The sequence below is a fragment of the Pinus tabuliformis genome, chromosome 4_2 (genome assembly GCF_031772625.1).
Source record: "Pinus tabuliformis cultivar Carrire ecotype Pingquan chromosome 4_2, CPIR1, whole genome shotgun sequence".
NCBI lineage: Eukaryota > Viridiplantae > Streptophyta > Pinopsida > Pinales > Pinaceae > Pinus > Pinus tabuliformis.
The window spans coordinates 277,523,944-277,596,032 of record NC_142304.1 but is presented as its reverse complement, the minus strand read 5'-3'; positions in this window follow the sequence as shown (position 1 = coordinate 277,596,032).

The following is a 72,089-nucleotide window of genomic DNA, read 5'->3' as shown; positions in this document are numbered from 1 at the left end:
TACCACTCACAACTATAAATATGGAAGTGTTGTTTCTCTGAACCATCCAAAACCTACAAGGTTTATGCCACAACAATTGGAGGAAAAAAGAGAAAAAGGGCTTAGTCACAGTTATGATAGCAAATACACTAAAGGTCATAAGTATGCTAAGAAGAAATTATTCTACATATATTTTGAAGAGGAAGAAGAAAAGGAACAAGAAGCATAAAAAGAGGAGGATATACACCAGGAACCAACCCTAGAGAAAGAAGAAATGAATCCTACCATATCTTTCAATGCATTGATAGGAATTACTACTCCTCAACGTCTCAAGATATAAGGATATATCAAGAAGAAAAAGGTAATAGTGTTGATTGATAGGTAGTACTCATAATTTTATTTATTGTAAGAGAAACAAGGAATTGAATTGCTTCCTATATCCATCACCACAGTGTCAAGTGATGGTTTCAAATGGAGGAACTATAAATTGCTCTGGAAAGTACCATAATATCAAGCTAACCGTGGGGGAATATGTATTGAATAGTCCAATGTTTTTCATTCCAATGGGTGGTGATGATGTTGTATAGGATTCCAATGGTTACAATATTTGTGGGCAATAACTTTTAATTTTCAAGAACTTTTCTTGAAATTATTTTGGGAATGAAAGGAAATTGAATTAAGGGGTATCGCAGGGAAACATTGAAATATAATCAACTCTAATGGCATGACAAATTTTCTGAAGAAAGAACGACGGGGCGTAATTGCACAATTATGCTCACTAGAGGTTCAAACATCAAAATCATCTATTTAGCTAGATCTCCATAAAGTCTTGGACAAACATTCCAAGGTATTTGAGACTCCCAAAGGCCTCCCACCTTGATGGGCCTCTAAATTAGACATAAATTAAGGCCCATGCCTCTAAATTAAACATAAATTAAGGCCTATAACCATCCTTCAGCACATTAAACCTCTCTTTTTGCATCAGATAATGTATTTTTAACTTTAATATATTCATTAGGAAGGTTTATGAATAATTTCACATTTGTGCCTAATATTATTTATTTTTGTGGAATATTATGAGAATATTGGGCAGATTATGAAGATTTGGAGGAGGAGATAATTTAGGGACTTTCTCCCTACTACAGGTGGATCGCTATTAAATAATAAATCAACAGGGTATTATGGAATTATGGCACAGATTGTGGAACTCCAATGATTGATAAAATCTAGGAATGTGTTCTCTGCCATTTAATGCAAATTCCTAGTATTGGGAACCAGATCCACTAATCAAGGGATTTTGATGGGGAAAGCTTCCTCCATTCATGGGGAATGATTCCTAATAGTTTTGTATAAGTACCAAGTTGAATTTACCTCTGGGGATAGATTTTTCATTAGTGTTCTTATGGAGAGAACTTGTATTTCTGCAGCTCCATTGTATTTTCTTGCAGGGATGTAATTGTATTTATGAAAATAATGAAGATTGGTGTCATGTTCAGCTTTCAAATCTTGTTCTCCTCCATAGGTATCTAAATTTCCTTGGGCTTGACCATCCCAAGAGCCTCAAAGCCCTTTTGTATCATTTTATTTCCTTCTTTTCACTTCTTATTCACATGCATCTCTTGTTTTTATTTCTTTTTATTTCTGCATTTAGTATTAATGATTTCTTGATGTAGGATTGGGTTAAATGGTTGATGTAAGTTCTTTTACAGGATCACAAGCATCATTTCATCCTTAGAAAAGATTTGGAAGGTCATAGTAATCATTGATCTACTTGGATTAGCTTTCTTATTCCCAAATCTAGATTTCTGGAACTCCTTTGTAGCAAAGAACAATAAATTTCTGCTATTTTTTAGAGCATCCTAACGAGATTCAATCGAGTTGGTTCCACTTACATTAGATCACAAAAACATTTTAGTTCATAAAAAAAAATTACCCCATTGCATTTTCACTTGATTAGGTTAGGCATTTTATAGATTTACTAGCTCACTAGTTCTCGAATTTCTATATATTCGACTAGTAATTTTTTGCTATTTTTTAGCATGGGTTAACATAGGTCTTTTTGAGTGATTCTACTTGTAATGGGGACATAAGACATCGTAGTCAATAAAATAAAATAAAAACCCATCTAATTTGCATTTGATTTGTTTGGCCATTTGATGAATTATAATTTCGTATAGTAAATCTGCAACATCCTGTAGTAAAACACGGGATCTTGTAGGAGAATTACGGGATCCTATAGGAGAACTAGTACATCCTGTAGGAAATCCTGTAGCGACCTGTTTTGAGCCTGAATTGAGAAAAGTCATAATTGAAGTTGGGATTAGGCCCCTACTTGACCTCCAAGCCATCAAAATCAGTGTACCCCTCTTCCTCCACACATGTTTCCCCTGCCAAAGATCAAGGAAAGATTAGCATTTGCATTTATAAAGAAAAAAGATTAAAAAATAAGTTCTTTTATATTTACACATGCACATAGCAGTTAGTACTCTCTAGATCAAATTTCATGCTTAGATTAGTTAAAACATCACATGTGACAAATAGGGTTCTTTTACAAGCAAAGTGTGTTAATAAGTAGATAGAGGATTTCATGTTACTTTACAAGCATTTTTAAATTTGGTCTTCCATTCTTGCAAATAGGCAGCATTTATTTTCTCTTATGACAGCAAAGGAAGGACACATTGTATGTTGCACATATAGTGCCAATACCTCTTAAATTTGTACGAACCCCGGGTTGATAATTAAAACCGGTAGCCTTGGGAGTTGCAACATTCTTGTTGCAATACCGAGGCTCATCACTTTTTGGCACCATTGTCAGGGAGGTGTCAAAGTATGCATTGTTTCCTTCCCTGGTTGATTCTTTTTTTTTAATTTTTGAAAAAACAAAAAAAAAAAACAAAAAAATGTTTGCATTAGGAATATTTTATTTCAAAAATAGAAAAGTGCATTGCATTATTGTTTTCATTCAATCATAAAAACAAAAAAAATATCCAACACCAACCCACCCCCCATTTGATCACGTGGTGTAATAAGAGCCAAATCACCATTCACTTTTGCAGGTAGAAGAAGAAAACGGAAAAGAATGTAAAATAAATGGATGGATATGATGAAAATGAGGAAGATCCTCTCGGATTTCCCATTCAAGATACTGATGGTAGTGTGCCCATGAAGAACATCCCCCCATCTTTTCTTCCAAAATTTCATGGTCTAAGGCCAGAGGATCCAGAAACCTTTCTCTTTGAATTTGAAATTGTTTGTAGATCTTGTGGTTACTTATTAAAATCTCAAAAATTGAGATTGTTTCCGGAAACATTGAAGGATAGAGCTCTTAAATGGTTCATGAGTTTAGGGATAAATTCAATAAGATCCTGGAATGATATGCAAAAGATATTTCTAGAAAAATATAAAAATCATGACCTTAAGGAAGAAATCTTTAAAATGAATCAAAGAAAATATGAGAGTCTTGAGGATCTAATAGAGAGGTTCATGTATAATGTTAAGAAGGAAAAACTACATCATTTAAGATCTGACACACTAAAACCCTCTTACTTAGAACAATTAGGGATAATTGGATTGATCTCCTTGATCTCATGAGTAGAGTTGATGTATACCAATTATTATTTGAAGAAATTTGTGAAACATGAAAACACATATCAAGAGGAAGGGAAAGAGTAGGTAAATTAGCATCAATATCGGTAAGTCAGGCTAATCTTGGAAATTTGTTTGATGGTTTTAAAACAGAAATTCTTAGCAATCTAACCAAACAAGTAGAAATGTTAAGAATGAAAGATGAAGAAAAAGAGGATGTTGATATTTGTGTTGTCCATGCAGAATCACATAATGTTAAATATTGTCCATCATTACCAAGGTTGAAGGAAGTTTACCAAGAGGACAATGGAGCAAGTCAATTACCAATGCAACTATGTTATGTAGTTCCAAGAGGACCATGGCAGCCTATTCAACCTAGTATGATGTAAGAACTTAATTCACAATTTCAAGCTTATGCACATCCATCTCAAAGTAATTGGAACACACCCTTTCCTTGGCAGCATTGGCCATCTCAACCCCAAAACCAATCTTGGCAACAAGGTTGGAAAGTAACTTATGGGAGCCATCCACAGTATCCTCAATATTTTCCTCAATATCCTCCATACTCAACTCCATGTTATCCCTACCATTCACCTCCACCAAAACCACAAACCCAACCACATCCATCTCAAATATCCACCCCCACTCAACTACTTGTACCACCATTTCCAAACCCACACATTGATGTAGCTCAGCCCACTTACAATGTTGAGGTACAACACTTCCAAACATCTCCTCTTGAGCTAAATGGTATTCACCATAGCTCAGGAAGGGTATTGCAAAAAAGAGTTTCTCTTGATATCATTGAAGGACGACATCTAGAAGAAGAAGATTCAAATGAAAAGACCACAGAATCATGGGCTGCACTTGATGAAGAGAAGGCATCAAAATCAAAGATCGAGAGAGATCCCTCATGGTTACCATCAAATCCTCCATGTATTCAAGAGAACAATCAGCGAAAAGAGGAATATTTGAAGGTCATGGTAGAAGAAGACATGAAGAATGATCCAGATAAGCAAGAAAACTAAGGACATCAAAGATATATTGAGGTTTGGTTCCAGAAAATCAACAAGATGGAACATTACTCTCTTCCTCAACTATGCTCGATCCTTTCAAAGTCAAATCATTTGGTCTCTGAAATCTAGATACATGTCAAATCATATATTGTAAGCCTACACATCAGTTTGGTTGTCATCTTGATGTGCACATGGATCCATTGGAAGTATTATTATAATTGAAAGTGATTTTGTTTTTGTAGAGTAGGGTAGAAAAAAATAAATAAAAAGAGAAAAAAATAAAAATCTCAGGTGAAAACCTCCTTTGAGGTGCCTCAGATCGGCTCATTGATTGAAAACCTCCTTTAAGGCACCTAGGTAGACCTACTAGTTGAAAACCTCCTTGAGGCGGCTAGTAGGTCTAGAAGAAAAACAAAAAAAAAGGAAAAAAAAAAAATCTTTGCTCCATGTATCTCTTTGATGAATGTAGGTGCTCTCCAACATCTACAAGGAACAAAAAAAATTTGTCACCAAAGAAATAAAAAATAGGTCAAACCTAGTCAAAAGAAGTCAAATTTTGTCTTTCTCCTCCTTAGCTCAAATGCTCCAACAAGGCCATGCCAATCCGTCACCCTCATCTATTTCCACCATCCACCCATCATTCTCAAGATTTTCCCATTCAGTTTGCTTGTTGTCCTAAAAAATTATAGGGAGGCTCTGTTTTACTACAGGAAACAAAAATACATAGCGCAAAAAATTATTTTTTCCATAACTTGAAAACCATGCATCCATTTAAAAATATGTTTCATGAGGAGATGCATATGGATGATGGTAACATGCCCAAGCAATTTCCGCAAATTCCAATGCATGGTTTCCAAGAAATCGGCCTCCATCACCTTCAGTCATTTTTAGTTTTTCTCGAGATACGTGCATCCATTGACCAATTTCTTTTTTATGGGCAAGTGCATAATGATGATGTAAACATGCTCAGAAATTTTTAGGTCAATCCATTCTACCGTTTGGGAGATATGGACAAAACAAGTATGCTACAAGAGGTTGTCATGAATTATTATAGGAGTTTCCTGTAGTACTACATGAAGTTTTGAAAATCTACAGGAAAGGCAGTCCGATGGAAAAATTATGATGCAAGCCTGTTTTGGGATAGGAAAAAATGACATTGACTTCACCACATCTTAGCCAACACCCATCATGACAATGTCACTCTTGTTGAAAATGGCAACAAGAAATGCTAAAAATAGCATTGCTATAAATAGCAGTTCGGGTACCAGTGTTGGACATAGCAACAAGGAATGAAAAATGGAAGTGCTAAAAATAGCATTTCTATAAATAAAATTTCAGGATGGATTCCAATTTTAGTTAGTCCCTGAACTAAAATTGAGAAGTAAAATTCGAATTTGATCTTAGCAGCTATTTGTAAAATAATTAATTAATTCAACTTGAGTTAATTAATTGGAGAAAACCAAACATGAAGTATATGTGAAGACATGCAACAGTTTCTCCATTGATTGAGGAATTTATCCCTTAGTGAAAGAGATTAGGATGAGTTGTAATTAGTTAGCTCAGTTAACTGAAGTAAGTCCAGTTAGATTAGTTCCAACAATTTGTGGAATTAATTGTGAGTTCAGTTAGTTAATGCTTGCATGCATGTAACTGTTGCTCTCCAGATAACTGAATATTCTCTCATAAATAACTCATGCATGTCAATTCAGTCAGAGACCCAATTGAGATCAGAGGAAGGGACAGTGTACTATCAGTTGGAGGAATTTTCCTATATAGGAAACTCATCCATGCAGAAGGAATCATCTCCTTCAGGATTGCGCAGTTACTACTGAGCCAAGTGAGCAGTGTGAGGTGGGAATTCACACAAGTTGAAGCACTGGACCCCAGGAAAAACTGCGCAAGGAAATAGGAGGCTTGGAGGGCAAAGGAGAAGGTTTGTGAGAAGCCTTTGACTGTCTGAGAGCTGGATAGCTTCCGAGCTAAGGCTTTGTGTAATCCGGACATATTTCCACTTGTATGATAATACAGAGATCAGGGTTTTTAGTTGAGGCTTTCCCCAGAGTATTCCTCTATGTTTCATGTGTATGATTTCTTCTTCTCTGTTATATGTGTTCTGATTGATCTAGCTCAAATTGATTAAGCTTCCGCAAAGTTTGATTGTAGAAGTAGATCTAATATTTTTCTTAAGTATATTGCATTATCAAGTGATCTACAGTGGGAATTTCTACAACTCTATGGCCACAACTTCCACCCATTTCAATACTTATTTACCCTCCAACAGAGAAAGGAAACAAACATTCAAAAAAAGGGTAGCTACAACAACCTATTTGGAAGTAACAGCAAGCTCCAGGCCTAACCTTTAGCACCATGATTGAAAGAGAAGAAGCATAACTACATGCACAATGAAACTCCTCTAGAGCTTAGCAGCAATAGAGGAAGCCATCACCTACACATCAACAAGAAGACAACCCATCAGCAAAATAAGTTCAATAAAAAATAAAAAGGCAGTCAAGACGATGTACCTGAGTCATGAGAAGCACAACAACATCAAATCAGTAACAACGTTCATGTCTCTCCAACAACCATCAAGTAGGTACAGGTATGCAATATTCTTGACCTCTTCTCTTGAGCATATTATAGTTAGAAATTTGTTGTCAATGCATGAGAGATGAGGTTTTATAAGCTAAGGATGGGTCAGCGGTCCCAGCCTTCAACTAGTTAATTGAAGCTCACTCCTTCACTCATGCAATGTTGAAAAGTCAAATTATGAAGGGTGATGATTTCAAGGAATGAGGACAACAGTTAAAAGAAGAAATTTTTGCAAAGGCCAAGTCACCACAGCACTCCAAGCCCTCCATCCACTTCATATTCACTATCTATCCATCATTCAACCATCTCATTTCATAATGTAAAGAAAAAACCCTATCTCACCCTGAAAATTTCTTAAAAAAACAAACAGAGCATCCTCTCCATTTTCCAAACCTACATCATTTATCATCCCTCCCATACAGTTAGAAGACTCTAAAGGAAGAAGGAATGACTACTATAGGAAGGAAGAATGATGCTACAAGAAGGAAGAAAGAAAAAATTGTGCTAAAACCCAAAATGACAGTGCCTAAGAGAGATCTAATCAAAACAGAGAACTCCAAGGCCATTAGGAAACCATCTAGGCCACAAGAGAAAGAAGAAGGCAACCAAAGGAAATGAGACATCCACCATCAAAACAGAACTCAAACTGCAGTGATGAAAAGAGACTTTCCAAGAGGTCTCTAATCTCTTTCTAGCTTTTGTCCAAGGCCTAAAAGATGTTATAGAAATGAGAGAAAGGCATGGGAGTCATGTTGAGGGCCTGTCCTAGGCTCATACTATCATTTATGCTCAAAAAGGGTTTCTTGTAGTTTTAACAGGGTTTCCTGTAGGTTTCCTGTAGTTTTGATAGGAATTACTACAGGATGTCCTAGTTCTCATCTAAAGACATTTTGAAGGTTTCAAAGGTTTCCAAATGGTGGAACAAGGTAGCATAAGGTTGATAAGGATGTGGAAGACCTTGCCAAACTGAAAAATATTCAAGAATCATCTTGAATAAGGGGAAGAAGGCAAACTAATGGTCTCAAGAAACAAGGATTTTTCTTTGCACAAATATGTTTTTGGGCTTGTCCTTGCAAAACTTACAACCAAGATTCTTAATGCACAAGAGAGAGGCCACCAAAGCCATGAATGAGGCACAATGAGGTCACTAAGTTGCTCAGAGGATGAACAACACTTTCAGTAGGGGGTATGATGGGCCTCTAAATTAAACATAAATTAAGTCCCATTCCTCTAAATTAAACATAAATTAAGGTCTATGACCATACTTCAGCACATTAAACCTTGCTTTTTGCATTAGATAATGTATTTTTAACATTAATATATTCATTAGGAAGGTTTATGAATAATTGCATATTTGTGCCTGATATTATTTATTTTTGTGGAATATTATGAGAATATTGGGCAGATTATGAAGATTTCGAGGAGGAGATAATTTAGGGACTTGCTCCCTACTACAGGAGGATCACTATTAAATAATAAATCAACAATATATAATGGAATTATGGCATAGATTGTGGAAGAAAATTTAGTAATGTTTTCCCTCCCATTTAATGCAGATTCCTAGAATTGGGAACTAGATCCACTATTCAAGGGATTTTGGTGGGGAAAGCTTCATCCATTGATGGGGAATGATTCTTAATCATTTTGTATAACTACCAAGACAAATTTTCCTCTTAGGATAGATTTTTCATTAGTGTTCTTGTGGAGAGAACTTGTATTTCTGCAACTCTATTGTATTTTCTTGCAAGGATATAATTGTATTTCTGAAAATAATGAATACTGGTGTCACGTTCAGCTTCTAAATCTTGTTCTCCTCCATAGGTCTCTGAGTTTCCTTGGGCTTGGCCATCCCAGGAGCCTTGGAGCCCTTTTGTGTCATTTTATTTCCTTCTTTTCACTTCTTATTAACATCCATCTCTTGTTTTTATTTCTTTCTATTTCTGCATTTAGTATTAATGATTTCTTGTTGTAGGATTGGGTTAAATGGTTGATGTAAGTTCTTTTGCAGGATCACAAGCATCATTTCATCCTTGGAAAATATTTGGAAGGTCATAGTAATCATTGAGCTACTTGGATTAACTTTCTTATTCCCAAATCTAGATTTCTGGAACTCCTTGTGGCAAAGAACAATAAATTTCCACTATTTTTTAGAACATCCTAACTAACTTCAATCGAGTTGGTTCCACTTGCATTAGATCAAAAAAAAATTCTAGTTCATAACAAAAATTACCCCATTGAATTTTCACTTGGTTAGGTTAGGCATTTTATAGATTTACTAGCTCACTAGTTTTCGAATTTCTAGAGTTTCGACTAGTAAATTTCTATTTTTTTAACATGGGTTCATAGAGGTATTTTTAAGTGATTCCACTTAGAATGGGGACCTAAGACATCTTAGTCAATAAAAACAATTGTCCCATCCAATTTGGATTTGATTTTCTTGGTCATTCGATGAGTTATAATTTCGTATAGTAAATTTGTAACATCTTGTAGTAAAACAGAGGATCACGTAGGAGAATTAGGGGATCCTATAGGAGAACTAGTACATCCTGTAGAAAATCATGTAGTGGCATGTTTTGAGTCCGAATTGAGAAAAATCATCATTGAAGTTGGGATTAGGCCCCTACTTGACCTCCAAGCCATCAAAATCACTGTACCCCTCTTCCTCCACACATGTCTCCCTTGCCAAAGATCAAGGAAAGATTAGCATTTGCATTTATAAAGAAAAAAGATTAAAAAAAAAAAGATTTCTTTTATATTTAAACATGCACACAACAGTTAGTACTCTCTAGATCATATTTAATACTTAGATTAGTTAAAACATCACATGTGACAAATAGGGTTAAAATAAGGTTTTTTTGCAAGCAAAGTGTGTTAATAAGTAGATAGAGGATTTCATGTTACTTTACAAGAATTTTTAAATTCAGCCTTTCATTCCTACAAATAGGCAGCATTTATTTTCTCTTATGACAGCAAAGCAAGGACACATTGTATGTTGCACATATAGTGTTGATGCCTCTTAAGTTTGTACAAACCTCGGGTTGATAATTAAAGTCGATAGCCTTGGGATTTGCAACATTCTTTTTGCACTACCGAAGCTCATCACACCTATTCGTAATCATGATTATGTTATTCATTTGATTCCAGGAAGTGTTCTTCCAAACATCAGAAGTTATAGAGATCCCCATGACCAAAAGAGTGAAATTGAACATATGGTTGTAAAAATGATAGAGGCAGGTATAATTCAACCTAGTCAAAGTTCTTTTTCTTCTCCAGTAGTATTGTTTCACGATAAGGATGGATCACAGCGTATGTGTCCGATTATAGGGAGCTCAACAAGCTCAATATTAAAGATAAATTTCCCATTCATTGATGAATTTTTGGATGAATTACATGGAGAAATTTACTTCACCAAGTTGGATTTTATTCATTGAATATTCCACAAAGGAGGATGAGAATTTTATACAGAAGCATCCAAAACTACTCAAGTATTAAGGACAACACCTTTTTGAAGGAGAGGGGCATGTTAGGTCCCTATAGTACTAGTGTATTTCCCTTATTGTTATTGTTAGTGTAGGCCCCTATTGTTATTGTTGTGCCCATGTATTCCCTGTGTTGTTATTGTTGTGCCCCATAGAAGCCCATTATTGTTATTGTTGTGCCCTTACATTATTATTGTTATGTAGATACCGATTATATTGTGACCCCTTATACTCCTATATATACGAAGGAGGTCTTATCATTTGTATCATCAAATAATTGTTCATTTATGTAATGTAAATGAGGTTTCCCCCTCGAAGAGGACAATTTTTAAGTATTTGATCTATCTTTTCTTCTATTCTTTGAGTTGGTTGTATAACATGTGCGAAGGGGAGTAAAAATGTGAAATGGGAACTCTGATACCACTTGTAATAAAATTCCAAATATATAAGAGATAATCTACCAAGAAAATTTTCAATATAAGCTCGAAAGACAAAATATACAAAATACGTTCACCGTGAAATGTACCAAGAATATAGAGAAAAGAACCCTTAAAGTATGATAACACAATTGAATATTCCTTGTGGAAAGAATCACTCCACAAGCCATGTTTGCTACATGAAAATGCAACTCAACACACCTTTAATGCAATGATACTTATGTGTATTTATACCTTATGAGTATTTTTAATGGTCTTATTCTAAATACCATTTATTATTATATTATTTTCTTTAAATTGCAAAGTGGGGCTATTCCATTATTATGGCCACATTACAATCATAATTTCATTGGGTGCATCCCTAGGTATCCCATATTATCCTCCCTATGTAAATTACAAAATGACCCAATCTGCCATCTTATCCTCAATATTAATATCACTTGATCCATGGATTAACACTTGATTATCCCATGATTTGTATTTAAAGAGCATAGAAGGTTATTTGATGATGATTGATTATGAGAGATTCTTATGTAAACTATTTTATTTTCACACTAAAATATTACCTCAAGTAGTTATGATAGTTGGGTTCATGGACTATAGTTATGATAGTTGGGTTCATGGACTATTTCCCTTTTTAATGTTTTAATCACATATATAATGGTGTTCCCAAAAACAAAAAAGACCTAATGAACTAGTATAAGTCTTTTTGAAAAATTATAATCAAATTTCAAAAAAAATTAATATCAAAATTGGGAGTTTTGAAAAGAGGTTTAATAATTCATCAAGTTTCTTTTAAAGATTTATCATGTTTGAACCCAACAAATGAGATTGGTATATTTTAAAACAAATTTAATTTAAGGTTAAAATGGATTCAATGGGTTAAGATTAAAGATGTTTGTTTGAATTTGGAAAAAAATCTTGACATTTTAAGAAGTCCTTCTAACATTCAAATGAAAAATGAAACAAGTTAAAGCAGGCTCAATAAGTTAATATGAGAAAATTTGTTATAATCTCAAATTGATAATTTTTGAAACTTTAAAAAAAAAAAACTTATTTCATACCAATAAAGATCTTTTTTGGATAGAATAAAGATTTAGAAAATATTTGAATCTTGAATTTCCTAATTTACATATATTTCATAATACGACACTTACCATTAAATTACCTAATAAAATAAACCCTTGTAAAAATTGAATTCAACCATTTTCTATATGAGCCTTAAATATAAGATGACTTATTCTCAGGAAACCAACAAAAAGAGTAAATACGAGTCTAACAATTGGAGTAAATACGAGTCTATCATACAATGCGAAACATATATTTGTATTTTTTGACTAGGTCTCAAATACAAATATGTGTTTCACATTGTACTTCCTGTTAGCTTCCTGCTGCAGCAGGTTAATCATATTTCATGATCGACATTTTTACATGCCAAATATGTCATACTTTGCTTGCTGCAATGCTCCATATTTGTTACAGGTGGCCAGAGAAGTATTCGTGAAAGTGAGCCAATCTAAATGCCACTGCTTTGTTCCAGTTTTGATGAGTAATCCATTTTTTATCAGTTTTCAAGTATGGGAAGGCCAAACAGCTTAATCTTGGTTTCCCTAGGTTTCAATTTCATGTTGTAGAATATAGAGAATGAACATCTGTCCAAACAGCTTAATCTTGGCAGATTTGTAATTAGGTAGAGAAGCAAGGGTGCTCAACAGCTTAATCTGAGCCCCTGGTTGAAATAAGTGTAGAAGTAGATAGGAGCACAGCAAGAAGAAAAGAGTGAAAAGCTGGGTATGCTAGTTCAAGTGCACCCAAACCAAAAAGAAGAGAAAATGCTAGGTGAGTAGGTCGGGTAGGTAGCTTTGTGGTTGCATAATCATGGCTTGTGATCCATTTCATATTGTCAAGTGTTATATCTATCATATCATAAGTTGAAGGCAGTTTTTCAGTTGGAGGACTTCAAGTGAGGCATGTCTAACTTCCCCTTCTTCCTCTTTCCCCAAATCACTCACTAACTTCCCTAAAAGAGGTCAAGATCTGCTTGATACCTCTTAGTTCCATCATTCTCCATATCATTTGCCTTGGTGAAGATCTGCTTCACTCAAGGAATGTTCACACTTCTTCTATCTGTCATTTTCCCCCATTGATAGCCTAAGACATCATTCTTAGCGCTTTTTCTCATCGTTATCATATTAACTACTAACTTTATTATGTAACTCCCTATTTCTTTACCCTTCCCCTACTAAAACTATGTATATAACTCCCCTATATATTTATCCCGCCCCCTGGTTGAAAAATAACCATATATATCCTTGGGAATTGCTAAGTTTATCAAAAACTCAGCAAGAACCCTCATTACCCCCTCAAACCATCTTCTCATGCATCTTGGACCCTTTCCAAGTGCATAGAACCTTTAATCACCCCCTAACTATCTTCCAAGTGCATAAGGACTCATTCCTATGCATAATTTCCCTTCATATGTATATAAAATCCACCTTTGGTCTTGTTTCACCTTTCTAAGGCATAAAACCCTTTTTGACCACTAAACCCCTCTCAAAACCACATCACTTTCCTCCTAAGTGCCTTTGGACTCCTTCCAAGGCAAAAGACTGCCCAAACCATGCAAAAACCATGTTAAACCTTCAAAAAATTGAAAAATTCCTCTTTTCGAGCCATCAGACCCCTTCCGATGCCCTAGGAATCCATTTTAAAGCACCTTAATCACCCCTCCGAATTCATTTTCCTTGCCTTTTTCATAAAAAACATGCTCCGATGAGATAAGGATCTATTTGATCCCCCTCCGATGCGATATCGCTATCGGGAGGGGGCAGTGGCATATTACAAGCAAAAATGGCTAAGTCTCAAGGCATGTGCCCTCCCTCCGACGCGATATCGTTGTCGGAGGACGGGTGATAAAATGTGTTACTCTATGGTAAATTGCCGAAAGCCCGGACCCGATTTCATATAATAAAGGGCCTGTAAAGTATTTCGGGTCCGATGGGGTTTCGGCAATTTTATGTGGCAACCCATGTTTCCGCCGATAGCGAAATGCCGATTGAATCACAGCCATCCATTTTGGGCCCCAGATCAACGGCCCATGTTTGATCGGCGATCACCCCTTATGTTTGGCTCCGACCAGCGGAGCCGAAATATTATCAGGGCGGGTCTTATAAAGCATTTCGGGTCCGTAAGGGCCCCGTGCGCAGCGAAAAGGGTGGCTCTGATATCCCGGAGCCGATAATTTATAAAGGGCAATTTTGAAAGGGATTTCGGGTCCGTTGGACCCGTTTCAAATGTAAATCCGCCGATATGTGGGTTCTGATGGTTCGGACCTGAAATGAAATAAAGTGGGCCTGTAAAGCATATCGGGTCCGCGCAGTTCGGCGATCCCATATGTGCTACCCCCCCGGTCCGCCCCGATGCGATTTAGCGATAGCCGTTGGATCGGCCCACACCGGATCCAACGGCCAGGATTTAAATATTGCTACAGTGCCCGCCAAAGGCCAATTTTTCATTGAAATTTCATGTTTTTGGCCCATTTTTTGTGTTATTCGGAAATGGGCCGTTTTCAAAGGTTTTGTGTGCGGCGCCTGTGCCCGCCCAGGCATAAAGAAATCATGGTTTTCCTTAGCCATTTTGAGATCGCTCCAGGCCCAAACTGCCCCAAATAGCGGGTTTTCACCTCGGCAGGCCTTCAATGACCCTTTACTCATCCAGTTCGTGACTTTAAGTGTTGCTAAAGCATTTTAAGTCGGCCAAGGGCCGACAACCACCCAGGAGCAACAAAGCGCCTCGCAACAGATACTTGGGCCAAATAACGGCCACTAATGATTTGATGTGACAGTTCAGATCATTTTTAAAGCAAAGGAAGATAATGGAACCGGCAGACAGTATCAGGCAAAATCTTCCGAAGCAGATGAAACAGAAGGGCCCCAGCAGACTCGGCAAAGCATCATCAAGTCGTTGTGGCTCCCCAACTTACATTTATGGCCATGAAGCCAGTACATGACTCAAAGACCTCTCTCCACTCATTTTTGAGGCGGCTGCCTCATGCGCAGCCCTTGTTTACATGACTTGAGATGCCAGCTGCCCCATGCGCAGCTGTTTCTGATGTTTTATGCATTTATTTCCAGAATAGATTAGGTTCAAAGATAGTGATTGCACAGATCTCTTTTGATCTGTTTTCAGAGATATTTTTTGGGATATTTTTCCCCTTGACACCTGTTCAAGGGAAGTCTGTAGTTTTTCTTCTATATATACCACCCTCTGCACTGTTTTAAAGGGTTGGTTGGTGGTATGACTCCTCTAGAGACTCGCTCTGTATCTGATATGATTTCTTTAATCAAAGACTGCTAAAAGCTTGGAGGATGGACTGTTTGAAGTGTTTTTAATGGTTGAAGAGTGAATGATGGAATTCATGTGCTGTTATATGGATCAATAAGTGTTTCTCACCTCTGTTATTTCAATTTCATACATGCTCAAGTCACAGAACAAAAGATTGGTCTAGTATTTGCTTTGCTGCACTCTATGCTCAGTTTCTGTGGCTTCTTAATGTTTTCCTTTTGATTTAGGCATAAATATGAATTCCTTTATGGCTCATGTTTGATCTATTTCACATGTGAATGACTGTTGTTTAAGAATTCTTAGCTGCTCCTAGATAGAGCTCATTCATCTTCCCTCTGTTAACCTGAGTGAGAGATTCTTTGTTGCCTCTCATTCCTTAGCCCTCATTCTATCCTTTTAAACGTTAAGTGTTGTTTCATGAGCAGCTACCTTGCTCCTCATTCCTCTAGTGACCAAGAAAACGCGCCAGCAGTCCTACTCCATGACTCCATGCCCAATGGTTTGAAACTTACCACACTATACATTGCCTCTCTACTTGAAATCATCCTCCTTCCCACCAAACATAAACAAGACCCCCTTGAACTCAATAACTAGCCTAATATTACCTTCAACAAAGCTAAATCACAAAGAGAGAGCCCTCTCTGACTGCAGGTTGGCTAGGACCAGCAGTCCAAAGATTGGTTTGTGGTTACCTCGGCCGTATCCCTTTAAGGAGCTTTAGGGACAACCTGAGTGATAACATAATGGCGACTCCGCTGGGGAACATCCTCAGATAATTTCACAAATCAAGGTGGAAAGCTCCACTGGGAAAGAACCAGACCTTCAAAAGTTTCTTTCTAACCCAGATATTCTTATAAAATCCACATAAAATAAGCCAGAAGCTGGCTCCCAGGAAGAAATCACGCTATACAAGGTCAAATCCAGACCCAAATCCCTCAGCTGCTTTTGAAAATCCGAATTTAATCCCAAGGAACCTCAGGAAGCTAGAGCGAAGAGAGAATTTTGCTGATAATAGTCCTGAAGCAGTTCACCCAAGCTGTGGCCCAACCCCCGTCAAAGTTTTATTTCGTTCAACCCCTAGTTCCCCTTGTTCTTCATCCACCTCTCAAAGCACTCCGTCCACACCTACATTCACTGCACATACTACCACTACCACTCCTATTATCCCAGTTGTTCCTATTGTCCCTCTTATCCCTGTGAATATGGCTAACAGATATGCACCTTTGCAATTACCTGCTAATCCTGGAGCTATGCCTCAGGATTACCAAACTAAAATCACATATTTTGATGGCACAAGTGCCTGCACAGCCCTTCAGCATACAAAGAAAATTCAGGATTACTTTGAAAGCTATGATATTGATGATGATGGTGTGAGAATGAAGATTTTCGTCCAAAGCTTGACAGGCGATGTCAGGACTTGGTTTAGAGCACTCGCAGCCAATTCCATAGCAGACCCAGAAGCCTTATACCAGTCATTTATCAACAGATGGGAGAAAAAGAAAGACCCCTTGCACATATTATCTGAATATGACACCATCAAAAGAGGCCCTCAGGAGGCTGTCTTGGACTATTGTGCAAGATTCAATAATGTTTATAATGCAATACCACAGAACTTAAGACCTCGACCTGATCTTGCTTTGTATAAATTTCCTGATGGTTTTGATACTAACATGGCTTATCAGTTAAGGGAAAGAGCCCCTCAAAGCCTTGCAGACATGCAAAATGTTGCTGTAAGCGTAGAGGCAAATCTACTTGCCAAAAGAAACAGAGCTAGAACTGAGAGAAGAACCACCTTCAAAGAAGAACCTTCAGCTTTAGACCAAAAGCTGGATGCTATTATCACTGGCATGCACAGGCTGGGAGACAGAGTAGAGAGTGTTGAGAGGAAATCATCATGGGACGGGCAGCAAGCTAACACTGTCAGGAACCCGAATTTCAGAAAAAATCAAAATCCAAACGCTGGTAGGTCTAGCCCAGACCATGATATAAGACCTCCTTTTCAAGAAAACTACGCAGAGGCATCCACTTCTAATGAACCCATAGAAGACACTCATATGAACTTAATAGATTTGAAGGGTGAGCAACAAATTTTTCTAACCCAAAAAGACCAAGATGACCATGAGATAAATCAATTTCAGACTAACTCTGGTGAGTCTTTTGACTTTAAACAAGGTTATGATTCAGCTATTTATGAAGTTCACAAACAGTATAAGCCGAGGACAAGAACCATAGATGTGCCCGAAAAAGTTAAACCAAAGGAGGGCAAACAGCCCAACCCGATTAGAGGCAAGGCTATTATAACAGAAACAGCTGATATAACTGTCCCAAACCCGCACCAAGTGACTGTAGAGGACATAACATACATACAGCCTTCTATTGATCAGCCTCTTCCACCTTCTTCCTCGAAAGAGAACTTGAACAGCGTTCCAAAAATCCCTCTTAAAACTGAAAAACCGCACGCAATCAATTCCCATAACGTTGATATACAAGAGCAAATCACTGATAATTCAAATGAAAAAGAAAAAACTGTCGTCATCAACACCAAGACTCCATTGGAAAAGCCATTTAATTTAGAGGCAGAGATTGGAAAGCTTAAAATATCCATCCCCCTCTCAGAACTTGCCAAACATGAGGTGTATAGGCAACAAATTCAAAGATCACTTCAAATTCCAAAGGTCAAGGATGATGTAAATGTTTTAGATGATACCCCTGAGCTGCTGTTCGGTCCTGAAGTTAATGGAAAATCAACATATGGATCTGTTCCACCCTTTTATGTCAGTTTGCACATTCATGACAAAGTCTTGCACAATGCTATGTTTGACTCAGGTGCCTCACACAATCTTATGCCCAAAGCTGTAATGGAGAAACTAAACCTTGATGTCACAAGACCCTACAAAGATCTATTCTCCTTTGACTCAAGTCAGGTCAAGTGTTTAGGATTAATCAAAGACTTATGTGTCTCCTTAGTCCAATTTCCCAACAAGACAATCCTAATGGACGTGGTGGTTGCTGACATCCCACCAAAGTATGGCATGCTCTTATCAAGATCTTGGGGAGCAAAACTCCAAGGATCTCTCCAATTAGACCTCTCTTATGCCACTATATCAGTCTTTGGGCAACCTAAGAGACTGTATAGAGAAACACTGATGAAGTATGTGGTGAGTAGTGAGGACAAGCCCCAAAATTTCCCCATCTACTCAGTCCATACTGATATGGACTCTTTTATTTTGTTTAATGATGATAGCTGCCCTCTAATTGATGACAAGCCTTTGGCTTTAGAGCAGCAAGCACATATCAATCAAGAGACAGTTGCACATACTCAACAAATTGTTACAACAACCAAGGCAACCAGCACAGTACAGGAGCCTCCCCAAACAGAATGTTCGAATCTGCCCAATCCTAAATTGACTGAAACTCTTAATACTAACCACAAGCAAGAAATCACATGGTATTTGGAGTTTGATGGATCTGTTAACAAGTTAGGAGCAGGGGCAGGTGTATGGATTCATAATTCTCATAATAATCATGCACAAGGTCATGCATATAGACTGAATTTCAAATGCACCAACAACATGGCTGAGTATGAAGCTCTCCTTTTAGGCCTTAAGCTGCTCAAAGCTTTAGGAGCTGCCAAAGTTTCCATTCTAGGTGACTGAGACCTAGTAATCCAACAAATGAAAGGCAGCTTTGTTACCAATGATAGAAGGCTAAGAGCTTATGGGACTGCTGCCACTGCAATACTTGATACATTCACTGAATCCAAGCTTGCCAAGATTTCAAGAAATCATAACATTCATGCTCACAGCCTAGCCACTTTCGCTAGTACATGCAAGCTTCCCTTTGAGCCAAATCACCATTTCACTGCTGAAATAAAACATAGGCCTGCTGTCCCAAATAACATTAAAGACTGGCAAGTGTTCGAGGATGATGCTCAAATAAACAATTTTCTTACCTTACAGCATGAATTTGCAGGCCTAAACATTGATGAGGATACCATGGAGGACCCACAACAACAAGAAATAAACCAAATCCAACAAACTGTAACAGCTGAAACAGCTAGAAAATTGCTACAGCCAACCATCTTTGATGAAGAAAACATAGAAGAGCTGAAACAGATGCATTTGGAGGAAATAGCCAAAACAAAGGCCGAAATCATTGATTTAAAGGATAATTTTCTCTCGGTTGGCCTCACTCCACTAGAAGACATGTTTGATGCAAATGATGTGCCCAAAAAGCCAAAAATGCAGCCTATAAACACTTCCATAGAAGAATACAATATTGGAACAGCAGAGAAGCCCAAAATGATCAAATTATCTCAATCTTTGCCACCCGATCAAAAGCCCAAATATGTTGATTTGTTCAAAGAATTCCAAGATGTCTTTGCTTGGTGTTATGAGGACTTGAAGTCCTATGATACCTCAGTAATCCAACACACCATTCCCTTAAAACCAAATCAAAAGCCTTTCAAACAAAAACTTAGAAGAATCAACCCCGTGCTCCTTCCCTTGGTTGAGAAGGAGGTAAAGAGGATGTATGAGGCAGGAATCATTGCACCTATTAGGTTTTCCGAATGGGTGTAAAACTTAGTTCCCACAAGAAAGAAAACAAATGAGATCAGACTTTGTGTAGATCTTAGAAATCTGAATCAAGTCTCCCTAAAGGACCACTACCCTTTGCCCAAAATGGACCACATCTTGCAAAGGGTGGTGGGGTCATCTAGAATCTCTTTACTAGATGGCTTCTCAGGTTTTAACCAAATACTTGTTCACCCGGATGACCAAGACAAGACAGCCTTTACCACACCGTGGGGAACATTTAAGTATGTTAAAATGCCTTTCGGCCTAAAGAACGCTGGTGCCACCTTTCAAAGGGAAATGGACATAGCATTTTCCAAGGAAATCCATGATTTCCTAGTTGTCTACCTTGATGACTTAACCCCTTTCTCCAAATCTGATAAAGAGCACCTCAAACACCTAAGGAAAATATTCATCACATGTAGGAAATATGGCATTTCCTTGAATCCCAAGAAGTCTCTCTTTGGCCTTGAAGAAGGAAAATTACTTGGACATATCATCTCAAAGGATGGTATTAGAATTGATCCGGAAAGGATCCAAGTGCAAGCATTCCTTGGGAAAATCAATTTCCTAAGGAGGTTTATTCCGAACTTGGCTGAGCTAATAAGAATGCTAAACAACATGCTCAAGAAAGATGCCAAGGTAAAGTGGTCTCTAGAGGCCAAGCAAGCATTTGAGGATATTAAATCAGCCTTAACTCAAGCCCCTGTCCTCACAAGTCCAAAATTTGATAGGGACTTTATCATATTTTCATTTGCATCTGATAATACTATAGCTGCTGTCCTTTTGCAAAAGGATGATCAAGGAACTGAAAATCCAATTGCATTTTTCAGCCGAGCCTTAAGAGATGCACCCCTGAAATACTCAATCATGGAGAAGCAAGCCTATGCCCTTGTTAAAGCAATCAAGGAATTCCGAATTTATATTTTATATTCACATGTGATTGCTTATGTGCCAAATGCTATTGTAAAAGACATATTAACCCAAGAGGGGTTAGAAGGCAAAAGAGGCAAGTGGATTGCTAACATTCTTGAGTATGACATAGAGATAAAACCAACCAAGCTGATAAGGGGACAAGGTTTAGCTAAAATGATGTCTGAAACAAACTTTCAAGCCTTAGACATCAACCAGCTGGACAATGAACCGGAGCTGGCGACTCCACAGATCAGTGACACCTTTTTGCAATCCCCATGGTATGATGATATTTGCTTTGTATTGTTAAACCTGTGTGCTCCCCCAAGATTGTCCAGGACCAAGAAGAGATTTTTAAGAATGAAGGCTTTGAAATTTTGTGTCTTAGATGGTGCATTATTTTGGAAAAATCATGAAGGTATATTGCTTAACTGCTTGATTGTGAATGAAACTAACAATGTCATGAAAGAATTCCATGCAGGGGACTGTGGAGGACATCTATATTGGAAGTCCACTGCGGATAAAATTTTAAGGGCTGGTTTCTATTGGCCCACTTTGTTTGCAGATGTAAAGAAGTTTGCCACCTCATGCCACAATTGCCAAATTTTTGAAGGTAAGAAAAAGCTGCTCCCTTTGCCTCTGAAACCCATCTCAACCGAGAAGCCTTTTCAACAATGGGGTCTTGACTTCATTGGAGAAATCCATCCCTCTTCCTCAGGCCAGCATAAGTGGATCTTAACAGCCACCGATTATTTCACTAAGTGGATTGAGGCCATCCCATGTAGGCAAGCCAATGACACCATAATTATCCAATTCCTTGAGTGCAATATCCTTTCTAGATTTGGCTGCCTTGAGAAGATCATCACTGATAATGCCGCTGCTTTCAAATCCAAAAAGATGATCAATTTTTGCCATAAATTCCATATCACTTTAGGCCATTCCACAACCTGTTACCCTCAAGGTAATGGCTTAGCCGAGTCATCTAACAAGAGCCTGATCAGTATCATTAAGAAGACCTTGGAAGAAAACAAGAAGAACTGGCATAAAAGGCTCACCAATGCCCTTTGGGCAGACAGGCTTTCAACAAAAAAATCAATTGGGATGAGCCCTTATGAGCTTGTCTACGGTATGGAAGCCAGGTTCCCATCTTCTTTGGGCATTTCCATTATGAAGCTGTTGCAGGAGGTTCAAGCTGAACCAAATGATATTGAATGAAGGATCAATCAGACCATTCACCTTCAGCAGACCAGAGAACAAGTTTATGACAGAGCTCAAATGTTACAAGAAAGGCTAAAGAAGGCATTTGACAAGAGGGCTAAAGCTGAGGATTTCTTTATTGGCGACAAGGTTCTAAAGTGGGATTCACGAAGAGAAGACAAGGGAAAACATGCAAAGTTTGATTTTCTGTGGAAAGGCCCTTTTATCATCAGCGTTGTGCAAGGCAATAATACTTATTTCCTCAAATCTAAAGATGCCTCCGCACTTGAAGAGGGCCCTGTGAATGGCCGCATGCTGAAGCATTACCTTGATCCAGTGATCTAAGGGATACAGGGTTCTGGTGTATATATTTGTATATTAGTGCGTGCACATATAAGCGCTTTCTTTTTATGTTTGTATAAGCAATCCGATTGCTTGGAACCAAGCAGCGAAGTTATGGAGACATAGCAGCGCAAGCCCTCCATTTTAACAGTCTACCATAAGCATTGACTACGGCAGAGCAACTCAGTAAAGCTTGAAGGGGCAGCCCACGCAAATCCCCCATTTCAAAGCTCTGTCTTTGCATTGATTTGGAGAAAAGGGCGTAGTCCCGAAGAAAAGATGCCTAAAGAGCGCAACATTCGAAGCCTCTGTTCTTTTGAAGTGAAGTTCAATGAGAAGCGCATCAATTTTGCCCCCGGTCATAATCTTACCTCAAAGGGTGCACAAGGCAGGTTTTGATATAATTTAAAATGTTCTCAATGGTAAAGGGCAGCACTGTTATTTATAACAGCAAGTTCTACTAAAAATGTTGCGTTCAGGCTTACAAGCTCATTCAGTCAATAATATCAAAATTGAGGAGCAAGTTTCATTATATCAGCAACACTGTTCAAAGACACATTTAAGAGAAAAGGCTCCAGTTTTGTTCTCATTTTTGTGGTTATTTTAAAAGGCAGTGATCAGGCAACATTGTATGTAATATCAAGCACGCAGAAGAAAGTAGGCAGTGCTTTACATTCACAGTGATTCAGTTGAGGGAAAGTGTTGTTCTTATTCCAAAAGTTTCGATTATCTAACAGTCAGCACAAAGAAGTTTTCAGTGTTGCAGCAACAACAGAGGATCAAGGCAGTCTGACCTGCTGTTCTTGGCTTTTCACAAGGAAAAGCCATCCCCAAGTGGAGCCACTGTTAGCTTCCTGCTGCAACAAGTTAATCATCTTTCATGATCGACATTTTTACATGCCAAATATGTCATACTTTGCTTGCTGCAATTCTCCATATTTGTTACAGGTGGCCAGAGAAGTATTCGTGAAAGTGAGCCAATCTAAATGCCACTGCTTTGTTCCAGTTTTGATGAGTAATCCATTTTTTATCAGTTTTCAAGTATGGGAAGGCCAAACAGCTTAATCTTGGTTTCCCTAGGTTTCAATTTCATGTTGTAGAATATAGAGAATGAACATCTGTCCAAACAGCTTAATCTTGGAAGATTTGTAGTTAGGTAGAGAAGCAAGGGTGCTCAACAGCTTAATCTGAGCCCCTGGTTGAAATAAGTGTAGAAGTAGATAGGAGCACAGCAAGAAGAAAAGAGTGAAAAGCTGGGTATGCTAGTTCAAGTGCACCCAAACCAAAAAGAAGAGAAAATGCTAGGTGAGTAGGTCGGGTAGGTAGCTTTGTGGTTGCAGAATCATGGCTTGTGATCCATTTCATATTGTCAAGTGTTATATCTATCATATCACAAGTTGAAGGCGGTTTTTCAGTTGGAGGACTTCAAGTGAGGCATGTCTAACTTCCCCTTCTTCCTCTTTCCCCAAATCACTCACTAACTTCCCTAAAAGAGGTCAAGATCTGCTTGATACCTCTTAGTTCCATCATTCTCCATATCATTTGCCTTGGTGAAGATCTGCTTCACTCAAGGAATGTTCACACTTCTTCTATCTGTCATTTTCCCCCATTGATAGCCTAAGACATCATTCTTAGCGCTTTTTCTCATCGTTATCATATTAACTACTAACTTTATTATGTAACTCCCTATTTCTTTACCCTTCCCCTACTAAAACTATGTATATAACTCCCCTATATATTTATCCCGCTCCCTGGTTGAAAAATAACCATATATATCCTTGGGAATTGCTAAGTTTATCAGAAACTCAGCAAGAACCCTCATTACCCCCTCAAACCATCTTCTCATGCATCTTGGACCCTTTCCAAGTGCATAGAACCTTTAATCACCCCCTAACTATCTTCCAAGTGCATAAGGACTCATTCCTATGCATAATTTCCCTTCATATGTATATAAAATCCACCTTTGGTCTTGTTTCACCTTTCTAAGGCATAAAACCCCTTTTGACCACTAAACCCCTCTCAAAACCACATCACTTTCCTCCTAAGTGCCTTTGGACTCCTTCCAAGGCAAAAGACTGCCCAAACCATGCAAAAACCATGTTAAACCTTCAAAAAATTGAAAAAATCCTCTTTTCGAGCCATCAGACCCCTTCCGATGCCCTAGGAATCCATTTTAAAGCACCTTAATCACCCCTCCGAATTCATTTGCCTTGCCTTTTTCATAAAAAACATGCTCCGATGAGATAAGGATCTATTTGATCCCCCTCCGATGCGATATCGCTATCGGGAGGGGGCAGTGGCATATTACAAGCAAAAATGGCTAAGTCTCAAGGCATGTGCCCTCCCTCCGACGCGATATCGCTGTCGGAGGACGGGCGATAAAATGTGTTACTCTATGGTAAATTGCCAAAAGCCCGGACCCGATTTCATATAATAAAGGGCCTGTAAAGCATTTCGGGTCCGATGGGGTTTCGGCGATTTTATGTGGCAACCCATGTTTCCGCCGATAGCGAAACACCGATTGAATCACAGCCATCCATTTTGGGCCCCAGATCAACGGCCGATTTTTGATCGGCGATCACCCCTTATGTTTGGCTCCGACCAGCGGAGCCGAAATATTATCAGAGCGGGTCTTATAAAGCATTTCGGGTCCGTAAGGGCCCCGTGCGCAGCGAAAAGGGTGGCTCCGCTATCCCGGAGCCGATAAATTTTGAAAGGGATTTCGGGTCCGTTGGACCCGTTTCAAATGTAAATCCGCCGATATGTGGGTTCCGATGGTTCAGACCTGAAATGAAATAAAGTGGGCCTGTAAAGCATATCGGGTCCGCGCAGTTCGGCGATCCCATATGTGCTACCCCCCCGGTCCGCCCCGATGCAATTTAGCGATAGCCGTTGGATCGGCCCGCACCGGATCCAACGGCCAGGATTTAAAGATTGCTACAGTGCCCGCCAAAGGCCAATTTTTCATTGAAATTTCATGTTTTTGGCCCATTTTCTGTGTTATTCGGAAATGGGCCGTTTTCAAAGGTTTTGTGTGCGGCGCCTGTGCCCGCCCAGGCATAAAGAAATCATGGTTTTCCTTAGCCATTTTGAGATCGCTCCAGGCCCAAACTTCCCCAAATAGCAGGTTTTCACCTCGGCAGGCCTTCAATGACCCTTTACTCATCCAGTTCGTGACTTTAAGTGTTGCTAAAGCATTTTAAGTCGACCAAGGGCCGACAACCACCCAGGAGCAACAAAGCGCCTCGCAGCAGATACTTGGGCCAAATAACGGCCACTAATGATTTGATGTGACAGTTCAGAGCATTTTTAAAGCAAAGGAAGATAATGGAACCGGCAGAGAGTATCAGGCAAAATCTTCCGAAGCAGATGAAACAGAAGGGCCCCAGCAGACTCGGCAAAGCATCATCAAGCCGTTGTGGCTCCCCAACTTACAGTTATGGCCATGAAGCCAGTACATGACTCAAAGACCTCTCTCCACTCATTTTTGAGGCGGCTGCCTCATGCGCAGCCCTTGTTTACATGACTTGAGATGCCAGCTGCCCCATGCGCAGCTGTTTCTGATGTTTTATGCATTTATTTCCAGAATAGATTAGGTTCAAAGATAGTGATTGCACGGATCTCTTTTGATCTGTTTTCAGAGATATTTTTGGGATATTTTTCCCCTTGACACCTGTTCAAGGGAAGTCTGTAGTTTTTCTTCTATATATACCACCCTTTGCACTGTTTTAAAGGGTTGGTTGGTGGTATGACTCCTCTAGAGACTCGCTCTGTATCTGATATGATTTCTTTAATCAAAGACTGCTAAAAGCTTGGAGGATGGACTGTTTGAAGTGTTTTTAATGGTTGAAGAGTGAATGATGGAATTCATGTGCTGTTATATGGATCAATAAGTGTTTCTCACCTCTGTTATTTCAATTTCATACATGCTCAAGTCACATAACAAAAGATTGGTCTAGTATTTGCTTTGCTGCACTCTATGCTCAGTTTCTGTGGCTTCTTAATGTTTTCCTCTTGATTTAGGCATAAATATGAATTCCTTTATGGCTCATGTTTGATCTATTTCACATGTGAATGACTGTTGTTTAAGAATTCTTAGCTGCTCCTAGATAGAGCTCATTCATCTTCCCTCTGTTAACCTGAGTGAGAGATTCTTTGTTGCCTCTCATTCCTTAGCCCTCATTCTATCCTTTTAAACGTTAAGTGTTGTTTCATGAGCAGCTACCTTGCTCCTCATTCCTCTAGTGACCAAGAAAACGCGCCAGCAGTCCTACTCCATGACTCCATGCCCAATGGTTTGAAACTTACCACACTATACATTGCCTCTCTACTTGAAAGCATCCTCCTTCCCACCAAACATAAACAAGACCCCCTTGAACTCAATAACTAGCCTAATATTACCTTCAACAAAGCTAAATCACAAAGAGAGAGCCCTCTCTGTCTGCAGGTTGGCTAGGACCAGCAGTCCAAAGATTGGTTTGTGGTTACCTCGGCCGTATCCCTTTAAGGAGCTTTAGGGACAACCTGAGTGATAACACTTTCAATGACTCTTTTGAAATATATGAATAAACTATATGCATTTTATGATAGTCTATCAACTTTCTATTTTGTTCTTATTAGTTTTTGTTATTACGTACAAGTTGTTTTAAATATTCATTCAATTAAAGTTTGGCATGGTATGTAATTTTTTACTTTGTCTTTATAAAATCAATTCATAATTGAAGCTTTCGCCTAAATCTATATTACTACAATATGAGGTTGGATTGTAACATCTTATTAGCTTTTATTATGTACAGACTGTGTTCAATTAATTTAAAAGTCATTCATGAAAAGTTTGGCAGAGTATATAATTTTTGACTCATCAAAATTGTTCGTTAGTTAGGTGGAATTTGTGGATTCATAAGGTTTGGGGCAATTAAATAAAAACCTAAGCCTATACACCACTACAATATGAGGATGGGTTGTGGTATCACATCGCAGTGTAAAATATTTAAAAAAAATCATTTGTGCTTCTTGAAGTGTCATTTTAGTGATGAAATATATAATGTGAGAGGTGGTTTGCATTGATTTTTGTTTTATGTTTTTTTGTGTTTGCAAAACAAATTGTGACTTAATTTTTAAGTAGGTTTTGTGTTAAAACTTTTTATTTTATGTTATTTTATTTGTTCTTTGGATTTTTTAGGTCTCGTATTAATGCTATTATGATTTTTTAGGTCTTGTATTAACATTGGAAAGGAACACCTATCTTTTTTTCACTTAGCTATCTTGATCTGCTAATCATTTAGGGCCACATTTCATAATGTTTCAAACTAGACCCCTGCACAAGACAACAACAACTTTCTCTCTTTGATAAGCTCAATACATCATCTCAATCAAACAAACTCAAAACATCTGAATCAAATGAAATAGCAACATACATAAACTATGGATCTCTCAAATCAATACACAAGACCTCACTCATACAATTTTTCTCAAAATGCAACATGCAACATATTCAAGAATTCCATAGTAACAATAACCTCCAAACTTCTACAAAGCATACTCTCAATGCAACTCCATTATAATTCATCCAAACAATTCATAAGCCAATCATAGAAGTAATACTACGACCATGCACACAAAAATGTTCACTCTACAATCATGAATTTTTCCATGCAATTCATCATTGATCCTGCAATCATGAGTATGTTAGCATCACCATATAAGGATTCATAACTCTATCACTACACTAAAAACTCTAATGCAACAACTACAATCATATGAATATTTTTCCTCTAAATATCCTCTGATGTAGAACTTGCAAACACTATCACAATTAAAAGATAAAAATATGTTTATCTAAACAATAGATGATCTCTCCATGAGTCTCCTCACTCTTTGATCTTAGAATATTATATCTCTATGTGCACTTCTCTAGAAATTCGACCTTTGTATCATTATTTGTTGTAGAAGGTAACCCTTTTCTCTCTACACAAAGCTTTGCTCAGTTCAACACTAACAATGTTCGATCTACTCTTCTTTTAAACAATTTTTGGCACAATCTCCACTACTCACCTCATTATGGCATTCTCACTTCAAAACTCATTCAAACTTGTTGATTTAGTCAATTAGAACCTTTAATGAAAATTCTCGAACAAAAAACCAAATAAATTATCTGAGAAGTGCAAGGAATCCAAAGAAAATTGACCTACAAACACAACCACTAGCACAACACAACTAAAATTCAAATACAGTCGCATGGATAATCCTTCTTCCCAACAACTGGAGCTTTCAGTCGCATGGACAAGCCTACAAGGGAGCGACTGCAGCAGAGGATCAAGGAAAACATAAAATATTCAACTCATAACTGCTTCCAACCTCTTGCTCAGTGTCTCCAGCATCTGTAAAGCTTGTCCACTCCATGCCAAGCCTCAAAACCATATTTGCAACCACTTGTTGAGCTTATACATGATGTAATCACCATAAGTACAAGAACCAACTCATGAAAGCAGAAATTATATCAAGTGGCATCAAACATGAAGCTCAATTGTAGAGGGGAACTTGATACATCATGACATCCTCTTCAACACCTTTAGACATCATCAAGATTCCAAACCATAAATTAGGAGCATCAAATTAATATCAAGGGAAACACCACAAACATCATATACATGCAGACCTAGTTTACCAACAATTAAGGTCATCTCAACACAAGCATCATCTACATGGAGACCTAGTTGACCAACCAAACATCAAAGCCATCAAATCACCTGCAACATATACATTTTCCATAGCAACCATAGAAACCAATACCATCAAGCAATCAAGTATGTGCATATCATCTCCAACACAAGTCCAGGCTGACATCAATGCCAAGCATCAATCATTGAAACACTCATCAATATTCACATACTACCATGTTGACATCAATGTCAATCATCTCTTCATCACAAAATCAATGCCAACAATACCCCCCTTGCCATTGATGGCAACCCTAGCTGAACCATCCAAAAGCACCTCATGAATAACTTTAACTCCTCATTTTCTCCCCCTTTGACATAAATGGCAAAGGGACAAACTCAATAATTCCAACATGTGATTGAAGCCAACATATCAATGTAGGAAGAACTCCCCTTGTCAATATCAACACCATTCCAATACAAAGATGATGCAAACCAAAGAACTGTTGCTAAGATGAACAAGCTCCCCCTGAACATATAAAGGGACTACAAAAACATCTCTTGGACTGCTGAATGTGCTACATCTGATGTTGCTAGTGCCTATTTGTCATATGCAAAAAGGTTGCAACTCATATATCAATGCTTTGACCAATTTGGCCCAATGTTTTATGCTACCACTCAAACTAGCAGGGGCCCTAGAGGGGCACTTTCTAGGTCAAGGGAAACAATGAAGCTAAAGCCCACTATCACCACTACTTAAGCTTCCCACTGTTTACAAACTTTCATTGATGGAAGGAGACCCGATATATAGAGAAACACTTATGAAGGTTAGACTAAATAAGATGGATATGAAGTGATCGCGATGACCCTTTCCTAGGAGAGAATCAAGAGTGGGATTTGCTTTCCTCTTAAGTAAGGTGCAAGGTTCCCCAAGATAGGGGAATAGGGATTTGAGGGATTGGGTTAGGGAATGTGACTTGCAAAGGAGATTCCTAAACCCTAAAATGCTTGCGGAACTTGGTTTCCCAAGTGGTTTTCGAAGAGTTGACTTTGAGAAGATATGGGACCACATGGGACTAAGTGGACCCAGGTTAGGTCAAGAGGAGGGAGTTTAGAAACCAATGATGAGCTTGACCTAAACAAGGAAGAGAAGGGGATCAAAGAAAGGATCTTCACTTAAAGGTGCTTAAATGATCCCTATGAGTACTAGCCTAGGAAAACCTAGAGAAAAAATTGGTCTCAAGGCTAGGGCTTGGGATATCTAAAAATCCCACTGCCAGAGTTCCTTCAAATTCGGAGGAGACCTAAGAGACACACCAGCATAGAAATGCCCAAGAGAACGTAGCTTTTTCATGGATAGTTTGTTGGAAAAATAATGCCCTGGGATCCCTAATGTGGCTAGACCTAGAAAAAAGAAAGAAGGTGAATAAAAATGGTCCTTAAAGTGATCACCTTATCGTAGACCAGTGCCTAATCCTTTGGGGATATTGGAGTCAAGAAGTATAATGAGAATGGACTTTGTTTCTAGGTCAAGGAGGCTTCAAGGACTACTTTGGTTAGCATTAGGGCAAAAGAGAGTGACCTTAAAGCTTTATACTTCATTTTGCAAGATGAGCTGACTTATCAAGATGAATTCAACCATAGAATTATCCCTATGAAAATTCGTTCAACATACATGGCCCATACATAGAGAGATGCTACCTAGAAACAATAATTCCACAATTTCGCAATAATGCATGCAACAATTCGCCCTAGTATAGCGAAAATCCCATTATTAATGCATGTGACAAAGTAAATGAAAGTATAGCATTAAATTTTTACTTACATGTAAGAGAATATATCCAACCATCAACAAATTTCCAACCAAGAAGCTCCAAGACAAGAATAGATGATCTAAACATGAAAATTCATTCCATGCTACAAAATTTCATCCACCAAGAAGGCATAGCAAAAATCTCTAAGAGATACAAGTCCAAACCAATTGATGATGCTAAAATGAACTAACATCACTTGTATTTATACACTCCTAATGAGTTCTATTTAGCTAATTAGGCCTACATTATCCCCTAGAATAAAATAATGTGCAAAATAACTAACTTTTGGTGACGAGCCCAACAAACTAGCTCATAAACAAAAGAATAAGCCCCTCAAGAGATCTAATTATCAATAATACATGTCGTTGGGCCTTCTAAGAAGCCTAATGAAATCCAGAAGTTCCATAATGATGAATACAACTCCCAAAAGTAGTGGACAAGGGGTTGGCCCCTTGTTCTCCAAATAATAAACCTGTGGTGCTCCCAATGGGTGTGAGGGCACACAAGTAACCTCATGGGTCTCCAAATATATCAAAGATGTTTGTAGACCGTCAGTAAGGGTTCATATGATGGTGTAAGTGATTCCATGTCAACATACAAGTTTTGGGTCACTTGCCAAGTTCATGGTACAATTGTGGGGTCGGATGGGCATGGTGAACCAGGTGCATCTTCCTTGTCCAATAGGTGAATTTCGAGCAACCTCTGAACATCTATGGATATCCATGGAGTGTTTTCTACTATTTTGGAGGCCCATGGCTCTCTACACACACCCTACATGTGCTAATGTATCCCTCTAGAGGGTTAGGACCCCGTATAGGGAGACCAAACCAAAAATGGAGACCATCTACAATCCTACATAATATCCAATGCATCCCCTAGCCCTCCAGTATAACAAGACATTTAAGGAAATTGAGTTAAAGAGATTACAAACCATGGACAATAGGTGGGCACTTCATAATGGCATACCCTTCCATAGTGATCTTTGGCATGTGATAATTTCTCTAAGCACCAAATGGGGTTAACTAAGTACCTTATTAGGTGGTTTCTACGTATAAAGGGGATAGTATGTCCAAGGTACATCCTTCAAAGGGTCGTGGCATGTGATAATGAGATGAATGGAGTAGGCAGTGAAAGGGGCAGCCTTGGGCCACATGTTGGGGTATAAGGGTAGTTAATAAAAGGGAAACCCATACTTAGGTATATAATGTATAAGAGGGTGCAATTGTGGTGCATGAGATGCCCCGACCTTGATTTTTCCACCCTTATTTATATGTCTTTTTCCTTTTATGAGTTTTCTTTGATTAACTACTCGAGGCTCAAGGGATAAGAGGATGATGTGTAAGGTATAGTAGTGGATAACCCCTTTAAGGTTGGGCGGTTCATTTCCCACCAGGGGTTGGTACAATCATGGGTTCCTAAATGATAATGGGGTAGAGCTCATATATTGGATTTTTCCCACATGCTAAATATGTTTTCCCAGCCATATTTTGCATTTTATGGTACATTTTCCTGTTGAATGTGGCCAATTATGCTTTTTTTTCTCAATTGCATCAACCTCTGGGGCATCATTCCAGGTCTGACCCAAGGTGTGGGCAAGGGGAGGAGGAAGGCTAACCCTATCTAGACCCAGTGGAGGAATGTGGACCCAGGTGGGAGAAATGATGAATAGGGTTATGATGAGTGGAAGGGGAGTGATATGTGTGGATAAGGGAGTGGGACCATGCAACCAAAATCAAGGTTTCTCACGTAGTACCATCCCATGAGACTAAATTCCATGGTTAACACCAAAGGGAGGTCTAGGGGAGAAGAGCACAAACCTATCCCACTCTTTTTGTCGAATCGCCCCATTAATCAATTACCAAATAACAAGTCATACCTTTAGGTTCGGGAGCCCACCTTCAAACATACAATCATGATAGATGGGTGAGGGACCACATAGCGACTTAGGTGGAAGAGAAATTCCACAATGAGCTAGTTGGTGGCTGCAAGGGGCTGCTGGCTAAGGACCATCTTGGAGAATTTTTTTCTCTTAGGGATATCACCCACAAAATGGTCAGTAACATCTAGCTCCAACTAGGATGTGATATCTCAGAAAGGTGGATGAAGCTACTCGAACGTGAGGTCACAAGAACCCCAACAATCTCTTAGTTACTATAGACATATTACTTACACATATAATAGATGAAAAACACAGGGCAGCATGCTTTCGCAGCATTTCATGGTCACACATGCTTGGATTAGATCCATAAAATTGGCTCATAGAAGTAAACTTTCAAATGCAGTTTTTAAATCTAAATAAAGCTAATCTATCATGAGAAATATCATATGACATTAGTTCTAATGTAAAATTAGTATGCAATTCATCCTACTCGACCATGGATATGGTACAATTTCAAGTCTCAAGAAAAGGGGTGATATGACTTAACTTGACCCGCTGAAGCCAAAGTTCGTCATTGAACCTAGAAATGTAATAATATTCCTCCCCGACTTGTCCATGAATCTTGACAGGAATCAGGTCTCTATCAATCAAGACCAAGTCCCCAACCTTATATTACTTTTTGGGATTCCACATTTTGCTTGTCTTGTGATTTGGTCATTTGAGAATGTAGATTTCTTGTGATGGGAGAATATGAGAAGGATTCTCGATTTCATGTGTTTAATAGTATGGGATTGGTCCAGGCTTGGTCATATGGGAAAGGTAGGTAAGCGCTCTATAGAGGACAAAATGGGTACCATCGTTTTGTGGGATAGTAGAATATGATAAATTTATTTGGAGATGGCCTCCAACCATGGCTCCCAACTTCCTAGATAAGAGTGTCCCCTATACATCAAGGACATCTATGACCACAACATCCATGAGAAGTGTTAGGGTTCCTAGCCAAAGAGGCCTTTAGGTATTTTATGATACCTTCCACCTCTATTGGCTTAGATTTAAAACCACATACGTTTTTGTATGGGTAAGTGATGTTGAGACCCAATTGCTTCATAACTTTTAAAGGCATGATGTTTGCTGAATCCCTTGAGTCTAACATACAATTGTGTAAGAGGAGGTCATTGATATCCAAAGTGAGCATAAATGGTTCATACCCAGGATTTTGATCACAAATATGGATGTTTTGTGAGTCTTCAGGTAATTCTTCTTCATGAAAACCTAGGGAATTCTTGATTTATTGTTGTTGTTTGGGAAGTTTTGCAATCTCTTTCAAAGGAACGTGTATGGTTATTTTTCCTATGGTAGCCTCTATGTCAATGCCAAGCCTAGCCTCTTTTCCCTTCTCTTTCTTCTTGATGTTTTATCTCCTTAGAGGATCCTTTTTTAATTGAATTTGGTTGGGGGATCCTTTTTGGGAAGAGTTTTAGGGAGAGACTCATTGGGAGGGGATTGTTTAAGAATTGAGTCTTCTTTAGCTCGTTCCTTGGAGGTTGTGGGGTCTTTATTATTATCCTTTCATGAATATTGGACCCCTTTGATCCTTCCATTACTATCATCATTAAGAATGGATTCTTCCTTTTCTTCCTTAAGGGTGACCTCACTAATGGAAGGATGCATGTATGAGCCTCCTAGAAAAATTTTGAAAATGTCAAATTACACAAGGTTAGATTTCTCATCTATTTCTTCATCATCACTTTCCTCCTTTTCACTAACCTCATCTCCAGAAGACAAGTCTTGCTTAACTACATTAGTTGGAGCCAACTTTGTTTGGGATTTGAGATGATCTCAACTTATCCTCCTCATTTTTCTTTTTGAGAAAGGGTTTGCCCTTTGGAATATACAACTAGAGTTTCGGGCCCTTTCCAAGGAAGTTATTTTATTCATGATAACCCTGTCACGTGAGTTAACTTCTTCACTAAACTTATCCGTTTTACTAAGGATGGCCAGGAGGGTCTCTTCGTGTTTATCTTTAGATTTATCCTTCTTGACCTTGTTTTTAGCCCTAGGGTGGTCAGTGACATCCACTTTCAAGATTCTTAAGTTTTCCTCAACTTCAGTTACTATCTCTTTGGCTTCATCCCATGTGGAAGGTTTCTTGTCCCTCAATGCATAGTTCAAGTGGACATCCACAACGTTTATAAATTTTTCAAGGATGTTAGTATAAGAGGGTTCCAAATGATCAGGTATATCCCTGACTACCATATCAAATTTTTGAATCAATTCCCGAATGTCTCCCCTTCCCCTATTTATTTGATAGAATTTCTCAATGTTAAAGGTTCCTTAGGCATTGCATAACCATATCTTCATGAATAGGTCCTCGAAGTCATCAGAGTCTTCTATGCATGTTGGGGGAAGACTAAGGTACCATTCTCTTGCTTGTCCTTCAAGCGATAGAGAAAAAAACATCATGAGCCTATCTTCATCAAAAATCATTCTAGAATACATGTTTGAATACAATTCTTTAGAAAAGTGACGGATACTCCAGGTAGCATCACCTTTTAATTTGGGTAACCATCGGTTGTATTTTTCAAGTAATGCTTTAGGATCATTACTCAACTTCAAGGGAGAGAAAACACTAATCAAATGTCTCTCACTTTTGGTCATCTTGGGTTGGTCTTGTTTTGGGTCAATGTTAGAACTAGATGCCATATTTGGGGATGGATCACTGATCTTTTCAAATTCATGGGGAAGAGCAGTCCCAATGGGTGATGGGGCTCTTTCCTTCTTCTAGTATCCCTAGTTTTGGGAGGATTTTTGTCGCTTTCAAGTAAACTAGGGGTGTTAAGAATGAGTGGAGTTGCCAGAGGAATACTTGAATTATCGTCAATGAATCAATTCCTCAATGATTCACTAAGGACGTAGACCTGCTTCCTCCTTGGCAACGATGCCAAAATGCTACCTCTCAAAATAGAAGGGATCCTAGAGGGGCTAGGTCAAGGGAAACAATAAAGCTAAAGCCCACTATCACCACAGCTTAAGCTTCCCACTCTTTACGGACTTTCACCAAAGGGAGGAGACCCAATATGTAAAGAATCACTTATGAAGGATAGACTAAATAAGATGGATATGAAGTGATCTCGATGACCCTTTCCTAAGAGAGACTCAAGAGTGGAATTTGCTTGCTTCTTAAGCAAGGTGCAAGGTTCCCTAGGATAGGGGAATAGTGATTTGAAGGATTGGCTTAGGGAATGTGACTTGCAAAGGAGCTTCTTAAACCCTAAAATCCTTGCAGAACTTGATTTCGCAAGTGGTTTTTGAAGAGTTGACTTTGAGAAGATATGGGACCACACAGGACCAAGTGGACCCAGGTTAGGTCAAGAGGAGGGAGTTTAGCAACCAGTGATGAGCTTGGCGTAAACAAGGAAGAGAAGGGGATCAAAGAAAGGATATTATCTTAAAGGTGCTAAAATGTTCCCTATGAGGTACTAGCCTAGGGAAACCTAGAGAAAAAATCGGTCTCAAGGTTAGGGGCTCACAATCCCACCATCAAAATTCCTTTAAATTTGGAGGAGACTTAAGAGACACACCAGCGCATAAATGCCTAAGAGATCAAAGTTTTTCTATGGGTAGTTTGTCGAGAAAATGATGCCTTGGGATCCCCAATGTGGCTAGACCTAGAATGAAGAAGGAAAGGTGAATAAAAATGGTTCTTAAAGTGATCAACTTATGGTATACCAGTGCTTAATACTTTGGGGAGTTTAGATTCAAGAAGCATAATGAGAATGGACTTTTGTTTCTAGGTCATAGAGGCTTCAAGGACTACTTTTCTTAGAATTAGGGCAAACAATAGTGACCTTAAAGATTTATACTTCGTTTTGCAAGATGAGATGGATTATCAAGATGAATTCAGCCATAGAATTATACCTAGGAAAATTCATTCAACATACATGGCCCATACATAGAGAGATGTTATCTAGAAACAATAATTCCACAATTTCGCAATAATGCATGTAGCAATTAGCCCTAGTATAGCGAGAATCCCATTATCAATGCATGTGAAAAAGTAAAAGAAATAATAGCATTAAATTTGTACTTACATGTAAGACAATATATCCAACCATCAATAAATTTCCAATCAAGAAGCTCCAAGAACAGATAATCCAAAAGTCAAAATTCTTTCCATGCTCAAAAATTTCATCCACTAAGAAGGAATAGCAAAAATATTTAAGAGATACAAGTCCAAACCAAGTGATGATGCTAAAATTAACTCACATCAATTGTATTTATACACTCCTAATGAGTTCTATTTAGCTAATTAAGCCTACATTATCCCCTAGAATAAAATATTGTGCAAAATAACTAACTTTTGGTGACAAGCCCACTAAACTAGCTCATAAACAAAGGAATAAGCCTCTCAAGGGTTTGAATCATAAACGATACATGTTGTTGGGCCTTATAAGAATCCCAATAAAATCCATAACTTCCATAATGATTAATAGGACTCCCAAAAGTAGTGTACAAGGGGTTGGCCCCTTGTTCTCCAAATAATAAACCTATGGTGCTCTCAATAGTGTAAGGGAACACAAGTAACCTCATGGGTCTCCAAATAGATCGAAAATTCTTGTAGACCATCAGTAAGGACTTAGATGATGGTATAAGTGATTCCATATCAACATACAAATCCTAGGTAACCTGCCAAGTGCATGGTACAACTTTGGGTTCGGTTGGGCATGATGAACAAGGTGCATATTCCTCGTCCAATAGGTGAATCTAGAGCAATCTCTAAACATCTCTGGAGATCCATGGAGTGTATTCTATTGTTTTTGAGGCCCATGGGTATATACACACACCCTACATGTGCCAATGTAGCACTCTAGAGGGTTAGGATCCTGTATAGGGAGACCAAACAAAAAATGGAGACCATCTGCAGTCTTGTAAAAGATCCAATGCGTCCCCTAGGATTCCAGTACAACAAGTCATTTAAGGAAATCGAGTTAAAGAGCTTACAAACCATGAACAATAGTTGGGTACTTCATAATGGCATGCCCTTCCATAGTGGTCTTTGGCATGTGATAATGTCTCCAAGCTCCAAATGGGGTTAACTAGGTCCCCTATTAGGTGGTTTCTACTTTTAAAGGGGATAGTATGTCCAAGGTACATCCTTCAAAGGGTGGTGGTATGTGATAAATAGATGAATGGAGTAGGGAGTGAAAGGGGAAGCCCTGGGCCACATGTTGGGGTACAAGGGTAGTTAATAAAAGGGAATCCAACACTTGGGTATATAATGTATAGGAGGAAACAATTGTGGTTCATGAGTTGCCCCAACCTTGATTTTTCCACCCTTCTTTATATGTCGTTTTCCTTTTATGATTTTTATTTGATTAACTTCTCAAGGCTCAAGGGATAAGAGCATGATGTGTAAGGTATAGTAGTGGATAATCCCTTTAAGGTAGGGCAGTTACTTTCCCACCAGGGGTTGGGACAATCATGGATTCCTGAATGATAAAGGAGGCTCATTTAGGGCCTATAGTAACTAAGGTGGTGACCATCATAATGGGGTAGAGCTCGTGTATTGGCTTTTTCCCACATGCTAAATGTGTTTGTCCCGACCATATTTTGCATTTTGTGGTACATTTTTCTATTGAATGTGGCCAATTATGCTTTTACTTTTGTTTTTAGCTACATCAATCTTTGGGGCATAATTCCAGGCCCGACCCAAGGTGTGGGAAAGTGTAGGGGGAAGGGTAACCCTATTTGGATCCAGTGGAGGAATGTTGACCCAGGTGGAAGAAATAATGAATAGGGTTATGATGAATGGAAGGTGGGTGATATGTGTCGATGAGGGAGCCAGATCATGCAACCAAAATCAAGGTTTCTCATGTAGTACCATCCCTAAAGCCGAAAGGTCAGTAAAGGAGATCCCACGGGACTAGAGTCCAAATCTAGCCCACTCTTTTTGCCAAATAGTCCCATTAATCCATGCCGAGAAGTATTCATAATAAGAAAACTACAATACTCAATTACCAAATGAAAAGCCATACCCAAGGAAAATTTTAAGGATGGAAAATTTTCTTGAAGTTTAAAACATTGGCGAATCTCACTAATCCCTAATATGAAAATTATAAATGTTTATTGATATATTTGTAAAATTAATCAAATTTATAATTATTTTATATATAGTCTCTACATAATGTTGGCATTTTTAAGGTAAAATAATTTTATATTCTAAAATTTGGGCGAATCGTCTTTTATAAAATTGGAAATTGGCGAATCTTTTTTGTCGAAAAATCATGGAAAATTAGCCCACTGGGCGAACATTAGCCCCTAAAATTTTCCATGGCCCATACCTTTAGGTTCGAGAGGCCCACCTTCAAACATACAATCATGATAGATGGGTGAGGGACCACATGGTTGGCTCAGGTGGAAGAGAAATGGCACAACAAGCTATTTGGTGGCTGCAAGGGGCTATTGGTTGTTGGATGAGGACCATCTTGGAGAAAAAAATTCTCCTAGGGAAATCACCCACAAAATGGTGGGTAACATCTAGCTCAAACTGGGACTTGATATCTCAGAAAAGTGGACGAAGTTACTCGAATGGGAGGTCATAAGAACCCCAACAATTTCTTGGTTACCATATACTTGTTACCTACACATATAATAGATGAAAAACACAGGGCAATATGCTTTCACGGTGTCTCATGATCAGACATGCTTGGATTAGATCCATAAAATCAACTCATAGAAGTAAACTTTCAAATGCAGTTTTTAAATCTAAATGAAACTAATCTATCATGAGAAATATCATATGACATTATTTCTAATTCAAAATTAGTATGCAATGCATCCTACTTTACCATGAATATGGTACAATGTCAAGTCTCAAGGAAAGGGTTGATACAACTTAACTTGACCGGATCTAGCCAAAGTTAGTCGTTGAGTCTATCAATGTAATAATAGTCCTCCCCAACATTTATGTGAATCTTGATAGGCATTGGGTCTCTATCAACCAAGATGAATTCCCCGACCTTATATTCCTTCTTAGGATTCCACCTTTTTCTTGTCTTGTCATTTGGTCATTTGAGAATGCTGACTTATTGTGATGGGATAATAGGAGAAGGCTTCTTGATTTCATGTGTTTGATAGTATGGGAGTACAAAATGGGTACCATCGGTTTGTGGGATAGTAGCATATGAAAAGTCCATTTGGAGATGGCCTCCAACCGTGGCTCCCCATTTCCTATATAAGAGCATCCCCCATACATCAAGGACATCTATGTCCACAACATCCATGAGAAGCAATATATGAGGGTTCCTAGCCAAAGAGACCTTTAGGTATTTTATAAGACCTTCCACCTCTACAAGCTTAGAGTTAAAACCACATATATTTTTGTACAGGCAAGTGATTTTGAGACCCAATGGCTTCATAACTTATGTTTCTGGAATCCACTAAGTCTAACATAAAATTGTGCAAGAGGAGGTCATTGATATCCAAAGTGAGCATAAATGGTTCATACCCAGGGTTTCAATCAGGAATATGGATGTTTTGTAAGTCTTAGGGTAATTCATCTTCCTGAATACCTAGGGATTTCTTGATTTCTTGTTGCTACTCGGGAAGTTTTGCAATATCTTTCAAAGGAATGGGTATGGTTATTTTCCCTATGGCAGCCCCTATGTCAATGTCAAACCTAACCTCTTTTCCCTTCTCTTTCTTCTTGATGTTTTCTCTCCTTCGAGGATCCTTTTTTGAATTGTCTTTGGTTGGGGGATCCTTTTTGGGAGGAATTCCAAGGAGCGACTCCTTGGGAGGGGATTTCTTGGGAAATGATTCTTATTTAGGTGGTTCCTTGGAGGTTTTAGGTTCTTTATTATTTTCCTTTCATGAATATTGGACCCCTTTGAGCCTTCCCTTTCTACCAACATTAAGAATGGATTCTTCCTTTTCTTCCTTAAGGGTGAACTCACTAATGGGAGATGTGTGTACGAGCCTCCTAGAAAATTTTTGAAAATGTCAGATTCCACAAGGTTAGCTTGCTCACCTATTTATTCATTATAACTTTCCTCCTTTTCAGTTCCCTCATATTCGGAAGACGAGTCTTTCTCAACTGCATTAATTGGAGCCAAATTGTTTCAGATTTGGGATGATCTCAGCTCATCCTCTTCATTTTACTTTTTGGGAAAGGGTTTTCCCTTTGTAATATAACTAGATTTTTGGGCCCTTTCCAAGGCAATGATTTTACTCATGATAACCCTATCACATAATTTGACTTCTTCACTAAACTTCTCCATTTTATTAAGGATGGCCAGGAGGGTCTCTTCGTGTTGATCTTTAGATTTCTCCTTCTTGACCTCGGTTTTAGCCCTAGGGTGGTTAGTGACATCCACTTTCATGATTCTTAAGTTTTCCTCAACTTCTATTGTTATCTCTTTGGCTTCAATCAATGTGGAAGGTTTCTTGTCCCTAAATTCAGAGGTCAAGTGGCAACCCATAAATTTTATGAATTTTTCAAGGATGTTAGTTTCAAAGGGTTTCAAATGATCACTTATATCCCTGACTACCCTATCAATTTTTTGAATGAATTCCCGAATGTCTTCCCTTCCCCTATTTATTTGATATATTTTTTCAATGTTAGAGGTTCCTTGGGCATTTCATGACCATTTCTTCATGAATAGGTCCTCGAAGTCATCTGAGTCTTTTATGAATGTTGGGGGAAGACTAAGGTACCATTCTCTTGCTTGTCCTTCAAGCGATAGAGAAAAAGTCATCATCAGCCTATCTTCATCAAAAATAATTCTAGGAGACATGTGCCAATAGAATTCTTCAACAAAGTCATGGGAACTCTAGGTAGCATCGCCTTTGAATTTGGGTAACCATTGCTTGTATTTTTTAGGTAATGGTTTAGGATCATTAGTCAACTTCAAGGGAGCGAAAAAACTATCCAAATGTCCCTCACTTTTGGTCACCTTCAATTGGTATTTCTTTGGGTCAGTGTTAGAACTAGATGCCATCTTTGGGGAAGTATCAATGCCCTTTTCAAATTTAGGGGGAAGAGCGGTCCCAACAGGTGATGGGGCTCTTTCCTTCTTCTTTTTTGTAGCAACCCTAGTTTCAAGAGGAATGTTGTCGCTTTCAAGTAAATTAAGGGTTTTAAGAATGAGTGGAGTTGCCAAAGTAATAATTGAATTATCGTCAATGAATCAATTCCTCAATGATTCACTGGGGAGGTAGACATGCTTCCTCATGGCAACAATGCCAAAATGTTACCGCTCAAACTAACAGGGGTCCTAGAGGGGCACTTGCTAGGTCAAGGGAAACAATGAAGCTAAAGCCCAATGTCACCACAACTTAAGCTTCCCACTCTTTACGGACTTTCACCGATGGGAGGAGATCTGATATATAGAGAACCACTTATGAAGGATAGACTAAATAAGATGGATATGAAGTGATCTCGATGACCATTTCCTAGGAGAGACTCAAGAGTGGTATTTTACTGCTTCTTAAGCAAGGTGCAAGGTTCCATCGAATAGGGGAATAAGGATTTGAGGGATGGCTTAGGAATGTGACTTGCAAAGGTGCTTCCTAAACCCTAAATTCCTTGTGGAACTTGGTTTCCCATGTGGTTTTTGAAGAGTTTACTTTGAGAATATATGGGACCACACGAGTCCGAGTGGACACAGGTTAGGTTAATAGGAGAGAGTTTAGAAACCAGTGATGAGCTTGACCTAAATAAGGAAGAGAAGGGGGTCAGAGAAAGGATCTTCACTTAAAGGTGCTAAAATGATCCCTATGAAGTACTAGCCTAGGGAAACCTAGAGCAATAATCGATCTCAAGGCTAGGGCTTGGGATATCTCACAATCCCACTGTGAGAATTCCTTCAAATTTGGAGGAGATCTAGGAGACACACCAGCACAGAAATGCCTAAGAGATTGAAGTTTTTCTATGGGTAGTTTGGTAGGAAATGATGCCCTAGGATCCCCAATGTGGCTAGACCTAGAATAAAGAAGGAAAGGTGAAGAAAAATGGTTCTTAATGTTAATTTTTCATAGAGTTACATTTTTGTTTTCTTTGATAATTTCATTTATTCATTAACACATTAATTTCACCCCATAACATTATAACATTATTCAGATTTACAACATTATTCATCATCATATGAAACTATGTAGAAAGAAAAATATCATAATTATGAATGAAGCAGAACATAAAGGAACAATAGAAGAAAAGCATGCACACATAGAGACACCAGGATTGGTCGGAGACCAAGGAAAAATCCACTACAAGGAAAACCCTTGAAAATTATTCTTCTTCTTAGATCGTCATCAAATGATTCAGAAAAAGGGATTGAAATGATTCATATCTTTATCAATGCAAAAAAATAACTATAACATCCATGACATGACCCTGAACATGCATATACTTGAAAACCATGATCCTGAGGACTGTAATGCCTTGTCACTGATTGTAGCCAACTGTTGAATGTTGTTTTCAGTGAGCGTAAACTTAAGAGTACTGATAGTCATCTTTTGGTCCCATGTGCTCCCTGAGACATTCTATGTGAGTGTATGGCATTGACTTGGATGCTCCGAGGTGAACTACATGTGATCCTCTAGGGCCAAACATGATTGCGGAAACCCTAGACTCTCGGACGCTCCCTTAGACTTTGTGTGTGAGATTCTGAGGCTTCCCTCACACTCCCTTGACCATATTGTCCTTAATACATGCATTCATCTAAGACTTATAAGCCCTAGACACGTGCGAGCTTCAACCATGTAGTTTCAGACCCTTTTCACGAGATTTCCTCTGTCAGACCTGTGTGAACCAAAAAATAGAAGAGAAGAGAGTGTTTGATGATTGTGTCCAAAATGAGCTTGAGGTCCCTTCTATTTATAGGCTTCCATGAGGGTCCACTTGATGTTGAGGCTGACCTGTCCAATTGTACATGTGCATAGGGTTGCCGTAATCCAATATACATGAGTAAATAAATAAATTCAAAAACCAACTTCTTCTTGGCCAAATAAGGTGATCTTTAGGTCGATTTTGGTCCTCTCGAAAAGAGGAATTCAATGCAATCATTATCTCCATCATGTGAGTTGTCCAAAGTTGAGTTTGACCAAAGTTGCATAATTTTAACACTCCCTCTCAACTAGGGAGAATTCCACTTGCCAATATCTATCCATCAAACAATATGCCATCATGGTATCTTAAGTGTCATCACATATCATCACTGACCATCTTTGTCATGTAGTCATTATGCCATGATCATCATCACAAATTATCATTGTACATATCAATCCATCCCTTTCTTATCTCTTAATCGTCCATCCTCATATGTTGAATATTCGCGAATCTAGAAGAAGAAGAATCAAAGGAGAGATTAAGCTACCACCCTCTATTCATTGGGCTACTACCCGATATCTCTGCTAACATGCTACTATTGAGCAGTAAAAAGGGTCTTTTTAACCTCTATTTACCCTACATCAATTATCAATCCAGGTACGATTTGTTATCTCAAGAGTTGTTATCTCAAGAGTGTACTCAGTCTGAGGCGGTCACTTGTCAAAAGTAATGCTAGTAGTATAGTGCTTTTACAAAAGTAAACAAATGTTGGAAACAAACTCTAAATGGAATGGCAAGAAACTTAAATGCTTTGCAACTAGATCATTCAATTAAGAAACTACAGCAATCATCAGTCAAGGATGCAGTAATGATAACTCTTTCCTTTGTAAACCGATGCAAATGAAAATCAATCAAAGAGAAGATCTCCAATCTGGGAACTAGACAGCAATAGTCAATGTTCGCTATAGTTGCAGATCGTCTGTTCACACCAAAGAAAATACTTGAAATGATAATTCAATTAACAGAGAAAGGAACAACAACTAATCTATTGAAAAGATCGAACAGCAAAGCTTAATCTACAGGAATGAATTAAGCAGCAATTGTAACCAAAAGGAATTGAACAACAATCTTTAACTAGTAAATGAATTGAACAGCAATCCAAGAATGGAACGGAAAACCTAAGTAAGTCTATGAAATATTGAACAACAAACTTAATCAAATGTAAACACACAGCGAATCTAGAATGATGGAATCAGTAATCTCCGTTTAGCGTAATAAGTATTAACCACAGTTATAAGGGAACAACAATTGCAGCTGTAATGGAACAGTAACCCGAATGAACAACAATCACAATTATAGGTAAACCGTAGCTAAATAAACAAAAATACAAATCTGTAAATGCACAGCAATGTTACTCTGTAAATGAAAAGTAATGTCAATCTGTAAATGAAAAACAATTGTCAATCTGTAAATGAACAACAATGTCAAAATTAGACAACGCGATATGATTTCAGAATGAACAGCATAACATTTTCAGTTGCAAATAATAATCTTACTATTCAAATACGAATTCAATATAACAGAGCAAGTAAATGAAATGTCAAGGAGCAGCAAATTACTGAATAGAGTAAGTAAAGGAAATCAAACCACACACGACTTGTAATCAGAAAATAATGATACAGAAAGCAAGTGATCCACTAGGGTCGGGCCCTTAGCCACCAAGGACACACTGTTGCGGTTACTCCATAATCAGATGATGGAACAACAACGAAGTTTATGCATTAATCATAAAAACAGAGTTACAGTGATCGCTCTTTAAAGAGAGTCTATGATCAAAGTTCAGATTACAACAGTAAATTCTATTAATCAACAACAACTCCCCTTGGGCTAGCAGCACTGTCCCTTTTTATAATGGCTAGGTGGGAATTCCAAAAATGCAGATAGCCTTGAGGTAGCGATCACTCAAGATCAAAGGATCCTGAGGGATTCGCCATATCTTTAATCTTTAGTTATCTTTTCGTCCTCTTGCGCTGATATTGTGTTTCTTCTTCCTTTTCCTGGCCCATGCGCTCCAATCTTGATTTCCTCGTCTGGATGCGGTTCTCTGTCAAAGGGACAACAGTTGGTTTTGGCCTTGTCTTTTCCTCTGAAATGGAGATCTTCCATTTTCTTCATTTTCTGCATAGAAAAAGGCAATAATCAGTCATTTTACATTAATCACAAATCCCCTTAACTTTATCATAATCTTTTATCATATGACCATCTTAGAATGTAAAGAAGTTATGAATTAAAGGAAAAGATAAAGAAATAAGTGGCAATTACATACATTTTCTAATGCTTAACACACCCCCCTGCTTACCCTTTTTCATGCCCTCATGAAAACATTGTAATTGGCATGCAAGGTAGTTAGGGAATAGTCTGGAGAAGGATTTTCAGTCAGTGGTCTAAAACCATGATTTTAAGCTAGGACCTCACAAATATGCCCTGTCTGACCTTTAGGCAACTCATATAAGGCTCTATATCCTGGTGCAAGATACCAGATGATTGGACTCCAAAACCTATAGCCTAACCAAGACGGGCCTTCTCTCAAGATGAGGTCACCATAGATAACCAAGCAGTCAGCAACTAGCTTAAAATTCTCATAATTGAATGGTTCTCTGTTTTGGATATTCCGATTAGAAGTCTAATATCAGAATTTGGTTGCTGCTATGGCAAGGTCTTTGATGGTTAGGAAGTATTCTACCCCTTGCCAGATGACTGTTGTGTGAATAGGTCCCAATGTCTAGATCACACCCTTCATTCTCATTAAGCTCCTATGTTTATTCCATAGTTGCAATGGGTTTCTAGGTTCACCCCTTACCCACAGATCTAACCCATTCTCCTGTCTTTGGAAGGTATTGTAGGCTTTAAGCCATTTTATCTGGTTAACAGCAAAAGAGTTAAATGCCTGAAGCTAGATATCACCCACAAAAGGGCTAGGGTTATTTTTTGTTTCTCCATCCAATACAAGATTATGTAAATAAAATTCACATAACAATCGCTGGACTTTCACTCCATAATGCTTACAACAGTTTATGAAATCATCAATGGTTTTTATCTCTATAGGCACCCCTGCCTTGACAGCCTTAATTTCAATTGTAAATATATTTCCATAAAAAACAAAGCATAGTTTTTGGCAGGTACCCTACACGCTAGAACATCAGTATACAGAGAACATAAGGTATCCATTTGATTCATAATTGTGTCTAGTCTATGGGTTACATTTTTAACTTTTTCCTCTGCCCTTCGCCATCCATCGAGGCATTGCTTTCCAATGCATTGATGTTCTTTAGCTATTGTTGTAACTTCTGATATTTCTCTTGAGGAACAGTTTCCTCTATGAGATTTTCTATCGTTTGTTGGGCCTGTGCCAGATCTTTTTGCAGTTTTACTATCCTCGGGTCATTATCCATCATGACATTTTTGGGTTGGAGATCTACTTGGATCTCCTTATTTTGACATCTGGTTTTTATAGTTTGTGTTTCCTTCTCACGAACTGTCCTGTTGGCCGTGATGCTAGAAGACAATGCCCGTTATGAAACCAGCTCACAGAAAGATAGAAAAGATAGATCAACGCCTTATAATTCAGCCTCTTTGAGAGGGAAACCTCCTTTACATTACACAAATGAACAATTCTTGGATGATACAAATTACAAGACCCCCTTTCTATATATAGGAGTCTAAGGGGTCATAATATAATCAGAGTCGACATAACAATAATAATGTAAGGGCACAATAATAACAATAGTGGGATTCTATGGGGCACACTAATAACAATATGGGGACTACATGGGTACAACAATATAATAAGGGAGTTGTACTAATAACAATAAGGGGTTACACTAGTAGTATAAGGGCCTAACATGCCCCTCTCCTTCAAAAAGTGTTGTCCTCAATGCTTGAGTAGTTCTTGATGCTTCTGTATAAAATTCTTGTCCTCCCATGTAGAATATTCGGCAAGTAAGGTATTCCACTTGATGAGATACTCTGAAATTGATCGATTTCGTAGCTGTCGGGTTCTTGTTTCTATGACTGCTCCAGGTTCCAATTTGATTTTTCCTCCCTCTTCAAGTTCTGGAAATATTGTTTGCATTGGAATATTCTGCAACTTTTGAATGAGTGGCCACACTTCTTTGTCCTTCTTCCATTCATCCCTTGCTTCGTTTATCCAATCTGGTTGGATAAAAGAAATAGCACAAACAATGCTTCCACATCCTCATTCTTTCTTGAGAGTGCATCTGCAACAAAAATTTTCTTCCCTTTTCTGTAGACGATGTCAAAGCCATAACCCAACATATTTGTGACCCATTTTTTCTGTTCTTCTAAAGATAATATTTGTTCTAAAAAGTATTTAAGACTATCATGGTCCATTTTTACCTTGAAGTGTCTTCCCATTGGGTAAGGTTGCCATTTCTTAAGTGCATGTAGTATTGCCAACATTTCCTTCTCATAAATAGCTTGCTTGAGATGTCGTCGTAAAAATACCCAATCACCTACTGTTGTAGGGAAAAGTATCCGACTCGGATGACCCTAACCCACTCTAAGGGTGACAGTTCCTTAGCAACAACCGTAAAACAAACTACTTAAGGTTTACTTCTTTATGAAAGCAAAAGAGAATGGAGAAAGCACTAACCGTTGCCTTGCGCTTAATGTCGAATCCAAACTCTTCTCTTTGGCCGCTTGCTCCTAGCTCTTTGTTCTTCTGCTCGCCCAGCTACAATGAGATCCTGCACAATAACAAAGAAGGAAACTACAAGAGGCATGCAATCATAACTGGTTCATGGATTAGTGTAAACCAAACATGCAATCATCACAATATATAATTGAAACAAGAGCACATAGAAGAACCTCAATAGCTTTTATTAATGAAGAAATAAAGGTTCTGAGAGTATTACAACCATTGCAGGCTCCAACCCAGCAACACCTCCCAGCAGAAAGAATTGCTCTTCTTCACCTCTCTCAAACAATCACCCAATAACTCAATAATGAAACCAACAGCATATCATTACTTTGCACAAAATTCCAGCCTCCTGAGCTCATAGAAGAGAGCTCAATATATAGATGAATTGAGAAAGGATGAGTCAGCTTGCAACTGATGTGTAGTTGCCTTGTGTCCTCTCTCTCTTCAGTTAATCTTTAGTTGATCTTCAGTTCTTGAGTCCACTTGGTGAACCTTGCTTCCACTTGGAGAAACAAAGCCTCTGAGTCATCACAAGGTGAAATCCCTGATCCAAGTGTCATTTTTGGAAGATTCCAGAGCAATGACTCAGTGTGCCACATGTCCAAGCTCGCTCAACGCAGGTGGGCTTTGTTCTACCTGCTTTGCAACGCAGGTACACCATGGAGCAGTTGTGTTTCAGCGCAGAAGCCTAGTGGAGCACCTGCTTTGATTTCAGGATTGCTTGTTTTTGAGTGTTTTCAGGTGGAGAACTGATCTGAGAGCTGTTGGTTTGCTGACCTTGTTCCTCTAGGGGTAGGAACATCATGTTTAGGGAACTTTGGATCCCTTGGATTATTGACAATTCATGCTTGTTGCTGTGAGGCACAAAATTGTCTATAACAGATGCCCCCTAAAGTATGACGTCGTTTATTGGGTGAAATGCTTTATTGAGAGGATCCGAAGTTCGTTCAATCTGCTGAGAAGTGTCCTGTCATAAGATACAATACAATACATTATTTTTCATACATTTTTCATGATCTAGCTGAGGCAGGCATTCCCATGCTCAGCTTTATAAATACATTTTGGTACATAGAACAGACGATCGTCTGATGGTAGACTGATATTTCTCTGCCGAAATTATCATCCTTTGAGAAGGATGATCATCTGCTGTAATGATGTACATATCAAATGTATTTATGTCCTGAATATATATCGCAGCCCGGATGGATGAAACTAGATTTGGGGTCTTCAATCTCTTCCGATCTTCACTCGATGTACAAGTCGATCCATGTGAGAATTTCTTGAAGTCGAACATGGAAAGACATCGCTTGATTACCGGTCAATGATGTAAACCGTTAACAAGCGCGAGAGGAATCACCGATAAGGATGATGACCCTCAAGGTACGGCAGTACAATCTACATGGTGGGAATAAAGGACTTGGCGTCGACCACCATGTAAAATCTTCTGGTCGAAGGTCATTGATGTATACCTGTCGCCGGAAGTGAGAAACTTGCCATTGAGGCATGCAAGCTCCAAAGTACTGAGGGGGTTGTTCCTAGATCAACTCCTTGGATAATGAGCTGATGTCGACAAGGAGCGATCCGTCAAAGGAGGGCCTTAATGAATCCCACATCAGTGACACGGAACGGAGCTAGTGATTGTGATGAGGTGAAAACAAACTGTGATGTATGATTCAGGGTGGCGGTCATGAAGTGGATGAAGGATAATGTATGGCAGTGGGTGGAACACGGTTGACTCTTTACAGAACCACATCTCTTGAACATATAACGACACTGGTGTGATGGATTGGTAGCATTACCCCAATTGTGGACGGTGTGGCGAGGACCATGGTTCTGCGACCGGTGAATGAAACAACCCAACCCGACGCGGTACGGAGGACAAAGTGTCATGTTCAAGAGCGACTTGCTACCATTAATGCTGTGAGGTTCTCCCAATTTTTCCCCAGTCATTGTTGACCAGTACCTCTTTATTTTTGTCAAGCTTGAGGAGGATAACATATGCTTGTTCTATAACCTGCCCTTCGGGCAAGCCCATCACTATGTTTTAACGAGCCTAGCGATAGGGAAACTCGTTCTCGTCTAAAGACAAGTTTGTCGCTATTTAATCATTTTAACGAGTCTAACGACAAAGAAAACTCGGTCCTTTTCACTTTTAGAGAGTCTGAAAAGGTACGAAAAGTTAACTCCAAAATTCCTTTTTCGTCATATAATCCCTTAAGTCCGAAAAAGTTTAAAACAATACAGAAGGGATGAATTTTCGGTTGCTTTAACGAGCCGAACAAAACAAGCGCTCGATCTTTTTGTGCAATAATCCCTCAATTCCAAAAAGATTAAAATTTAGAGGAGGGATAGCTTTCCGGTCGCTTTAACGAGCTGGAAGGCCAAAACTCGGCAAACTTTTCATATTTTACGAGTCAGTGAAAAGAGCTCAAAGAAGACTCGTCTTTTGAGGAACGAGTGATGAACAGGGATAGCAGCAGATTCCAGGTACAGGTTGGAATTCTCCAATCACGGCAGTGTCACAAGGATGGCTAAATGAAATCACTCTTCGCAGCTGTTCCTCAAAATGGGTAAACAAACATATGGAGGTGAACGATTGGCCAAATGAACGGATGGAGGTGATGGCATATAAACACGACCAAGGGCTTTTAATATGGCTATCAAAGGTTACATTTCTCGAGGTTGTTTACCAGTTCATTTTTTCTGGATGAGCTTGAACTGTTAGGGAAAGATTGCTCACAATTTATGTTTATTTTTTAACGAGCATGAACTCTGTACAAAACTGCTCGATTCTTGCGTTTATTTTTTAACGAGCATGAACATTGCTAAAACTGCTCGATTATTTTGCATGCCCCCAGCATCATAATAACGCATGTCAAAGGAGGGTGCCCCCCAAGCTTCATTGCATTCAACTTGGTGGTTGGAATGAAGGTTTACCTTTGAATTTTAAAAAGGGGATTTGTTTCATTTTTTAATGAGGTTGACATAGTAAAAGAACTATCCTCATGATTCCTTGTTTCATTTTTTAACGAGGTTGACACGAGGTAAGAACCGTCCTCGGGGCCCACTGTGTTTACAGTATTTCCATTAGGGCGATGATCCATGCTGACAAAATATTTAGGAATCTTCTGAATCCGTTAGATATAGAAGATTTCACATTGTAGGTTTCCACTGGGGCCACTTCCGCCCGATTACTTGCCGGCGGTAGGGCAAAAGTACCCATTAAGGCAGGGTCTTTTAGGAGACCTACTCCGATATTTTGGAGTGATTGATTACTTTCATGGATCATTGTGTTGCTTCCCGTAACTTGAGAACTGTTGGGGAGAAATGTTTGTTGGTCGACGATTGTAATTTTTCCTTGAAAAGGAAATACAATCCTCCTGAAGTAGGTCGACACAACTGCAGCCATGGCATATATCCAAGGCCTTCCCAGTAGGACGTTGTAATCAAGGTTTCCGTCGATTACTTCAACCTCAACTTCTACTGTTTTGCCCCCCAGTTCAATTTGCAAGTTATTTAAAATCCCGTATGGAGTGTATGATCATCCATCAAATGCTTTTAAGGTCGTTGACGATTTCGACAAGGGTGGTGAGCCTAAATTTTTCCAGCAACTCATCGACATAAGACATGTAGATGCCCCCTCATCAATAATTGTTCGATGAACAGTCTTGTTGAGGGCTTTCACTTGAATAAGGAAAGCTAGTTGAGCTGGTAACTTAGGGTCATATCCTTTATGATCAATGGCCACAAGATTGGAATCCATTGGGCCAATCCCACCTATGGCTGATAATAAAGCTTGCTCTTGGGAGGTGCAATTTTGCGCTACCTCAAGTGTCGACATAGCGGACGACGATTGGGTCAGGTCCTCTATTATATTATAATTTTGTGCTATTTTTGCACGAGGATTAAATGTCGATTTGTGTACTACTCCCTTTGGCAAGTTTATTATTGTCTTAGGAACGATGGGTGGCACAACTTCGTTCAAAGTTGTTGTCGAACCACTAGGTTGTTTATCAGCCTTGTTATTCGACCGCTGTGGATTCCGGTAACCTTTATTCCTTGTCAAAGCATTAATCTGCTGCTTTGAGGTGGACAACATAAGCACTTGGGATCGGGAAGCATTTTGATTGGCAACCAGATTTTGGCTTGGATTAGGGAACGGATCAGTCAATACTGCTGGGGTTTTTGAACTCTTGAAGAGTTTCTTAACTTCAGGTATATGTGGACAATCTTTCGTCCAATGATCCTCATCGCATATATGACACCCTGTCGGGGGTCTCCCTTTCCTTTTCTTTATCTTCTTGCCCCCTGGTTGCTTCAGTTGTTTGCCCTTGTCGGTCGACATGGCATTTACTTCTGAGGCAAGAAGTCTCTCATTTGCATTTTGACAAGAAATTTTGCGTTTGCCAGTCACGCCATTACTGGCGTGAGAGTTAGTATTCGATTCAGGAGGGGGAGGAATTGAAAATTCAGGTCTAGGGGCGTCAGGTATTTTGTCGTAGAGCGTGCCCGACTGAGTATATACTAAGTCTAAATATTGAGCACGAGCAATGACTTGCTCCTTTGTTACGACTCCTCCCTTGGCCACATCTTCCGTTATAGCCGGAAGTAACGACTTTATAAACCATTTAGCTAACAGCTGATCGGGAACGTAAGTTTTCACCATCCTACGACGACGTCGCCACTCATGTATATGATCAGATATGTGAGTGGCCGTTGTCTGTTTGAAGTTGGTAAGGAGTTCTGTTCCTGTTTCATACCTTATCGGTAATTGAAAATGGGTTAAGAAAGTCGTGGCTAAGGAGCTGAAATTGTCGAAAGAGGCTCTTGGCAATTCAATGTACCATTTAGCTGCTGGACCTGTCAATGTCCTCTGGAAGAGGCGAAGTCTTATCGAATCATCATTCAGGGTGTTTGATGAACACCATAGGTGGAATGTCATCACATGATTCGACGGATCTTCACCTGGATTTCCATTGAATTTAGGAATGTCCGATGGAAGTTTATGCGAAATCGCTGGCCACCAAGAGGCATAAGCAATTGGATCATTAGTCAGCCGGTTTAGATCTGGTAATTCTAGAGTTGCTATAAAGGGCAACTGTTGGTTCAGGTTAGGCGAAGCATATCCCGGATAAGATGGTATCGCCTGAGCAATGGGTCTTTGCAGACCAGCAAAATGCTGACAATTTTGACAAGGTTGATGGGCATAACCATTATAGCATGGTTGCCCATTACTTACAAAGACTTGTTGCTCAGGTCCTTGATATGATTGCTGGAATGGCGGTTGTTGAGATTGAACCAGCTGTGGTTGTTGGACCATTTGTTGTTGACCAATACTGGATGATTGACCAAGATGAGGAGTCACAGTACTTGTTTGAGCCTGAGTCGCTCCAGATAAGGAGGCACTACCCTGAGGTTGTGATTGAGCCGCTGAGACAAGAGGTTGTTGTATTACAACAGGTAGCGCTTGTACTTGCGACGCATTCGCCATAGTAGGTGTGGTAGTAGTATTCGACACAGGGTGTACTGGTCGCACTGAATATGCAACTCCTGATTGTTGAGGCAGTATTGGTACCCAACTGCCGGATGTAATTCCAGTTTGACCTGATCCTTGTTGTAAACTCTCATATGGTTGTTCTCTAGGAGGGAACAATGAAAGAGCATACTGCCCTCCACATGGTGGAAATCCAGTACTTAAAGGGAAAATTGGCCCTTGAAGACACATTGGATCAATTTGTTGAGTTTCAACATAAGAAGTGCCAGATGATAATCCGGATGAAGAAATAGGAACTAACCATATTGTCGTCCCTGATGGGACTCCGGCTTGTTGTTGACAATTTGCCGGGACAGATGGTATACCAGCGAACATCGTTGGAGTAGCAGCAGGAGGCTCTGCTGTTGCTGTGTCGGACGACACAGTCCTAGATGTTGACGGTTGTTCAAACATTTTGAGTCTATCCAAAAGATTTTAGCGATTCTACAAGAACTTACGATGCCAAAAGACTTACTTCGAAGATCAACGCAGGAATAGGAGGTGATTATGTTCCGTTTAAAATGAATTTTATTAACGACGCTTTAGACACAACTTTGCTTTTTCATGTTTTAAGAGTCGAGAAAAAGCTAAAGATGACTCTAGTCTCCTTCGATGTTTTAACGAGCCCGAAGTGACAAATGCTCGGATGGACTTTTTCAGTTATAGAGTTTGAAAAAGGCCAAAAGAAACTTCTCTGGAGTTCTAGGCAGAGGGTGTGCCAAACTTTTCGCGAAACCACAGAATACGTTTTACGGTACGGGTGGTCGATCTTCGTGAATGCTGTGTTCACTGCGTCGCGATCAGTAGGGCGGCCGACACGGCTTCCTATGGATAAAGGCTTTGTTCCTATAGGGGTCTCCCAATATATACGCGACGGTACGTGGGAGCATAAGTCTGTATTAGTGCCACCGACTCTCAGGAGGAATCACCCACCTTCGTAGAGATCGACAGTCACTATGTTTAACGACGCCGGAACACTTCTCTACCTAGACCTCTATGTGTTTGCGTTATGTTACAAAGCGTTGTTATGTAAATTGAATTTATTTTAATGTTGATCTTGTTTAGCAGTTTGCCTTTAAGGATCACCACGAGATGTTTGATACAAATTCCTAAATGCAGTCTAAGATGAGAAGCAAGCTTTTTCAAATCTTTTTGACTGATGAAAATCTTAACTACTGAGGGAGAAGAAAGGCATATATTTTCACACAGTTCATACAACACAAACTAATGCACTTTCTCCTAAATCATCATGCAAACTTTTTCAAATGCAAAATGCACAATGCATGTATTTTCTTTTCCCTTTCTTAATGTTGATGTATACAAAAAGAAAGTGGTTATATAACTTTGATTTCGATTTAAAGCGACAGTAAACAAGTTTGTCCAAAATCAAAAGACACCTTAAGATTCACTTGCTTAATCACTGGAAATACATGAAATCAAACCATACTAACGAAAGTAAAATGACTAATCAGCTATGGACAGCAAACAAGCTAACTCTTTAGACCAGCAAAACGCCTAACATAGGTTCAGATCCAAGAGGCCAAAAGCACGACTAGTTTACTTTTCGTTAAGGGAAATTGTAAATGAGTAAGAAATACAAAGAACAAGTACAATTTCGTTATATAACAGAGGCGGAATGATGGCAAGTAATATTGGTTTCAAAACAGGCACAAGACTGACACCTAGCAGCAAAACTAAGTGAAAACAGGCAAGAGAAAGGAGGAAACCCCAAATGCACTAAGCAAATTTGGGCCAACGCAGGCTCTGCACAGCCAAACTGGCTCTCAGCGCAGGTAGCTAGTTCGGGACCTGCGTTGCAAAGCAGGTAGCCTGTGTACTACCTGCTTTGGAAAACGAGAATTGCGTTTTCACAGTTTCCGGGTCATAATTTTCTCAAAAATGCACGGTTTTTGCTCAAATCAGAAGCAATCAGTCAAGCACACTCAAAGGGATGATTTAGAAGGTGCAAAGCTATCACTAAGAGCTTACAAGGATCTTTGTAGATCAGCTCTTCAAATCATGAATCTGCTCAGAAAATGAGCAAGAGTAGCTGCCCTCTACTTCGCTTTTGATATAGTCAAAAGCTTTTCGATTTGGTACTCTTTTGTTCAGGAAATGAATAGCAAAAATACTACAAACACAATCAAACGGATACGATCCCCAGTGGAGTCGCCAGTTTGTTGTAGGGAAAAGTATCCGACTCGGATGACCCTAACCCACTCTAAGGGTGACAGTTCCTTAGCAACAACCGTAAAACAAACTACTTAAGGTTTACTTCTTTATGAAAGCAAAAGAGAATGGAGAAAGCACTAACCGTTGCCTTGCGCTTAATGTCGAATCCAAACTCTTCTCTTTGGCCGCTTGCTCCTAGCTCTTTGTTCTTCTGCTCGCCCAGCTACAATGAGATCCTGCACAATAACAAAGAAGGAAACTACAAGAGGCATGCAATCATAACTGGTTCATGGATTAGTGTAAACCAAACATGCAATCATCACAATATATAATTGAAACAAGAGCACATAGAAGAACCTCAATAGCTTTTATTAATGAAGAAATAAAGGTTCTGAGAGTATTACAACCATTGCAGGCTCCAACCCAGCAACACCTCCCAGCAGAAAGAATTGCTCTTCTTCACCTCTCTCAAACAATCACCCAATAACTCAATAATGAAACCAACAGCATATCATTACTTTGCACAAAATTCCAGCCTCCTGAGCTCATAGAAGAGAGCTCAATATATAGATGAATTGAGAAAGGATGAGTCAGCTTGCAACTGATGTGTAGCTGCCTTGTGTCCTCTCTCTCTTCAGTTAATCTTTAGTTGATCTTCAGTTCTTGAGTCCACTTGGTGAACCTTGCTTCCACTTGGAGAAACAAAGCCTCTGACTCATCACAAGGCGAAATCCCTGATCCAAGTGTCATTTTTGGAAGATTCCAGAGCAATGACTCAGTGTGCCACATGTCCAAGCTCGCTCAACGCAGGTGGGCTTTGTTCTACCTGCTTTGCAACGCAGGTACACCATGGAGCAGTTGCGTTTCAGCGCAGAAGCCTAGTGGAGCACCTGCTTTGATTTCAGGATTGCTTGTTTTTGAGTGTTTTCAGGTGGAGAACTGATCTGAGAGCTGTTGGTTTGCTGACCTTGTTCCTCTAGGGGTAGGAACATCATGTTTAGGGAACTTTGGATCCCTTGGATTATTGACAATTCATGCTTGTTGCTGTGAGGCACAAAATTGTCTATAACACCTACATCAAAACTTTTTTCACTGCGATGTTGATCTACTTGTTGTTTCATTCGATTCTGCACCAAAGTGGCATTATCCTTTAAAAGTTGGAGAACTTGTTGTTGATGCTCAATGTGATCTTTCACTGCTTGAACCTTTTTCTTCTTGATATGTCCTATCTTAAGAGTTTCAGGAGTGGTAATTTCTTCCAATGCTCTACAAGATATGGTCGGATTCATTTCTTGATGCTTGATGTGATCTTTCACTTCTTGAACATTTTTCTTCTGGATATGTCCTTCTATATTGATAGTTTGAGGAGTGGTAATTCCAGGCAATGCATTACAAGATATGGTTGGATTAATTTCTTCTTTCTCGATATGATCTTTCACTTCTTGAACCTTTTTCTTCTTGATATGTCCTTCTATCTTAAGAGTTTTAGGAGTAGTAATTCTGGACAATGCATTACAAGGTATGGTTGGATTCATTTCTTCTTTCTCAATGTGATCTTTCACTTCTTGAACCTTTTTCTTCATGATATGTCCTTCTATCTTGAGAGTTTGAGTGGTAATTCTTGGCAATGCTTTACAAGATATGGTCGGATTCATTTCTTCTTTCTCGGGGGTTGGGTCCTGGAGTATATCCTCTTCTTTTGATGTTTCTTGATCCTTTTCTTCCTCCTCTTCATACTCTATGTAAAATAATTTCTTCTCAACACACTTATGACCTTTAGTGCATTTTCTATCACAATTGTAACAAAGCCCTTTTTCTCTTTTTTCTTCCAATTGTTGTGGTGTAAGCCTTGTAGGTTGTGGAAGGCTAGGAGAAGAAACACTTCCATAAATATAGTCATGAGTGGTGGGATTCCTTGTTTCCATACTTTCGCTTTCAATTTTTCTTGCAACTCGAATGCCTCCTCCAATGAATTAGGTTCCCAAAAACGAACCTTATGTTGAACGTTATCCTTTAAATTCCCTATGAAGACATCAATCCTTTGCTTCTCTGGAATATAATTTACCCTTCAATTCAATTTTTGAAAGTCCTCAATGTGCTCTTCCATTGAACCCTTTTGTTTGAGATTTATCAATTGGTTAAAGAAGGAGTTTCTCTTTGTATCCTCATAATGTGTTATCAATTCCTCTGTGAAAATTGACCACGTGACAAGTGGTTTACGAGAACAAAGCCCTTTACACCATAAAAATTGATTCGGTTATAAATAATTAGATGCAATACAAACCTTTTGTAACAGTGGTACACCATGTAGATCAAAATCTTTCTCCATCTGTAGTATCCAATTTACCGGATGCTTGCCATCAAACTTCCTCATCTCGCTTTTTCTTGATTTTAGTAGCTCGATCTTGAAATGATTATAACTTTGTAATTTCAGATCCTCCAGTTCTGAAATCGCGACTTGCAGTAGCCCTCTACATTCTCTTTCCAATGCCACCAGTCTGATCCAAATTGGATTCTCCAAGGAAGAGTTATGCCAAATCTCCCACGGTGACCTGATTATAGACTAATTCAGTAGAGCAAACTTGTACGACGTGCCACGTGTCACTATTTCAACCTTTGGATCTGAAAAATGTATACAATAAACTACAATCCGTCGTCTTTCTATACCTTCTTACAAAATTTCAATCCGATGCTCAGAGAGAAAGTTATGACGATTTTCCCCAGGTTGCCTGTTTGGAATGTAATTCAGGAGTCTGCAAAAAGACCAACTTCCTTAGATCATATCTCCGCAAATATAGCGCGAAAAGATCTGAAATTCAGACCCGAGGTTTAGTGCGATTTCGTCTCAAATGGGTTTTTTTTTGCTTCTGAAACATCGTATAAAAAAAAATTATAGAAAAAATGCCACGATGACCTATTTGGAGCAGTGAAACCCTAGAATCCAAAGCTCTGATACCAAATGTTATGAAACCAGCTCACAAAAAGATAGAAAAGATAGATCAACGCCTTATAATTCAGCCTCTTCGAGGGGGAAACATCCTTTACATTACACAAATGAACAATTCTTGGATGATACAAATGACAAGACCTCCTTTCTATATATAGGAGTCTAAGGGGTCCTTTCTATATATAGGAGTCTAAGGGATCATAATATAATCAGAGACGACATAACAATAATATTGTAAGGGCACAATAATAACAATAGTGGGCTTCTATGGCGCACAATAATAACAATATGGGGACTACATGGGTACAACAATATAATAAGGGGGTTGTACTAATAACAATAAGGGATTACACTAGTAGTATAGGGGCATAACAATGCCTCTGTCTGAACTTCCCTATCACAAACTGATGTGTTTTCTGTTTGTTCTTCTACATTTGTAACAGCTACATGTTGTTCCTTGCGGTCCTGAATAACGGGTTTGACTTGAGTCCTTTTGACCTTATTTTTATGGGGTATTTCTTGGGTGGCTGCACGCTTTGCCCCAGGGGTTTTTTTTGAATTCTTCCCCATTTTTAGCACCCTTATTTGTTGGCAAAGTTGTTTAATTACATTAATCAATCTATGTTGTTCCTTTCGCAACTTTTTAATTTCATTTGTTTTCTTAGAAGGAACAGTTGTTTCTTTTCTTGGGCCTGGGCTTTGTGCTTCAGGGATTGTACCCTCGCCTTGGACAATTTCCATGTTTCCTGCTTGGAACACTTCTTCATTGTTCTCATCCTACTGATTAGGTTTTTTAGGGGAGGAAACCCTGGTTTGTTCTGTTGTTTCCTTGGCAGCTTCTTCTTCTACTTCTTCTTCATCATTCATTTCTTTGGGTGTACTCTGACTGGGAGTAGAGTGTTCCTGAGATTGTTCTTCTTCCTCCTCCTCATCACCCATCTCCCCAGACACACTCTTATCATGAGAAGAGTGTTCCTGGGATCATTCTTCTTCTTCCTCCTCATCAAACATCTTCTCAGATGCACTCTTGTCATGAACAGAGTGTTCCTGCAGTCCTTCTTCAGTATCGGGGTTGAGTGGGCTATGGGGTTGGACAGACTCACCCATATTGGCCAATATTTGGGCCAATTCATCTTCTTGCATAGGGTTTTGTAGTGGGATTTTGCTGCGTTGCTCTGCTTCCTCCCCTTCTCCTTGACTGAATTTCTCAGTTTCCTCTTTCGGTTCCTCTTCTTCGTTTTCTTCTAATTCTTCTTCATTTCCACTCCTTCAAGTTGTGGGGGTTTCTCATCTCTTGAGTCGTGTATTTCTACAGGCTAGCTATTATTTCCTTGGGAATTTCCCAGCATTCCTCTGCTTCTTATCAGTCTAACAGATTGTATTCATTTTGGTGGTTTAATTGATGTGATAGAAATGTGTTTTCATTTTGGGGCTGGTAAATCCAGTCCCCCATCTATGGAGAAAATCAATTCTTCCCTACTTCTCTGTTGTTGGGCAAGACTGTAGCTGACTATCAACCGAATTAAACCGTGATGGCTTACTACTGATTCTACATGGCAAGATTTTCTTATAATTCAGGCAACATCATGCAATAAAAAATTTAAGTACGCATGAAAATTCACAACACATTTTTGCTTTAAGACAGCTAACAGTCTGAGATGGCATGGTCTTACCATGTCTTTTCTGCCATCACAAGTGATGTAGCTTTGGATAATTCTAGCTAATTCTGCCCATGGCTCTCCCAGGGTTTCTGGCAAGACTCCTTTTTCCTTTGATAGTAAGGTTCTGCCCTTCATCCTGGAAGATGTTTATAGCATCTTGCAGTCTCACCTTTTTTAGGTTCCATACTGGTCCAACGGCTGGCAGTCCCGAAACTTCAGCAATTATCTCATATGTTACTACTATTTATCTCCCTCTCACCATGGAATGATCTTCCTACAAATTCTATAGAAATTCAATTGCCACCGTCTCGTTAGATTGTTGTAGATGGTTAAGGTAGGCTATCCATCCTGCCCTTACTAAGATTTCACTTGCAGTGTTAGAGACCATTAACACTTGTGGCTCGTTGCGAATTGATTTGCCTCCCATTCTGTTCAAGCTTAGCACACTGTAAAAACACAGAGATGTCGATGGAACCGAAAGTTGTTCAAATTTTAGCTCATTGGTAAAAAAAACAGAGAAGACGATGGAAGAGGAAGATGTTCAAACTTTAGCTTACTGTTAATTTTTATAGAGAAAAACACAGAAATGGCGTTGGAACAGCAAGCCATGCATATTGGGAAATACAATATCGTTAGACTTGCTATTCCCGATATTTGATGGAGTCATAATACCTCCAAAAAATGGGTTGCCATGTATGCCAGTGAATTATGGAGATCACCTACGCCCCCCTAAATTGTGATAGGCCGTCCTCGGCCTTCAAATAAAGGAGAAGCATGTTGAACTGCAATTGTACAGTGGAATAAAGGAACAATGTATAGATATATGACATGTTTACAAAAATGAGCGAATTACTGAAATCGAGGCTTATGATGGAAATCGCTAATAAATATGGAAATTCCGTGATATGATGCGAAAAATAGAGGATAGGACAGTTGACGTAAGCAAAAGTTCTCATGCGGTCATTATCCACTTTAACCATTATGATTGATTTATAAATGATTTTCATGTATCAAAGGTTCGAAAGGGTTATATAACATAATCTCATTTGAAATCACTATAAAGATATAAGAAGAAGGGTTTATAATGACTATTGGTGTACAAAAGTTCTGACTTCAATACCATCAGTAGAGCTCTCTTGCCCATAGGTGTCCATAACCTTGACAAAGTTGATTATTTCACCCTTGGAACTATAAACCTTTGTGTATGCCTAGGAAAGTGATGTGCAATGTCAGAATGGAGGCCATTGTGCTGGCTTGCTAACCAGATGAATCATAATGCCATTCACCAGGAAGGAGTGAAAGGTGAGCAGGCCAGCTCGTGATGAGACCTCTTGTTCCAAAGACTTTTTATTTTTCTGATGTGCCTCTTGGATCATATCCCTGGTGTGGTGGCCATAGTGGGAATGCCACTTCACTTTATTCCTTATGATCATGGTAGGTTGGCTCTTGATGAGACCCCTTATCCTTCATCTGTCAAATCATGTTAGTAATCATATAGATATGTATCTTTTATTTTTTCTTCTTTTCTTTTTTCTTCTTTTCTTTTATATAGCACTTTCCTATTTTATACATAGGGTGTCTCAACAATCCTTAAGAGTAGGGATGGTGGAAGAAGTCTGAACATCTCAATAGAGGAAAATATGCCCTTATTTTTATTCAATAATAATGATCAAAGAGAATTATAAAGATTTAAGAAAGAACCAACATGATAAAAATAATCAATCAAATTGGTGTTAGTGAAAATAAAGACAGCAAAGTGATATAAATAGTTGTGTCCTTTCCTGTTTCCTCTTATCAATTCAAAGCAATTTCTTTAAAGATAATGATTTTTCTTTGGTTTGCTGATTTCGGTATCCTCTAGTTTTTGTATTCTTGCATAAATGTATAGCTGTGCCTTAAATGACCCATTATTCACAAAAATCCTCCAAATGATGAAACACATACACATGCAAAACAAAACAAAAAATGAATGTACTCAAAAAATGATGTTCCTTTAAAAGGAACGGCAAAACAATCTGGTAGAAGTGTTGTTCCTTCATAAAGGAACAAAAGGGAACAACAATAAATGCAGAAATGTTGTTCCTTCAGAAAGGAACAGCAGAAAACGAAAGTGTTGTTCCTTCGGAAAGGAACAGCAAAAATGTAGAAATGTTGTTCCTTCGAAAAGGAATAGCAGAAAACAAAAGTGTTGTTCCTTCGGAAAGGAACAACAAAAATGCAGAAATGTTGTTCCTTTGGAAAGGAATAGCAAAAAAATGGAAGTGTTGTTCCTTCGGAAAGAAACAGCAAAAATGCAGAATGGTGTCCCTTCGAAAAGGAACAGTAGAAAATGAAAGTGTTGTTCCTTCAGAAAGGAACAACAAAAATGCAGAAAATGTTGTTCCTTCGGTAAGGAACAACAAAAAGGCAGAAATGTTGTTCCTTTTCGAAAAGGAACAACAAACTGGCAGAACTGTTGTTCCTTCGGAAAGGAACAGCAAAATGCTAATGTGTTGTTCCTTTGGAAAGGAACAAAAAAATGCTGATGTGTTGTTCCTTCAGAAAGGAACAACAAAAAGGCAAAAATTTTGTTCCTTCGAAAAGGAACAGCAAAATGCAAAAGTGTTGTTCCTTCGGAAAGGAACAACAAAACGGCGAAAATGTTGTTCCTTCAAAAAAGAACAGCAAAGTTCAAAAGTGTTGTTCCTTCGGAAAGGAACAGCAAAATGGCGAAAATGTTGTTCCTTCGGAAAGGAATAACAAAATGCAAAAGTGTTGTTCCTTTGAAAAGGAATAGCAAAACAGCGAAAGTGTTGTTTCTTCAGAAAGGAATAGCAAAATGTAAGAAAATGCAGAAATTAAAAAATCTGTAGAGAAAGTAATTTATACAAGCAGAACAAAAAAGTTATGTACAAAATTTTAAAAGCAATGAATTTACTTAATGACCCAAAGCCGAGGAAGAATTCTTTTCCTCAGCAAGAATCTACATATCATAATATTCTCGGAGTTGCTGGTAGAAGGATTCTCAAGTAAGCGGTTTATGGTACAGTCGCACTCAGTGGCCATTGCTTTAAAGGTATGTCCAAATCTGTCAATAGTGGTCAGAGTAATAGTTCCATTGTCATGCACTTTCTGGATTTCATACGGTCCAAGCCATTGAGTCTGAATTTTTCCCAGAAAATCGTGAAACCTGGAATCATATTGGAGTGCCCAATCTCCTCGTGGAAGATTTTCCTTTTGATCAGGGCGTCATGGCATTTTTCTCTCTATTTTTGGATTAATGCAGTGTGTTGAAGAGCCGAGAGCCTAATTTCATCTAGCTTGTTAATTTGTTGTAATCTACTAGTCTAGGCCTCATTTAAATCCAGACCGACCTCCTATGCTATTCTTAATGTTTGTATTTCGAACTCTATTGGAAAGATGGGTTCCTTTCCAAATACTAGCTGATATGGTGAATAACTGGTGGTGTTTCTCCACGTTGTTCGGTATGCCCACAAGGCTTCTGGCAATCTTGAAGCCCAATCATGCTTGTGTGACGCAAGGTTTTTGTCAATATTGCCTCTATGACTTTATTCGTGCTCTCTACTTGGCCATTTGCTTGTGGGTGATATGGAGTGGTAATTCTGTTCTGAATGTGATAATTTTTTAATGTTGCAGCGATTTTATTACCTGCAAACTGTGGTCCTCCGTCCATGATTATGTCTCTTGGGAGGCCATATCGCATAAATATTTGGAAAGGAAATGAATCACAGAGTCCTCTGTAGCTCTTGGAAGTGCCTTTGCTTCAACCCATTTGGTAACATGCTCTGTTGCTATCAGAATATATGTTTTCTGGTTTGATGATGGGTTGATCGGACCAACAAAATCGAGTGCCCAACGCTCAAATGGTTCGATTATTGGTTGTGGATTTAAAGTCATTTCGTCTGATTGTCCAAGGCGTCCTGCTCTTTGGCAACTGTCACAGGCTTAAACAAATTTCTTTGCGTCTTTGAAGATTGTGGGCCAGTAATACCTATTTGTAGAAATTTGTGACCAGTTATTCTATCTGCGAAATGTCTGCCACATGGTCCATCGTGACAAGCTTTCAAAATTTCAAATATTTCATCTTCGTGGACGCATCTTATGATGTGCATATCTGCCCCTGTATGAAATAGGTAGCCCCCAATCCAAGAAAATCGGGTACTATGTTGCACAATCTATTTTCGTTCATTAGGGGTCAGATGCTTTGGTAATTTTCCTACTGCTAAATAATTTGCAACATCCGCATACCAGGGTGTCTTGATAGTAACAGCTAATAAATGTTCATCTGGAAATTGATCTTCGACTGCTGCTGCGTCCACTAGCTTCAACATTCGTGAGAGAAAATCAGCTACAAGATTCTCTTTCCCAGGTCGATCTTTTATTGTGATGTCAAATTCCTGCAATAAAATCAACCATCTTGTCATTTGTAATAGATTTATTTCCTAAATATTTTATGGCAGAGTGATCTGTATATAAAACAACAGGATATCCAGTGATATAATGCCTAAATTTATTTACAGCATGTATTACAGCTAAGAATTCTTTTTCAAAAACAGTATAGTTTAGCTCAGCAGGAGACAAATTCTTGTTGATATAATAGATTGCATATGGTTTTTTGTCTTCTTCCTGCCCAAGGACTACTCCAATAGTTGTGTCTGAAGCATCTGATGAAATTTGAAATGGCAGGTCCCAATTTGAGTCTCTAGCACTGGGGCTGTTGACACAAGCTTTTTCAAATCCTCGAAAGCACGGTCGCATTTATTTTTCCAAACAAAATCATTATTCCCTATTAGTGCGTATAGAGGTGCAGCTATTTGAGAAAAATGTTCTATAAATCTCCTATAATAGCCAGAAAATCTAAGAAAACTGTGTGCCTCTGTTTGTGTGGTAGGAATTGGTATTAGCAAAATTATTTGAATTTTGGCCAGATCTACCTGTATTCCAGCCGCTGAGATATAATGACCTAGGATGAGTCCTTCAATCATCATCATATAGCACTTTTCATGGCTCAAGCAGAGCCTGGTGGCGATAGATCATTGCAGCACCTTTTCCAATGTGTCTAGTGCTGGGTCAAAATCATCTCTATATGGTGTGAAATCATCCATGTATACTTAGAGCCCTTCATTTATTAAATCTGAAAAGATGCTGAGGAGGGCCCTTTGAAATGTGGTAGGGGCATTGCATAGACCAAAGGGTAGGAATCTATAGGCAAATGTTTCCCAAGGACAAGTAAAAGTATTTTTGTCCTGGTCTTTAGGGGCGATCTGAATCTGATTGTATCCACTGAAGCCATCCAAGAAAGAAAATAATTTCTTTCCTGCTAATGTGTCTAATACCTAATCGATGAATGGAAGGGGAAAGTGGTCTTTCTGGGTTGCTTTGTTTAATTCTCTATAATCTACACAAATCCTCCACTTTCCATTCTTCTTTGGCACCACTACTAACGGAGACACCCACTTGCTATCGGAGATCAGATAAATAAAGTTTACATCCAAAAGTTTTTGTAACTCAGCTTTCACAATATCTTTCAGATGAGGGTTGAGTCTTCGTTGGGGTTGGTGAACAGGTCTCACATCTTTTTCTATATAAATGTGGTGTGTACACAATTGGGGATCGATTCCCTTCATGTCCAGATAATCCCATGCAAAAGCTTCCTTATATTTTCTCAGTAGTTGGACTAGCTTTTCTTCTTGTTTAGGAGTCAGGTTATTATTGATGTTTAAGGTTTTTCCTGGCTCAATCTCTATAGTTTTGTTGTTTGAAACAGACGTAGTGGCTATTGTTTGATCATGGGTGTCTTTGAGAGGATCTTCTTCTAGTTCATTGTCAATACTACCTCTATCATGTGACATTGTACGTGGGATCTGGATTCAGTTTGATTAATGAAGTTGTTGATAACATCATCCTTTGTTTGATCTTTAAAATCGAGGGCATCTTCTATGGTTAATGGGGACCTAATGTTTTCTGTGAGGTACGATACAGGATGTTTATTAGTTTTTATTATTGTTACACTTGGTTGGGCTGGAGGGTATAGAGCCAGATTCTTGATATTACTCCCTCTAGTTATGGCCATACTGCCTTGTCGGCAGCCAATGTAAGCATCAACAGTCGCAAGCCAAGGTCTGCCTAAAATTAACGGGTGTCCATCGAGTCGGTTTTGGGGGTTTATTATCAGAAAGTCGGTAGGCTATTCCCAAGAATCAATGGATACCATGACATCATGTAGTGTACCTTCTGGCCTAGCTACTGATCGGTCAGCCAATTCTAATAAGGTGGAGGTTGATTCTACTGATGTAATGCCTAGCTTTTGACAAGTAGCGGTTGTTAAAATATTAATTGTAGCCCCTAAATCAACTAAGGCATTTGAAAAGGTTTTTCCATTGATTTGCATTGTCACTATTGGGTTTCTTGGGTTTTCATATTTGACAGGTGCTTCTCTTCCTGATAACAGATCAGATAGGGTACCAACTACTTGGACCATTGGGTTATTTGTTATTCTCCTCCTTGTTTTTTTTATACATAGCTCTTTAATGGTTTTTGCATATATTGGGATATCTTGGATAGCTTGGAGGAGTGGTATTTTTATATACAAATTCTTTAGTTCTCCCAAAATATCAAATTTAGGATGTTCTATAGGGAACGGTATCATTAATCATTTTGGGAATGGGGGAGAAGATGTGGTTGCTTGGTCATGAGTCTGTTGTCTGACCACATCTTCTTCTTGTAATGGTTGTTTTGCAGGTAATTGATTTTCAACTTGAGCATGTTTGTCTCCCTCCGTTTCTATAATGCTCCCAGACCCTAATTGAAGGTCGTTGCACTCCCTTAGATCAATTTCTAGTTCTGGTGTTTCGATTATTTGAACGGATTAAACCGGTCTGTTATTTGGGTTCGGGTTGGGTTGGGCTGGGAGTTGCAGTCTTAAGTTGGACTGGGGATTTTTTTGTAGTGCTAGCAGTGTAGGTTGAGGAAGCGGAATGGTTCCTGCTGGCTGATTCATCGATCTTTTCCAGTTTGTCTGCTAGGCTTGACTCTACGAAGTGGGAGGGGACCATTGTGTTGGATATGCATTGTTTTGCCAATATGGTGGAGTGTAGGGAAAATTTGGCCAATTAGATTGGCTTGTTTGGTTCAGCCATGGAGATGATGAAGGAAATGGTTGTTGTGACCAATTTGAGAAGGGAGGTTGATTTTGCCACATTGTATTATATTGTTGAGCATGATATTGTGGAGGTTGGAAAGAGGAAAATAGATCGGAGGACATACTTGATTGTCGTGGCTGCCATTGACGGCACTAATTGCGTAGGTACACCGGTTCTACTTCTTCCTCCACTTCTTTGTATACTGCTTTCAAACCAGGAAGTGAGGGGAAGTTCTCTGTAGAGTGGTATTTTGTACAAATAGCACAGACTTGAACTGCATCTAGTGGGCATTCTTTATGGCTGTGTTTCATTCTGCATCTGAGGCAGAATATTGCCAGATTTTGCTCTGCTTCTGCTTGTTTTTGTTTCGCTTGCATAATATCGAGCTGCGTTGTCAAAGTCCCCAACATATCAGTTTTGAAATTCTCCAGTAAATTTCTGATTTCTGCGGGAGTTACTCCTTCTCAAGAGATCTTGTTGTCCCTTGTGAACCTATCATGTTCCGCTAGTTTTAGCCTTGTGCTTCCTCGCTAACTCCTGATACATAATTCAATAATGTCAGCAAAATTTTCTTGATAAATGTCTCCTTTTCCCATAATATTTAATGTTTCAAACCATTGTTCCTTCATGCCTTTAATTAATGTTGTTTTTAATACATTGTTAGGTAAGGGTAATGATGCATAAGGAGATCTTTGAAGATTATACTGAAAACGTTCAACATATTCTTCTAATGTCTCATTAGGTCTAGCTACCATCTGAAATATTTCATCTTTTAACTCTCTAGACCTACAATAACCCTGATATTTTTTTAAGAAAGCATCTTTCATCTGAGCCCAGTCGTTTATAACACCTCCACCTAACCCCATAAACCATCATAAAGCAACCCCTTTTAATGTAGAGGGAAATAATTTCAGCTTTTTGGGATCGGTGGTATAGTCGTATCCCCTGCACAACACATCGAATTCAAACAAAAATGCGTTTGGATCTTCCGATGTTAGGCCATGGAATGTAGGGATGTGTTGGAGAGGAATGGCCTTCATAGGTGCATTAACTGTAGTATCTACAATGGGATATTGCAGTGTGGAGGTTTGGGGGTTTTCTTTTTTTGGGCCATTTGGGCAAATATATGTCAATAACCTTCTAGGATTTCTAGGAGGGTATTCCTAGGCTGGCTAGAAGGAGCAGGAATGGCGTTAACAACACTTTCTTTGTCTAGGATGATGAGAGTTCCTTTGATGAACTAATGTTTGGGGTGATTTTAGCTCTTCAGGTTTTTCTGCTTCGTTCTGGGTGATTTTTACAGCACTTCCCTTATCTGGGCTGCTTAATGGTTGAACTATTCCAAGAGGAGATCTTAGTTCTTCAGTTTCCCCTATTTCTCCTCTTCCTTCGCAGATATTACTAAGGTTCCCTTCTTGTAATGATTTTGGGATAGAATTCTAAATTTCTTGAAAATCTTGCTCCTTTGTTTGGTTTTGCACCTCAGCAAAGGCTACAGATGGTGATTCTATGGCCTGAAGGGAACTAGTAGGTTGTCTAGAAGCAGCTTTTCTAGGTCATACTAAAGGCTGAGATTCTACTTTTTTAACGATTTCGTCTATAAAGGTCGATCAGCCAAGGGTCACCGGCCCCTTAGCTTTATTAGGCTTGGGTAGTGGTTTAAGATTCTTTTCAGGCTTTTTCTTCTTAGCCATGCACACAAATCAAATACTTATTTCTACCCAAAATAACAACAAAACTGCAGGAAAGGGGGCAAGGGAGCAGGGCTATTACATGCTTCGTACGCAGGTTCTTACCTTCTGTTTTTAAAACCCAACTCTCTCCTAGCAGGTACTTACACTACTCTCTTTTCAAAAGAAACAAATGGCTACACTCTTCCCTGGAAACGGTGCCAAAATGTTGAGCAGTAAAAAGGGTCTTTTTAACCTCTATTTACCCTACATTAATTATCAATCCAGGTATGATTTGTTATCTCAAGAGTGTACTCAGTCTGAGGTGGTCACTTGTCAAGAGTAATGTTAGTAGTATAGTGCTTTTACAAAAGTAAACAAATGTTGGAAACAAACTCTAAATGTAATGGCAAGAAACTTAAATGCTTTGCAACTAGATCATTCAATTAAGAAACTACAACAATCATCAGTCAAGGATGCAGTAATGATAACTCTTTCCTTTGTAAACTGATGCAAATGAAAATCAATCAAAGGGAAGATCTCCAATCTGGGAACTAGACAACAATAGTCAATGTTCGCTACAGTTGCAGTTTCTCTATTCACACCAAAGCAAATACTTGAAATGAAAATTCAATTAACAGAGAAAAGAACAACAACTAATCTATTGAAAAGATCGAACAGCGAAGCTTAATCTACAGGAATGAATTAAGCAGCAATCGTAACCAAAAGGAATTGAAGAGCAATATTTAACTAGTAAATGAATTGAACAACAATCCAAGAATGGAACGGCAAACCTAAGTAAGTCTATGAAATATTGAACAGCAAACTTAATCAAATGTAAACACACAGTGAATCTAGAATGATGGAATCAGTAATCTCTGTTTAGCATAATAAGTATTAACCACAGTTATAAGGGAACAACAATTGTAGTTGTAATGGAACAATAACCCAAATGAAAAACAATCACAATTATAGGTAAACCGTAGCTAAATAAACAACAATACCAATTTGTAAATGCATAGCAATGTTACTCTGTAAATGAACAGTAATGTCAATCTGTAAATGAACAGCAATTGTCAATCTGTAAATGAACAGCAATGTTAGAATTAGACAACGCGATATGATTTCAAAATGAACATCATAACATTTTCAGTTGCAAATAATAATCTTACTATTCAAACACGAATTCAATATAATAGAGAAAGTAAATGAAATGTCAAGGAACAACAAATTACTGAATAGAGAAAGTAAAGGAAATCAAACCACACACGAGTTGTAATCGGAAAATAATGATACAGAAAGTAAGTGATCCACTAGGGCCAGGCCCTTAGCCATCAGGGATGCACTACTGCGGTTACTACAGAATCAGATGACGGAACAGCAACAAAGTTTATGCATTAATCATAAAAACAGAGTTACAGTGATCGCTCTTTAAAGAGATTCTATGATCAAAGTTCAAATTACAACAGTGAATTCTATTAATCAACAACAACTCCCCTTGGGCTAGCAATGCTTCCCTTTTTATAACGACCAGGCAGGAATTCCAAAAAATGCAGATAGCCTTGAGGTAGCGATCCCTCAGGATGAAAGGATCCTGAGGGATTCACCATATCTTTAATCTTTAGTTATCTTTTCGTCCTCTTGCGCTGATATTGCGTTTCTTCTTCCTTTTCTTGGCCCATGTGCTCCGATCTCGATTTCCTCATCTAGATGCGGTTCTCTGTCAAAGGGACAGTAGTTGGTTTTGGCCTTGTCTTTTCCTCCAAAATGGTGATCTTCCATTTTCTTCATTTTCTGCATAAAAAAAGGCAATAATCAGTCATTTTACATTAATCACAAATCCCCTTAACTTTATCATAATCCTTTATCATATGACCATATTAGAATGTAAATAAGTTATGAATTAAAGGAAAAGATAAAGAAATAAGTGGCAACTACATACCTTTTCTAATTCTCAATAGCTACTACCCGAAATCTTTATCAATGAGCTACTACCCAAAATATCAGTTAGAAGGATATAACCTAGAAATATGTCACCAGGCTACTGTTATAGCTCCAAATCTCACTCTTATGGTTTGTGATGCTGCACTCATGGCCTAGGGCAACCCCTCCTTCCAGACCTGGTCCAACAATTTAAAAAATAGTGTTTTATTCCCTATACGTGACTTTGCCCTGTGTAAACGCGTGTACACGCGGGTCTGTCATACCCAACCCGCGTGTATCTATTAAAACACTTAAAAAAATATAATTTCCTCTTTTTCGGGCGGTGATCGCGGGTTTACCTGCTAGATCACCTGTTAGTGCCCGTGGCCCAACTGTTCCCAACAACTCCTAACTAAAAAACTACTTTGGAGAGGGTATAAAAAGAACATCAAAGGGAAGGCCAAGGGAGAGAGAAAGAAGAGCAAGATTATTATGCTGAGATTTTTCCCTTAGACCAGGTCTGAAGTCCTTGGTGCATTCTGCACTTCCCCCATTTTGCATAGGAAACCCTTGTTTCCATGTGTATTGGTGATCATTCATCCTTGACATCATCATTGAGTAAGACTTGGAAGGAGCTCTTGTTGGAGGCTGGAGGCTGGAACGAATCCGGGAGGAAGCTTGCATTGG